Source organism: Lactuca virosa, chromosome 2, assembly GCF_052849685.1.
Source record: "Lactuca virosa cultivar CGN04683 chromosome 2, Lactuca_virosa_CGN04683_v6, whole genome shotgun sequence".
NCBI lineage: Eukaryota > Viridiplantae > Streptophyta > Magnoliopsida > Asterales > Asteraceae > Lactuca > Lactuca virosa.
Genome location: NC_136427.1, coordinates 215,720,119 through 215,792,207, shown reverse-complemented (window position 1 = coordinate 215,792,207; position 72,089 = coordinate 215,720,119). Strand labels below are relative to the sequence as shown.

Below are 72,089 nucleotides of genomic sequence, written 5' to 3'. Positions count from 1 at the left end.
TGAGGTGAGGTCTGTAATCTTCATCCAATAGTCTGCGGTGAGGATTGATCCAAGATTTTATCAAGGATTCGTCCATGATGGTATCAAAACCGCATTCTCTCCATATGAGCTCTGCCAGTTTAGCTGCTTTCCAATCTTTTTTCCTTTGGGTGGTGGCAGGAGAGTCATTTGAGCTTGGAGAGGACATGTGCTCAACCAGGTTTTTGAAGTGAGGGGGAGTCTCTGGTTTGTCAGGATTGATCTCCTCTTATGGTGGAGTGTTATGAGGTGGAGTATGATGAGATGGTTGCGGTGAGGGTTGTGGTGTAGGAACTTTTTCGGTGATGATGGGGGGACTCTAATGATGTGAGATGGAGTGATGTGAATGATGGACTTCTTCTTCACTTCCCCCTCTTGAGGAACGCAACCCAGGAGCTTCCTCAAGCCATTGACGAAGGCCATCAACTTTGGCAAAAACGTCTTGAAATTGAGCTTTAAGGGCATCGACCAACTGTTGATTATTAGGAATGGTGGAGTTGAAGAGCAGTCTATGAATTTCCTTGGTGAGCTGAAGAATCTCGGGACCATGGAAGTTGGAGGACAGGGATCGTTGTAGTCTATTGATTGTGGTTTGAAGAACTGAGATAGTGGACTCATACGCAGTGTGAGTCTCAGCTATCAGTTTTTGAGACTGTGTGGCTTGATCCGCAATGGCTGCTTGGAGATCTTTCTTGATTGCGGTCACCTCAGAGATGAGGCGTTCCGCAGCAGCCATGAAGTCCTTGTGATCTGCTTTGCGATTGTTGTCAAGGGATCGGATTCCCATTTCAACTTTGATAGAAATTCTCTCAGCAGCCAATCGCTCACGCGTTTCCAAGCGCTCTATCCGTTCGATTAGTGACTGCGGTCCGGGGGTGTCTTCTTGTTGCGGTTGAGTTGGCTTGACCGCAGCTAGAATTTGATCAACTTTTGCTTGTAAGCTCATAAATTCTTTTCTTGTGACAACATTCTTCTTCTTTTTCTTTTTCTCTTTGGGTTTAGAAGTTGAATGGTGAGAGCCACTGGATTCCTCTTCTTCATCGAACATCATAAGGTCATCATCAGAGGGAGAGGGTTTGTTTACCTCCTGAATGGTATCATCATCAAGACCGAAGGTGGGAGCAGAACTGACTTCTATTGCGGTTCCTTTGTCTTGTGATTCATGAACTGTTGTAGTTGGAATTGGATTTGGAGTTGGAGTTGGAGTTGGAGTTGGAGTTGGAGTTACTCTGGAGGGGCCTGCACCTTCACCTGTTGCTTGAGCTTTGAGGATTGTCTCAGCCATCTCGGTCATCCAGTCTTGAACCTTCAGAATGGTGGCTATGGTATTGGCATTATTGATTGCATCTGCCCAATACTTAGCCACTGACTGGATTTCTTGTTCCTTTTGTTGTTGTTTTTGATCTGTTGTTCCTTGTGTGCTTGGAATTCCCTCCTGAAAGCGGCATATTTCTTGATGTCTGACTCAGTCACCGGAGTATAGTTCAACCATGAGTCATTTGATTCATCCCCGTCAAAACCTTGAAATCGCACCGAAGTGTCCTTCGGGTCCACGGATCCTTGCACATTTGTGCTCACCGTCCCTAAACCACCTGCTGCGGATGTAAGCAGAGTAGGATTTCCTGAGCTTCATTGGTCTCCTTGACCCGTAGTCAAGTTTGGCCTCGGCTCAGTTCTGGCATGGGCGGAAGAAGTGCCCTGCGGTTGGGGAGGTGTTTGAAGTGTTTGGGTTACGTTCAAGAGGATGGAGCGCAACTCCTCAAGTGAAAAGAAATGCAGTCGGGAAGCCCTGGAGACCTTAGGGCGTGCACCAATGTCATCCTCTTGGGATTGAACTGGGGGGGAGTCTCCACGAAGTGATGAAACAAACTCACTTTCTGAGCTTGAGTGGTATTCGATGGTGGTGTTGAATGGGTCTGCGGCCACCTCAAGGACTACCGGAGCCTTTTGAGAGGCTGAGGTATCAGTCCGGTCATGCATATGGCCAGTGGTATTGGTTTTTCTTTTCTTAAGGATGGCAATTGGTTACGCATTCTCATCAGAATCACTATCAGGTGTGGGTGCGGTTGGTTTGGTTTTACGTTTCTTGGAGGGTGTGGTTGCTTTGGGAGCATCCTTCTTGGGAGTTCTTTGGTTCTTCTTGGAGGCCAAGTGCTTTCTTCTTTGAGAAAGATTGGATAGAGTAGTGGAAGAAGGGACTGCGGTACCTTCAGGGTTGATGATTGCGGATAGGTTTTGAAGAGGCGGGGTAGGAAGGTATGGGGCAATACCTTCCGTAGCCTCAATATGATCTGAGACATCAGCAGTCTCAAGACCAAGAGTGGAAAGAATGTGGGTAGGAAGTCTTCGAATTGGTCCAAAAATAGATTGATCAGAGGATGGATTGTACCTTTTGAGATCCTTGGGGACAAAGAAATTGATGTCACTTCCCATGTCGATCCCTGCATCCGCATGGAGGTCTGAAATGCAGAGGGACCAGAACCTTGCGAAACTTGGGCTCTCCTTGGGAATGTATTGAAGAAAGTCATCCCATAGGATCTGCCCGTAGTTCACGTCATGACCTGTGAAGATACTCCACACCAGCTCCAGAAGTTTGAGTCCCATATTGTTCGTGCCTCCGGTTCTGCCGGACAGACTGCGGATGACGAAGTGGCAAACAAATTGCCAGACCGCACGCAGTTGCTTTTCTTGAATTCACCAATCCCTTTAATCTTCTTCTGGTATCCCATTTGGTAAAGTGCAGAAGTAACGTCCGCCATGGATGGGGTGAAAATCTTGATGGAGGGATGAACAAGGAGGTTAATGGCAGAAAGAAACTTTTCTTTGGACAAAATGACCAAAGAATCATTAACTAGGTTAAGATGAACTTCTTGTGGCTTTTCGAGTGGGCGATAGGCTGAGAAGGCACATTTGAATAAGGTTGAGATTGGGACAACGTTTGTGAAAGCATCGAAGGGGCCAAACAGGGTGTGATTCTTCAGAAACTTGATCATCAGTTTGATCGGAGCATTGTAGGATGAATGATCTTCGAACACAGCTCTGAAGTTGCTTGAAGCAATCGTGGGAGAGTCTGAACCAGTAGGTTTCATTGATCCAGATGCCTTGGATTGTTTCTTGGAAACACCTGATTTCACCATTGTAGGAGCTTGAGAGAAAGAGTAGAAAAACATAGTGCTTGTAGGAATTTGAGAGGGAAGATTCAATGTTCAGAAAGCGTAAAGTGTTTTTGGGGAAGAAGAAGGGTTTATATAGGGGTGAATTTGAACAGTAACTGTTTTTTTACCCTAGCTAAAAGAAAGGATAAGGTAAAAGGTCGTTTGGGGGGAATCTTTTGAATTGGAAATTAAATCTCAGCCACATAAGACGAAACGGTTTTAAAAAGGTTTTTGAGATTTTACCAAAAGGGATTTGCATTTAATGAAAAGTCAGACGTACATCATTACGTCAGGTGATCGTGTGGTTAGGGGAAAAGAAGTTGTAACGGATGGGACGTGCTGGGTAAGAGGAAAAGACTGATTAAGGATGCGTTTATGGAAAAACGTTCTTTTTGTCATCATACCTAAAATAGGTCTGACACAAGGTTTATTCAAAAAGGAGAATGAGACGGTTTCTCAAGGAATGTTTTTTTATTTAATGTTATATTTAATGAAGGATCATTAAATAGCACACTATGATTCAAGGGTTGATGAAACAGTTGAGAAATTATCAATGTGATAGCGGATGGAAATTGCATTGCGGATGACCAGATGTCATTACGGATGAACAGATGTCATTGCGGATGACCATATGTCATTGCGGATGAATCCTTTGCTATTGCGGATGAGTAGATGTCATTGCAAATGGGTTGATACTGCAGTAGAAGAAACTGAGGAGAGCACTTGTACAAAAAGTTAGTAATAACAAACAATAAGGACCCATGAAATATAAGTATGATATATGGTTGCGGTGCATATACTGCGGTACCAAAACCATCTATCATAAGTAACTTTCAGTTAGAACCGCAACGGAGACCAAGGATGGTCTGTGGTATCTATTAATTCAAAAAGAATTGCGGGTCTGGATTCATCATTCCTAACATTTGCAGGAAGGTGTTAAGTTTTGTGGAGTCGAGTGCTTTTGTGAACACATCAGCAATCTCTTCATGAGAATGGACAAAGATGAGTTCAATGTTACCTTTCAAGATGTGTTCTTTGATGAAGTGATACCGTAGTTCAATATGCTTAGTCTTGGAGTGCTGAATTGGATTGTGAGAAATAGTAATAGCACTTTCAGAGTCACAATAGATCGGTATCCGCAGCATTCTATATCCGTAGTCCAATAGTTGAGTTTTCATCCAAAGGACTTGAGAACAACAGCTGGCTGCGGCCATATACTCAGCTTCTGCGGTAGACAGAGATACACAACTTTGTTTCCTTGATGACCAGCTGACGAGTCTTCCACCCAGAAATTGACAACCACCTGAAGTGCTTTTTCGATCTAGTTTGCATCCGGCGTGATCCGCATCTGTGAATTCTTGAAGGCTGAAATCATTGCCTGCGGGGTACCATAATCCAAGAGACTTGCTTCCTTTCAGGTATGGTAGTATCTGTTTGGCTGCGGTCATATGTGACACTTTTGGGTCAGCCTGATACCTTGCGCATACACCTGTTGCAAAGACAATGTCTGGCCTGCATGCGCTGAGGTACATCAAAGAGCCTATGCTACCTCTATAAGTCTTGTGATCCACAGATTCGCCTGAGGGATCAGCAGAGATCTTATATCCGAAGGCCATGGGGACCTTAGCCGAAGAACAGTTGTCCATAGAATATTTCTTTAACAGTTCAGTGGTGTATTTCTCTTGATGAATGAATATCCCTTGCGGAACTTGTTTCACTTGAAGTCCTAGAAAGAAGTTAATCTCTCTATTCAAGCTCATTTTGAATTTGTTGGTCATGAGCTTAGCAAATTCATCCACCATTCCTTGATCAGTCGATCCGAAGATGATATCATCCACATATATTTGTACTAGCATAAGGTGGTCACCATTTGCTTTTCTAAATAAAGTGGGATCAATCACTCCTCTTTTGTATCCGGACGAGACAAGAAATTCAGAGAGAGTCTCGTACCATGCTCTTGGGGCTTGCTTCAGACCGTAGACTTTTTTTTCAAGTTTGTAGCAGTGGTCTGGGAATTCAATACTTTCAAAGCCTGGAGGTTGCTGAAGATAAACCTCTTCTTTTAATTCCCCATTGAGAAATGCACTCTTAACGTCCATTTGGTGTACCTTGACGTTTTTGTGGGCTGCGTATGCTAAGAAGATTCGGATGGCTTCCATTCGTGCCACCGGAGCATACGTTTCATCATAGTCAACACCTTCAAGTTGACTGTAGCCCTGCAACTAGCCTTGCCTTGTTTCTGACTACCGCACCAGATTCATCAAACTTGTTTTTGAATACCCATCTAGTATCAAAAATGGTGTGACCATGTAGCTTCGAGATGAGCTTCCACACTTTGTTTCTTTTGAATTCTTCTAGCTCTTCTTGCATTGCGGATATCCAATCAGGTTCTAGCAATGCTTCTTTGATCGTTCGGGGCTCGACCGAGGACATAAATGCTGCGTAGTGACAATGATCAGATAAGTTCTTGGAAGATCGAGTCTGGATACCTGCGGATGGGTTGCCAATGATTTGACCTGGTGGGTGGTCCTTCGTCCATACGTGTAGACGGGGTTGTAGATGATCAGCAGCTGCGGTAGAGGGAATATCTTCAATATCAGAAGATTCTGCGGTTGGAGATGGCAGTTCCCCCTGGATTTGAGAACATCCTGCGGAATCATCTTGGTTTGTTGGAACGAGAATGGAATTTTCTTGAGTAGTTGGAAGAGGTTCCCCCTGGATTGCTGATGGGAGTTCCTTTGGAACCTGAGAAGGTTCCCCCTGGACTGCGGATGGAAGAGTGATAATCCTTGAATCGGTTCTTGTGTCAATGTTCTCTATGAGTTCATCATCCGAATCCGAAGATACGTTTGATGGAAATGATTCTCTGCGGATAGGAACTTGAACAACATCAAGTACTGGAACCTCGACGGTTGTTGCTTGATCCGGAGTAGAGCTTTCCCCCTCAACCAGAGAGGTGGAAGTATTGAGAGATGCTACTTCGGATAGTGATGGACCAGAAACATCAGCGTGTTGTTGTTGAGCTGCCGGTGACACAAAAACTTCGGATAGTTTCGCCGTTTCAACAGGGTTGAAAAGATCATCATAACTGACTTCAACTAGATTTAAAGGACTTGAAGAGGCAGGAATATTGCTTTCCATGATTGCGGTGGTTTCAGTGGATGGAGGGGCGTTGCGGATGTGAGAATCATCAAATTTCACATCGAAGCTTTCAATGATTAGCCTTGTACGTCTGATGAGGACCCTGTAAGCAACTTTGTTAGTGGAATAGCCGAGGAAGATGCCTTCATCAGACTTCGGTGCAAATTTGTTAAGATGATCGCGGTTGTTGATCACAAAACATTTACACCCAAAGATATGAAAGAATCGAACATTTGGCTTGCGGTTGTTAAGGCCCTCATACGGTGTTTTGTTGAGACGTTTGCACACAATGCTATGGTTTTGAACAAAGCATGCGGTTGCTACAACTTCAGCCCAGAAGTAGAGAGGAAGGTGTGCGAAGTTGAGCATGGATCTGGCTGCTTCTACTACAGTGCGGTTCCTTCTCTCTACTACTCCATTTTGTTGTGGTGTATAAGGAGCTGAGAAGTTGTGAGTGATGCCTTTGGAAACCAAGAAACTGTTGAGAAGATGAATAGTAAACTCGGTTCCATTATCACTGCGGATACGTCTTACTGGAAGCTTGATCTGAAGTTCTATTTCCTTGATGAAATTGATGAGAATCTATGGTGTTTCTGACTTGAGTCTAAGGAAGAAGACCCATGTGAAGCGTGTGAAGTCATCCACTATAACCAGTATGTACTTCTTCTGATGGAGACTGGCTACGGTTGATGGACCGCGGAGATTAATGTGTAAGAGCTCTAGAGGTTCAGAGATTGAAGAATCAATCACCACGGGGTGACTTGCTTTGGATTGTTTTCCACATTCACAAGCCGGACAGAGAGTATCGTTGCTGAATTTGAGAATAGGGAGACCTCTGAATAGTTCTCCGGTGACCAAATTGTTGATGTACCTGAAGTTGAGATGTGCTAGCTTGCGGTGCCATAGCCACTGACTTCGGATACGACTTTGGATAGGAAGCACAACTGCGGTCTACCAATGATCAGAGAGACATCGAAAGGATACATCGTACCTTCGGATCAGGATTTGATCAGACACGTGTTCCTATCACTTGTCATTACATAGCAAAATTGATCATCAAATTCAACTCGATGGCCTGCCTTACATAGTTGGCCAACACAGATGAGATTGTGTTTAAGGCTTTCTACATAAGCAACCTTTTGAATAGAGAAGTTCCCCGTAGTGAGAACACCATAACCTCGGATGACTCCATTCACATTGTTGCGGAATGTGACAATTCCACCATTGCATATTGGCCTAAAATCCTGAAGGTATTCTAACCTTCCGGTCATGTGCAAGGAGCAGGCACTGTCAATTAACCATTCATCTTCTTGTTCCTCCTTGCACAAAGCCTGAGAATTACACGGTTAGTTTAGGCATCCAAACTAGTTTGGAGCCTGGGGCAATTGGTGAATTTCTGAATGATGCATGAACCGAGGTTGCAGGGACGGGTCTCTTGTCAACTTTTAATCCTAGTCCTGGGTGATTGTGCAGATTTGGAGTGTTGTGAGTTTTTGAAAAAATACGAGGTTTCTGACTCCGACTAGATTTGACATAGGATGAATCCTTTTGACAACTACACTGACATTTACAAAAAGAGATTTTGTCTTTTGTTCTGACACTATGCTTGGTCAGCGGTCTATAGGATGAATTGGACTTGTTACCGGTCCGAGGTTGGTAATCCCTGACATGAGTGTTGTTGGGTTTTGAAAAAGTTTGTTTTTGAAAAGGTTTAGCACGTGTAGGTCTTTGAGTTCTTTTTGGTGGAGTTGGTAAAATACCCTTCCACTTTTTGAAATTTTGACGTGACTTTAAAAGTGTTGGAGTTGGTAAGATACCTTTCCATTTTGGGTCATCTGAGGAATAGACTTGAAAACCATTGTTTTGAAAAGACTTTGCACCTTTTTGGGTTTTGTCAGATGAATTAGGGATGACTGATGAAACTTGACATTCTTTTTTGTGTGTTTTCTTGATAGGAGAGTTTTTTGAAAAGTAGTGTGAGAAAACAAATTTTTCTAGACTCTTGGACTTTGGAAATCTGACATGCTTCTTGTTTTTCGAAAAAGTTTGTCTATTTGTGCCACGGGATCGAATTTCCTCTTTGAAAGCGTTTTTAGCTAAGGATTTTGGTGAACCGCAGTCTTTGTTGTTCAACTGCGGTTTCCTAGATACCTTTGAAAAGTTGTGAAAACAAGGGCTTGAGTCATCAGAACTTGAAGATTCAGGGATTTGAGAGCATTGACCCACTTCAAAGTTTTCTATGGGTAATTCGTGATGAATTGGCTGAAGAGTCACAGTTCCTTTTATTGATGACTGCGGTAGTGATGATTTGACAACTGTAGAGTAAGTCTGAGTTGGGACTTCAGTGGGACTTTTGTGGAACTTTTGACTACAGTGTGAGACACTGCGGTCTGAGAACAGAGATGGAAAGTCTTTCGAGACTTCGGGGCCCTCAATGACAATTTCTTCATCAAATACGAACGAGGTTTAAGAATTTGGGTAAATGGTGCCACAGAAAGGAATTTGATCACATGTGTGACCCGAAACCTCAGGCACAATTTCCTCAATGACACAATTATTGCTTAGACTATGCAGTCTACCGAAGTGAGTTTTGATGTCTTCAGGAAAGGTCTTGTCATTGACTGGGAAATGAAATTCTCGGTCTGGAGGGACATACAATCTGTCTTTGTTGAACCGGGGTGAGGAATCCATTGCGGTAGGATATCCATTTGACCAACCCCAATTGTATGTATTGTCCACGGTTCCATTGTTTACCAAATTTTCAATAGCTTCACTTTCATTGAACAATTTTTCGATTAAAAGATTTAAGCGTACAATTTCACTCTGAGCTAAATCTCTTTGGTTCAAAGCTATTTCTAATTGGGTTTCACTCAACATTCTTGCATCTTTTTCTAACTCTAAGTCCTTCTCTAACATAGCCATTTTGAGTCTTTTGTTATCCAATCGTCCTCTCACGTGGAACATCTCTTGGGATGCAATGTTCTTCTCATCTAAGGCTTTGGTATAGTCTGTAAGGACGGCAGCACAAGTGTCATTAAGATCATCTATGTAGGGTTGACAGTCATGCATGCTATAGTTTAGAGTTTGGATCATAAGTTTTACCTGTTCGACGATGCTTAGAGTTCCATCCTTTGCCATGTAGCAGTAGTTCTTGTCCATCTTTGTAGACCTATCATCATCTGCAGTTGCCAGCATGCAAATTTTCCCTTTTCCTTTGACACTGCTGATGGCTTCATCTTCATCTCCGCATGACCAAACTTGATGGTCTCTTTTGACATGGGCTATGTATGCCCTTGCCTTTTTCTTATCTTCCAGCTCTTGAGCCATTCTAAGGTAGAATGCTCTGTCTTTTACTACATTGGCCTTACAATCTCTTGCAAAGTGATTCTCTTTGTTGCATTTGTGACAAATTACAACATCAGTCTTGTCTTCTGAAGGAGTACAGGAGTCAGTGGTTTAAGTAGACTGCGGTGCTTCCTTTGGTTGATTATTTTGAGATTGCGGTGGTGGATGAGAACTTTTGTGATATCGAGGATGGTTATTCTGGGAACCGAAGTTACGGTTGAATGGAGGTTTGTTGAACTGTTGATTCTTGCGGAAGGAAGGAGGTGGTAGACGGTTGAACTGTTGGCTAACCAGAGCAATAGCCTTCTGAAATTCTTCTTCATCATCATACTCTGAATCAGCTTCGTATGACTGCAGTGGAGTGTCATACGAGGGAGAGTAAGATTGATTATGTGGAGCTTGTGCTATGAGAGCAAGAGGTCCTCCGAAGTTAGCACAGTCTTTGAGTACGGTGGATTCTTGTGCTTGCAGTTCTCCATAGAGCTTGTAGAGTGACAAAGAATGAATCTTTCTATCGCCTTGGACTATCATCTTAGCCGTAGTCCAATGTCTTCCCAAACCATTAAGAAACTGATGATTTGTTTCATGGTTACTGCGGATGGTGCCCGCATTGGATAACTTGGTGACTATCAGGTTGAACCTATTGAAGGAGTCTTCCAAGCTTTCTCCAGTATGAGCTTTGAAGTTGTTGAACTCATTCAGTGCGGTAGTAAGCTTCTTGTCTTGTGCTTGTTCTGAGCCTTCGTACAAATTCTTGAGAACTTCCCAGATCTCTTTTGCTGATTTGCAATTTATGATAATATCGAAGTTGTCAGGAGCAACTCCACAGGAGATTTCATAAAAAGCAACAACATCATTTTCCATTTTATCGAGATCATCCTTGGTAGGACGGTTCATGACTGGTTGACCTCCTCCTAGTCTGGTTGTAGCGCCGTAAGTTTGGACTGGTGTAAGGACTGGGACATGTGGTCCTTCTTCTACGGATCGCCATACAGCTCTACCAAGTCTCCTTAAGTATCTTTCCATTCTTTGTGACCAGTGATGATATTCATTTGCTACCAGTATTGGGGCTCGATTAGAACCACCAACACTGTTGGAAACATTCAGAGATAACGATTGTGCCATTTTTGAAGTTTTTTTTTAAGAAATGAGCTTCAGTGGTATAGAAGGCCCTTTGAAAATCAGAGTTCCGTTTTCAAAAAGCAACCACTATGGCTCTGATACCAATTGTTGAGAGAAAAACTTAGAGACACACTTAAACAAACGTTAGAACAAGTAGATTGCGGAATAGTTAATCTCGAAGGATCTAAAAGCTCAACAATAATATTAATAAGTTAGAGTTAGATAGTTAGAGAGTTAGTTGCGGAAAAGTAAAGAAATAGAAATGACAACAATTGTTATATCAAGTATACACATAAGTTGATTCATAACAAGGAATGCATTCAAACCAAGTTAATAAGGACAATCAAACTTAGTGATTAAGTCACAAAAGACTTGCTCCGAAGAGAGGTTATAATCAGTAGTATTCTAGTAAGATTTGAGAGTAAGAAGGGATGCGTAGTAAGATAGAGAGATAAAAAAGATAACTTTAGAGATGTGTATTCAGAATAGATAGATGCGTGTATTTGAATACAAGAGAATGAGCTCTATTTATAGAGACTCACGAAGTACACTAGATCACATCTCTAAGAGTAGCCATGCAAGTCATACTGGACAATAGAGAGTATTACAATAAAAGACAAGTAAAGTAATCTAGTAAAGTGACTGTGGTAGGTAGGGACTCCGGATGCGGTTGCTGATGAAGGAGCTCGACTGCGGGTGCTTGACGGCTGCGGTAGCTGAAGTTCGAGAGGGTCACTTTTTATGATTCAACACAACCCAAGCTATGTCCCTCTTCATACAGGGCCACCAATAATCGAGACGAAGATCCCTGTACATCTTCTTCGCCCCGGGATGGATAGAGAATCTGGATTTGTGCGCCTCTGCCATCAATACCTGGCGCACACCCCCATGATAAGGGACCCACACCCTACGGTGAAGAGTCAACATACCCCGTCTATCATAGTCGAAGGAGGAAACCTGACCCATAATTCGCTCACTCTTCCGATGTTCCTCCTTCATGGCCTCCTGCTGGGCCTCCCGAATCTGCTCCAACAGCGGAGTCACAACTGTCATCCTCAGACAGATGTCCCTGATCGTCGCTGCCTTGCGGCTAAGCGCATCAGCCACGGCATTGGCCTTCCCCGGGTGGTAGAGGATCTCGCAATCATAATCCTTCACCACATCAAGCCACTGACGCTGCCTCATATTCAGATTTAGCTGGTCCATGAGATACCTCAGGCTCTTGTGGTCCGTGAAATGGTACAACGAACCCCATAGAGGTAATGACGCCAAATCTTGAGGGCGAAAACAACAGCCCCCAGCTCCAAATCGTGCATCGGATAATTCGCCTCGTGAGCCTTCAGCTTCCTCGAAGCGTAAGCAATAACATGCCCCCTCTGCATCAATATCGCGCCCAAACCTGAAATGGACGCGTCGCAGTATACAAGAAAATCCTTCATGCCCTCCGGCAGGGCTAAGATTGGCACCTCGCACAATCTCTATCTTAATATCTCAAACGCAGCCTGCTGCTCAGGCCCCCAACGAAAGACCACGACTTTCCTTGTCAGCCTGGTCAGGGGCACGACTATCTTGGAGAAGTCCTGAATGAATCTCTGATAGTAGCCTGCCAATCCCACGAAGCTACGAATCTCAGATGGAGACCTCGGAACCTCCCACCTCCTCACGGCCTCAACCTTGGCCGGATCAACCGATATCCCGTCCTGGTTGACAAGGTGCCCAAGAAACTGTACCCCGCGCAACCAGAACTCACACATGGAGAACTTAGCATACAAGTTCTCCCTTCTCAAAGTACCCAAAACCTATCGCAAGTGCTCCTCATGCTGCTCTCACGTCTTGGAATAAACCAAGATGTCATCGATGAAAACTATCACGGACCGATCCAACATCGGTCTGCACACACGGTTCATGAGGTCCATGAACGCGGCAGGAGCATTGGTGAGCCCGAAAGGCATCACCATGAAGTCATAGTGGCCATAATGCAAATCAATCTTGGAGAACCAAGATGCTCCCTGTAGCTGGTCAAAGAGGTAATCAATCATCGGGAGTGGGTAACGGTTCTTCACCGTTACCTTATTCAGCTCCCTATAGTCTATACACATCCGATGCGACCCATCCTTCTTTTTCACGAACAGAATCGGGGCTCCCCAGGGTGAACTGCTCGGTCTAATGAATCCCTTGTCTAACAACTCCTGCAGCTGCGTAGACAACTCCTGCATCTCAGGAGGAGCCAACCGATATGGTGCCTTGGCTATCGGAGCCGCACCAGGGACTTGGTCGATCCTGAACTCTACCTGCCTCTCCGGAGGTATCCCAGGCAACTCCTTGGGGAATACATCCACAAACTCTCGTACCACGGGAACATCGCCCACCGTCGCCTTACCCGCCTCCCGAGTATCTATGACATAGGCGACAAATCCTGCGCAACCCTGCTGAAGGTAGCGCCTAGCTCTCGCTGCTGAGCATAAAGCTGGTTCTCGCTGTGGCCTCTCGTCCTGAATCACCGGCTCTCCCCCACTTGGGGTCATGATCCGCACCAACTGCTGCGCACAGTCAATCACTTCCCCATTGGGGCTTAGCCAATCCATACCAATAATAACCTTGTTCCCCCGCAAAGGGATGGGAACCAGATCTACCAGATAACGCTCCTCAAACAGCCGCAAAACACAATCTCGGTAGACCTCTGATGCTCGCACTGACCGGTCGTCCGCAATCTCGACCTCTAGAGGTCAATCCAACACGCCCGAAGACTCAAGAAACTTCTTGCTAAGCGCAAGAGAGACAAACGATCGGGTAGCACCCGAATCAAACAATACCTGAACTGGGATACCGTTCACATGGAACGATCCTATACAGAGCACATACATAACATATCAAAATCACAGCGACATAAAACAAAAGCATAAGAAAGAAATCGTACCCGTCACCACATCGGGTGCAGTGCGTGCCTCCTCGGCTGTCAACTGAAATGCTCGGCTCCGCACCACTAGAGCCTCTGTCTTGGCCTTCTGGCCATCCGCAACCCGCGTTGACGCTGGGGTCGGCGTCGCCGTTGTCGCTGCTGTCAATCTAGGGCAGTTGGCCTTCTTGTGTCCCCTCTGATTGCAATGGAATCAAATCAGGTCTGACATCTGCACTGTGGGGGAGGGGGCAGTACAATCTCTGCCAAAGTGCCCTGTCTTGCCGCACTAGTAGCAGCCGGACGATCCCGCTCTACAAGCTCCCTCATGCGGCCTGCCGCATTTCCTGCAGCGGCTCTGGCCTGGCTGGCCCTTCGACCTAACATCGGATCCCTTGGGTTTCTTCCCCGAAACCCCTGTAACCGGCGCAAACTCAGCCCTGAATCTGGTCACGAAATCTGACCACGCCATAGCCTCGACGGCTGGGGCTCCCAACGAGTCACCAACCGACTCCCACCAGTCTCTAGCTCTATCCCTCAGACATCCCGCGGCAAAGCAGACCTTCGACCCTTCCGGGCAGAAGCTCGTCAACTGCGCAGACTCAATGTCTGCGATCCATCTCCTGGCAGCAGTGGGGTCCTTCACCCTGTGAAAATCTGGCGCACCACTCCCTCGGAAGTCCTTGAAGGACAGTGTGCACATACCCGTCTGGCTAGACGCCAGATCACTCTTGAATGCCCAGAGGCGATCCTCCATCAGCTCAACAATCCCCTCCTTGATCGACCCGAATATGACCAGGGTCGACTGAAGGATGCCTCTCGTGATCTCAGACGCGATAAACTCGCGTAGCCCGTCATCAACCTGCTCGGATGCTGCACCCGAGCCTGATCCTGATCCTGACCCTGAACCTCCCGCTCCATTTCGTGTGATTGCCATACTGCAAATAAACACATAAACGTCAGGATCATACATGCTCTCGAGAGGTCTCACACACTCTCCAAGTTCCCTGGTTCCATCTCGGTTCTCCTTGACTCGAGTACAGATCCTCTGCTTCCAGTAGTACGGGCCCATACTACCTTCCACATCTATCTGTACTTTTCCTCAAGGATTGCTTCAACTTCACCAAGTCACTTTATCGATACCCTTTTCCACTAATCTCGTCGTGGGCTTTCCTAGGGCACTCTCCGACCTACTCTCCGCCATCAGCTGCACAAGGGGTCCCTGCTATCCTTCCCTATCTAGCTTGCGAATACTGTTACATATTCGCTCACTAGATAGTTAAAGCTAGCCAGAACCCTTATAGCACAAAGCAAGCAGCATCCGTGCATTGAGTAACCAATTCAGGAATAACCTATACAGGCCATCCTACTGCTGACTAAACAGTCCTAGCATACAGTTCATACAACATGCATATAAGACATCCTTCCTAGATCCTTAGCCCTAATCTAGCATGCAGTTCTCAGAATCATATATATCAGGCATACAAGGCATCCTCCTAGATCCTTAGCCCTAATCTAGCATGTAGTTTCTCAGAATCATATATCATATAGCTAATCATAACAAGTATGGGTATCTTGGGGAAAACTTACTTGAGCTCGGCCGGTCGCACGCATCACACACCTTGTTCTTTTCTCAAAACTCTTTGACTCAGATTTTTGAAAACCATTTTCCTTGTAAAAAAAATCTTTTAATCCCTTGGTTTGAGTCCAGATACCCCCGAGGGTGTGTCCGAATCCCTCAAACCAGGGCTCTGATACCAACTTGTAACATCCCAAAATTCGAGGCCAAAAATTTCATTTTTAATTAAGTGATTTATAAAATAGTTTATCAAATCATTGCCAAAATCATGTCAACACATAGAACCATAATATCAAGTCTCAAACCAAAACATCGGAAGTATCAAATATCAGAGTACAATCCCAGAAAACTCTAAGCGGAAATCATAGGTGTGTTTGTGACGCGGTGCTACACCGCCAACTCCTTCCCCTTAGACGAAGAGGTACCTGAAACCAAAACTAAAACTTTAAGCACAAAGCTTAGTGAGTTCCCCCATCATACCACATACCAAACAACCACATAGCAAACATACTGTCAGGCAATTATGGGGCGCCCGTCCTACCCATGTCAAGCCATTTTGGGGTGCTGACCTACCCATGTCAAGCCATTCTGGGGTGCTGACCTACCCACCGGTCTATCTCAACCGAACACGAGGACTATTTCACCCCTACTGCTAACACATAATACCATATCACAATCATGCTGTCAGACGTATCTGGGGTGTCCGACCTACCTATTGGTCCTAACGACTGAAGCGGGGACTAGTCCCCTCCTACTGATACTATCTCACATAACAAAGCAACTAGCATACTTCCATACCAAGCAATCTAGCATACTCACATATCTAACAATAACAAAATAGACAATTATCACAAAGATAATCATCCCAACTAACAATCACTAGTGGGCCGGCCTTGGTGCCTTAGACCCACTCCTACTAGAAGGCAACTCACCTCGATGTCGCGTAGTGTCTGAACTGTCCTCGGCGTGAAGGTCGACTCTTCTCGACCCCTCAATCCCCACACGACAACCCTCAAGTCATCAAACAGAACAAACAACCCTAACCAGGGTCAATACTATAACCAAGCAAGGTCAACATTGGTCAAAGTCAACACCCAGTTGACCTGACTCACCGAGTTGGTCTACCAACTCATCGAGTCCATACTCCACTAACCCGATCCAACTCCGACCCCACTCATCGAGTCTAGCAAGAACTCGATGGGTTCTCTTTCATTCAAAACATCGGGACCATCTTCATCCTACTCGTCGAGTTCCTCCTTGAACTCGGCGAGTTCATCTCCATCATAAGAACGTGTCCGGTCTACGACTTGCCGGGTTGTATGAACAACTCGTCGAGTTCATCTTCAAATATTGGGAGATTGCCTTGGACTCACCGAGCCTGTTTATACACTCGTCGAGTCCCACGATTCCCAGGTCCCTTTTAGCGTCTAAAAATCTACGGGACTTTCCCCTCCTAACAACTGGTCCATCCACAGAAAGGATTTGGTGGTCATAACACCGCGACTCGCCGAGTCCCAAGAACAACTCGTCGAGTCCATCCTTGAGCAATACTATACAGTCAATTTCAATGGGCCTTAACACCTCAAAACCATAGATCTGGCCCCCTAATGTCCATTTCATACGTAAAGTTCCAAACTTGGTATACATGCAAGGGGTCTTTGGCCCAAAAAGCCATAAAGATGGCCTCCATGGTGCATGGGGTGTTCATGGAAACAAAATGGGCACCTTTGTGCCATAAAACCACCCAATAGACCTGGATCTAAAGCATACACTGACTTCCAACACTAAATCCCGAATACCACCTCTCTAGGGCTTAGAAAGATGAAGGAAAAGGCCTAAAAATCAAGATCTATTGACAAAGGTTCAGCTTCATACCTCCAATAAGCTGAAAATGAGCTCCAAACTCTGGATCTTCTTGTTTCCCTTGGTCTCACAAGCTCCTTAAATCTTCTCAAGCTTCACAACCCACCAAAAAGCACCAAAATGGCCTTAGAACACACAAAAACGGCTAGGGTTTCGATATGATGTCTTCTGGGAGTATAAGGGACGATGGAGACTGAGATAAGGTGTTTAAATAGGGTGCAAACCCTCAGATTTAGGGTTTCACTCAAACAGCACCTACTCGCCGAGTCAGTCTCCGACTCGTCGAGTAGGTCACTAAAACTGTCTGCGGGTCTCGACTCTACTCGACTAGTTGGGCCTCCAACTCGTCGAGTCTCAGAGAAAAACACAAGAAATGATTGAATTAACTGCGTACCAGGAATCGGGTGTTACACTTTTTGATCCATTTCAAAAATTTATTTCTTCATTTTCTACGCGAAGTGTAAGCTTAGAATCATGGATGTCAACAAGGGCTCTTGCAGTGTTCAAGAATGGTCTTCCAAAAATTATGGGAAGTTCTTCGTCTTCTTTCATGTCTAGAACCACAAAGTCTGTAACACCAGTGTTCCAGGTGATTTTTCCTTCCTAGCCTTATATCTTAAAAATTGGCAAATTTGGTCCTTACGTTGGCATACGAGCCAGGTACGCTGGGCATAGGACATTGCATATGATCGCGGAGTCCTGCACGTATGTTGGGTGTACGTGCATGTACGCTGGGAGTACGTAAGCACGGGACAAACCCTTATTTTTAGGGTTTGGACCCTATTTAAAGGTCATTATGGCCTCAAACATGTCCTTACCTCCAACCTGCATTCCTCTAAACCCAGAGATCGAAAACCCTAGTCTTGAGAGTGAGATTTGAAGATTTTGAGTGAGTTTTGTGCATTCTTGTTTGTGAAGGAAGATCATCAAAGGAGTGGTTTTGCTCTTAAGTCTTTGGATCCAGCAACTACTCAACCTTGTGCATCTTCTGGAGGTATAAAGCTTCAACCTTGATGTACATTTCTTTAGATCTTGTTCAAGCTTAGCATTTTACACATTTTTGTCCCAAATATTGACCCTTGTGAGTATGGAATAATCCAGGACCTTTAAGTTGTCCTTTCAGACGTTTTAGGGTGAGTTAAGTCATAAAAATGCAAGCTTGGACCTTGTTTCTCTTCCATGCAAGAATTTTGGAGTCTTAGACGACTAAAAGAGTTAGGGTTTTTGAGTTGGACTCTTTGTAGACATGCAAAAGCATAAAGATTACAACTTTATGGCTTATTACGTTTTATTAGACTTGGATCTGAAGTTGGATGTTAGGTATTAAAGCATTAAGACCGAAATAGAAGGATTTGGACCCGGATGCGTACGTCGGGCATAAATTTAAGTACGTTGCGCGTACTGATCTTGGCCCCATAACCTTTTCTTCGTGAATGAAGTAGTACGTGGGGCGTAGGAGATAGTACGTCAGTCGCACTCTCAGAAAACCCGCTCGGGCCGTTCTTTTGGGCCTTGGACCATTAGGGTTGGGATTGTCAAGTTGGGATATGGAAAGGGCAAAATGACCTTTTATCCCTTATTAAGATAAAGGAATATTTGGACCGCTAATTAAGGGTTGACAACCCTGATTATTAATTAGGGTTATCTTTTCGGAATGTGATTAGTGTGAGGAGTCGTGTTAGCAGTAGCTCGAGTGTGCGGTTCAGTTATCTTTAAATAGAGCTGAGTCTCCTCAATGAATCCATGGGTCGAAGGCACCAATGCCGGTCCTTTATTCAGTTATGTAGAATGCTAGTTGTTGTTGTGACATATATGTTTGTGTGATTAGGTTGGAATATACCCCAGGGTGGGGCCCATTATGGCATGTTTGGGTTGAAATAAACCCCAGGGAGGGGCCTACTATCATATGATCGGGTTGAAATATACCCCAAGGCAAGGCCCCAGGGTTGGGCATATATTTGCTTATTGGATTGGAATATACCCCAAGGCTAGGCCCAATTGTATGTTGGTATGTGGTACTTTGGGGGAACTCACTAAGCTTTGTGCTTACAGTTTATGTTTATGGTTTCAGGTACTTCCAGTACAAAGGGAAAGAGCCCGACGTGACGGCACAACATCCTTCCCTCATGATTTCCGCACATTTTGGATATTATTACTCTGATGATTTTGATATTGTACATTGTGAAAGTTTTGGAACAATTTGGTGTTTGAAACTATTGATTTTAAAATGAAAACTTTTTATCACACTTTTGGAATGTTACAAAGTCAACCGGAAAAATAAATTTCCTCACTTTCACCAACAAATCTTCAACAATTCCGTGGGTGAGTGATTGAGTGAGCTGCCATGTGAAGTGTCATCCTTGTGTTTTGTAATTTTTGTAAGTTGATTTTCTCATAGAAAGAGTATGGCATGAGATTGATGCTTGCCCCGAATCGGCTAAAACATTTATTGAAGTGGAATTACCAAATTCACAAGGCAAAGTTAAACGGTCTGAATCTCCCATCTTGATTGGTAATCCATCAATGATTGCAGCAGAACACAACTCATTTAGCACGATGGTAGATGCTTTCTCCAATTCTTTCGGTTAGTCATCACATCTTTAGCAAATTTAGGAAGCTTAGCCATGGATTTGAGAAATGGAGTGTTGATGGAAAGAGGTAGACTTTGCTTTCTCCATTTCTTTTCGATTTGCCTCCTGTCTTCTGAAAGACAGATCCCAATGTTGGTGGGAAGAGGTAGAATTTGTTTTGGGAGGCGAAGCCCTGGAGAAGATGACTTGGGATGAGTTTGTCACTTGGCTTAGGGCCGAGTTTGCACCAGCTACTGAGGTGCAGCAGTTAGCGAGGGAGTTTCAGGACCTTCGCCAAATGACTGAGACTATGACAGAGATCACAACCAAGTTCCTAGAGAGAGCTTTGTTGGTTCGGCAGTATGCAACAAAAGAGGAGATGAAGAAGGTAAGGTATCATGACATGCTGAGGGATGACACCAGGGAGTTTGTGAGTTTATCAGGGTGCAATACATGAATGATATGATTGCTAGAGTCCGGGAGTGTGAGATTGATTTGGAGCACCTCGGGAAGAGGAACTCAGAGCAGATTCAGATTGTAGTGGGCCAGGCAAAGAGGCCCAAGACTCAGGACTCACGTTTGGGAGGCCAACAGGGTCGGGGCCGTTGTTCCAAGTGTGGAAGGACCCATGAGGGAGGATGTCGGGAGACAAACCAAGGATGTTTCAGTTGTGGTCAAATGGGTCATTTTAGTAGGGATTTCCCCCGTGATTCGGTTCCGATGTTTTTTCACTGTAACCAAGTTGGTCACAAGAAGGCTGACTGATCCCTAACAACGAGGAGTCGCGCATTGCAGTGTCAGTCAGGGGAGGCTAGGGTTTCATTGAATGCTATTGCGGGTATGTTATCTTTTTCTTTCTTCATGATTATTATCAATATTTATATTGCCTTGGAATCTTATTTTGGTATGGGTAAGAATTATCTTTAGTTTAGTTCTCTTTTATTGCATGGGTTATATCATCAAGAATTGTTATATGCCATTGTTTTGCATACCAAGAGTTATTAGTGGGTCGTATCTTGCTGAGCGAGATTCAATTTGTTCGTTCGTTGCTCCAGTTCTTTGATGGGGCCCAATTCAGGGGTATCCTTTGGAAGGTCTATGGACAGATTAGCTGGATTAGTTCTTTAATGAAGTCAGAGTTCATCCGTGTCAGCATTTGTTTAGGTAGGATCGGAAGTCTTCTATGGAAGGACCTTTGGGTCCAATCACTACTTTAACTAGGGAAGGAGCGGTAGCAAGAAGATTGTGGAGTAGTCGCATGAGTTCGTTTGGTCATTAGAAGTGTCAGGGGGAAGTTTCATAATCACAAGGGTTGAAGATGGTTAGAATGCAAAGATCCTTCTGAGGATGGGAAGATGGAGTGAAGATTTGCCAATTTGGTGTTGTATCATGGGAAGCGATTTGGGTTATCGGACTTGCTGAGATTTTGGGGAGTATTTATCTAGATTTCAAGAGTTGTGCGATCATCGAGATTGGATAGTAATGGAATGCTGACATTTGTAAGCTCAGGTTGTCGACAGTTGGAATCTCATGGTTGCGAGATGGATTGGAAATCCATCAAATCTTGTGTATTGGAAGGGTGAAGTCAAACCCAAGTAGGGGAGAATCGTTGGTCTAAGGGATTGCATAAGGAAGGATATTCGGGTTTCGTTGCACATTAGTAGTGGCGCATGGCAGGTATGTGGATGGACTCAGGCCAAGGGTGGTGTTAGGGCCTCTCTGTCTGTTCTAGTCTGATTAAGGCTTTAGAGTTTAAATCATGACCCAGAAACATGATTAGGGTATAGTCGTATGCGGGATCGACTCATGATGATTGTGGTCAGTATAGTGGATGGGTGATAAGACCATGGGTGGGGCCATGGCATCAATGGAAGTGTTGTAAGACTACGAGGTAGAAGTATCATTCACCAAGATAATAGACAGTTGTGGAAATGGTGTACGTCTGCGGTGGGATCCTAGTATTCGTCAGATTGACGTAGACCCTCTTCGGAGTGGTCGTCGGTATGGAGGAGGGTCAGCTCGTTCCTTAGGCAAGGCGGACAGTATGGTCGGAGAATATCTCCCTATTATGGGAAGAGGACCATTGGGGCCCGGGGTAAGGTTAGGCCTGGGTGGCTCTCGATTGGGTGGGACTCATGGGCGTGGGCCGTTCGTTGGTATAGATTGGGTGAGACATGTGGACGAGGCCCGTGTGGTAATGGCAATGCGGGTGAGACCCGGTAGGGACCGGTTGGGTCAATGTATTGGATCATGGTTAGAGGGGGATGTCTATGTGGTCAATGAGTGGCATAAGAGTGGTGCATAGGCTAGGGTAGCCGTATCAGCTGGACACTTAGGAACCTGGTGGCTGGACCAAGTGTGACACTGGCAGTCTCAGCGGTGTATTGGGGATTTTTATACCCCGATTTAGTGAAAGGTCTTCGTGAATCAGAAGATTTTGGGTGAAATGCAAGTACAAATCCCGGGATCTCAGGTTATGAGATATGTATAGAGTTGGCTTTTGGTCGAGACTCGCGTTGGGAGTCGTTAGTGTATATACGCAAGATCTTCACCTCAGCAAGTTATGGATTAGGGAATCTGTATGCCCAGGATATCAGTTGGAAGGTTCAGGGTCAAAAGGATGTTTTCAGTTCTGATGGTAGAAAAAGGCTCCTGTGATTGTGTTTCGTATTGGTTCCTTCGGTGTGGATGTCAGGAAAGTTATGGGACTTCGGAATTATAGCAGTAACGTATTGGTTCGATAGTTAAAGGAGCAGTGATTTATTAAGCTCTAGAAGGTTTGTTCGAAATATTGGTTCCCTGGAGGGTGGTAAGGAGTGATTTCGAGGACGAAATCTAATTTAAGTGGGGGAGAGTTGTAACACCACGTTCCGGATCGTTTCCTAATCTGGGGCTGTGACCCAAAAATCGGTTATCATAAGGCTTAGGGCCTTTGGTAAAGAGGGATTTAGACCCATTGGGTGTGAGTAAGGTAATTTAGATGATCCGAGAGTCCGATTTGTGATTTGGAGCCCAAGGGTATAACCGTAAAGTGGTAGTTCGGGATTTTATGAATATTGGATTTTAGTTAGGTAAGTTTTAAGGAAAGTATGATTTGATAGAAGTGTAGAGCTTCTTGTTACCTTTCCGTGGATATAAGGATTGTCGAAATTGAACTTAGAACGAAGAAGTTATGGCCTCTAGAAGTTGGTGGGTTAAAAGGCTAAGCCTTGTACGCATGGCGTACAAGGGAGTACGTTGGGCGTACTAGGCAGAAGGGATCGCATGACTTTATGTAGTATGCTGGCCGTATTGGGAGTACGTGCGGCGTACTCCATCCAGATGAAAACCTTAATTTTTAGGGATTGCACCCTATTTAAGCATCACTATATCATCTCTTGGACATTTTAGACTTGCCTCCATCTCCCATTACCCTGAAATCAAAACCCTAGAGTGATTTGGTGAGTTTTAAGCTTGAAATAATGTTTGTTGGTGGTTTGTGAAGAAGAAGACGAAGAGGAGCACTTGAGGGGATAGCTTGAGCTTGTAGATCCAAGATCTTCTAGTCATTTGCACGCATTTTGAGGTAAAAAGCTCTCACCTTGATGGTCTTTGGTGTTAGATCTAGTTTATGTTGTATTTTATGCACTTTTGGAGACTTTTGAGTTAAAGGTGAGCTTTTGATCTATTCCAGAAGTTATGGATGCTAGATCTTGGCTCCATTTGGTCTCCATGTTCATAAAAATGTTAACTTTATGGAAGATTTTGGTCCATGCAAGCATTAAGACCTTTATTAAGTTGTTTTTGAGCTCTTGAATCCCTTTAAGCCATGCATGAGTGTAAAGTTGCCAACTTTACATGATAAGTTCCCTTTTAGAATCAGATCTGAGAGTTTGGCTTGAGGTCTCAACCGATTAAGTGCTTATTGGAGTGAAAAGGGTGGTCTGGGTACGCTTAGCGTACAAGCTGAGTACGCCCCGCGTCCTCAACAGATGGATGTTTGGGCCTAGTATTCTCGGTCTGGGCCATTGTTTGGGTTTTCTTAGTTTGGGCATGTGGGCCATTAGACTTCTATTTTGGGCATCTGGTTTGTGATTTTGGGCTCCTTTAGATTTAGGCCCATGATAGGTTTTGGGCCTAATTTGGAAGATTGGGCCATATTGGGCTTTGGAATATCATTTAGGATTTGGGCCTTGGGTGGTTATGGGTTAAGTAGTTTAGACTATTGGTTATGGGTCAGAATCCTATTAGTAGTTGGATGTTATTGATTTTGATAGCGTGGGGATTCTTCCGGGCCAACAGTCAGAGATTTATTCGAGTGTTTTAGCAGTTTGAGGTGAGTCTCCTCACTATACTCGTGGGTCGAAGGTACCAATGTTGAGTCACTAGGATATGTTATGCTAGTTGTCTTTGTGACTCTTGCATGGTATGTTGGGCTAGGCCTATGGATCAGGAAGGGCTAGGCCCATTGTATTTTATATAGGTGCTAACTGTCTTTGTGACTTTTACATTTGTATGATCGGGCTAGTCCTATTGGTTTGGTAGGGCTAGGCCCATTATGGTGTGTTGGGCCCAATATGCGGGTTGGACCGAATGTGATGGCTAGGCCCAATGTTATGTATGGTATGTGGTATCTTGGGGAACTCACTGAGCTTTGTGCTTACGGATATATGCTTATGTTTTCAGGTACTTTCGGTTCGAAAGGGAAGGGCCCGGCTTGATCGCAGCGCATCCACCCATGCTTCCGCATTATATTGATTTTGGGATTGTACTTTGATAATTGTTTCCTTATGAAGTACTTTTGAATAATTAGAAAAAGGATAATGGATGTTTGACTAAAAGATAATTAGTGTTTGGTTGAATTATAAATGAAATTTTTACCTTACAATCTTTAGGTCGTTACATGGATATGGCAGAGGAGGCTGGTATGGTTTTAAAAACGAAGATTTTTCACTCTTCAGTGGCCACGTCGTGGCCTTGTGGGCGCCACGTTATGGGCACTAGGCAAGTGTGCATATGATTTTTATTTTTCTGCTTCAGGTTTCTCTTCTTCCAGATATGGATTGGGCTGTTCGGTGTCTGTATCATACATCATAGATGGCTCAGAACTATCATCTTCTTCAGTAAATATCGCCATAACATGAGGTTATGGTTTTGGATTGGGATTTATAGGAGGTAACCTCTCGTTAACAAGTGTTGTTAATTGCCTAAGTTGAGTCTTAATGCTATTAATGGAAGCTTGATGATTTGTCATGGTAACATCAGTAGCATCATGTCTTTTTTCAGAGGCTTCCATAAACCTATTAAGCACCGACTCAAATTCCATATTCTTCTCGGGTGGTGGTTTTTCTTTTTTGTAGAAGCCTCGACTGGTTTGCCTATATTTCTCTTCTTTTTTGCTTCTTGTAATCCTCGTAAGGTAACCACTCCTTCTTCGATTTTCTCTAACTCTCATCATATTTTTCTCCACTTGAATAATATACTTGGGCATTCTGATTCCAATTCTCATCTAAATCACAATCTTTGGTCAAGTGCGGTCCATCGCAATTTTCACACCCAACTCGTATGACATGTATAGACTGATCCAATTTCGTCATTCGCCGATCCATATTCTCAAGTTTAGCCATTATTGCTCCCAATTTCTTGTTTCCTCCATCACATCTACCTCTTGTAGCATCTTCTCGCAGGTTATGATATTCTCTTGAGTGTTTTGCGAACTCTTCAATTAACTCTTTAATTGTAGCCGGATTCTTCTTCATCATTGGCACTTGAGAATCAAGAAGTTGTCTTGTTGTAATGTTCACCCCATCATAGAAAATAGAGACTTATTGTTTCACGTTCAATTCATGTTGACGACAATTTCTTAGAAGTTCTTTGTACCTTTCCTAAGCTTCGTATAAGGACTCACCGATTATTTGTTGGAAGTTAGCAATTTTCTTCTTTAGCTTTGAGATCTTTAAAGGAGGACTAAATTCTTCAATAAACGCCTCCTTAAGATTGTCCCAAGTTCGCATAGCTCCAAGTGCGATTGAATTCAACCAAACTTTTGCATCTCTAGTAAGCATTACTAGAAGCATCCTTAGTAAAACCGCATCTCTATTAACATTTGGGACATTGAAGTAGTTAGTAATGTCCAAGAATTCATCGATGTGCTTGAAGGCATCTTCATGGTCCTTCCCAACGAACGGGATGTCTTTCAACATAACTAAAATATTCCCCTTAAGTTTGAAATTTGCGGCTGCTGGAATTTCGAGTGGTACAAGACCCGGTCCGTTGTCGTTACGCAACCTTTTCTTATATTCCTTCATCGTCATATATGCTATGTCCACCATCTCTTTGACCTTTCTTTTTATCTCGTCTCCTGAACTTTCTTCGGTAGATGTTTCTGGCTTGTATCCTACTTCCTTCTTGCTTGGGGTCTTTTCAAAAAGCTCGAATTTGTCGGATTGGAAAGTGCTACTTGATTCGTCGACCTTCTTGCCTTTCTTCTTGTGGAAAGCTGATTCTGGATTTTTGGGTGGTGGAAGAATTGGAGTCTTGGATCCTCGGGTCATAAATCATTGTAACAAAAATTTAAAAACAAACTAAAAATGAATAACGAGTCTGTTTTCACAGTGACCACGACGTGGCCAAAATTGCCCACGACGTAGCTGATGACCAGGCTCAAATATCTAATAAGTAAGAAAAATAACTTTTTATGGTTTTTACCCCACAAAAATGATTTTTAACTAAAGGACGTCGTTCCCCAGCAACGACACCCAAAATTTGACTTGTAAAACTATATCTATCAAATTTTAAATTTATAAACCTAACTACTTAACTACTTATGCACATATAGGCAGTGTACCTAGTCAAATTATAGAATAGCTTCGGTAATTCGGGTGGCAAACACAGGGAACATAATTTAATTTATAAAATAACTACTTTTAATTAAACTAAGAGAACAAACTTAAATTGAGGGTTTTTACTGATTTTGCAAGATCAGAAGACCATAAATCAAACTACTATTAACTAAATTACTATTAAAACTAACAAGACAAGAGAACAACCTTTTAATTCAATATTTAAAGAGTACTTTAGTTTAGTTCTGATTCCCCATTCTCCTATGGTTGATTTCTAGTTGATGGATTATAATAAGTGCCAATTCTTTACATTACTAGTTATTACAATCAAATACCTAGATGTACCAATTTATGAATTACCATTCAATGATCAAGCACAAGTTAAACACAAAATCGATATAACCACGAATTGGACTATGAATAATAAATCTAAGAGTTACTTTCCTATAATCAAGTCAAGCAACCAAGCACAAATTATGATTAATTATGCTCTCTAACACAGTTAAAGTTATTAACTGTCAATTACTTAACCCTAGGATATGATTAATCACTAGTTCTAATTATTTAATGATAATAAACAATTAGGTAACAGATTCATGAAATTAGAATGATCCTCTATCATATAGAACTTGATTAATAAGCAATAAAAAAAATAAAACTTCAACATGTTAGGGTTTTGATTATCAAACACAAGTAAAATCATTAAATATCCATAAATCGAATTCAACACATATGATCCGGGTTCATCTTCACTAAACAGAAGTATGGGGTGAGTAGCCCATAACTAAAATAGAAACAATAAATAAATCGAAGTTAACTAGAAAAGACATGGTTAAATCTAGCAAACCGAAAGATTTAATGATGATCTTTCTTCAATTATCTTCAAAGCTTGAGTGCAAAATGAATTCTTCACTTCTGGAGGTTTTCTAAGGGTTTCCAGTCGTAAACCTTAGCTTAATCCTCAAGCCAAATTCTAGAATTAGACCTAATTTCCGGATATATATATAGTTCCTAAAATCTGGTTGCCATGGCGTGGGGATAAGAGCCACGCTGTGGGCATCATTTAAATCCCGTACACGACAAGTTATCAGAAGCTTCTAGGTCAGGACAAGAGGCCACGTCGTGGCCTTTATATTGCCATGTTGTGGCATGCAAATCTGCACGAATTCTCTTCTTTTTCCATGCTGCTGCTATCTTTAACCTCCAAGTTTCCAACTTTTTTCATTTTTGGTTCTTTTCCCTCAAAAATGTCTTTTTTGGATGCAAAATGTAACTTAACTCAATAAGTACCAAATATCTTTGCATTTTACCAAGTTATAGCTTAAACGTATTAAAATAATGCCTAAAATATACATATAAATATGGCAATATCACTTAGCTTGACCTACGTGACCATAATATGCCACCTCACATGTCCTACATGTTGTAGTTGGCTTATATGTGGCTCTCAATCAAACCTATTTTGTTAACATGGTTACCCTAAATTAGGTCGCCTTCCTTCCTTGAAATCCTTTCTTGCGATAGATAAAACCTAAGGATGTCTTCCTCATCTGCTCGTAGTCGAAACTTCATCCCCTGTAGTTGTCTTTGAAATGATGATGAAAAAGAATGTCCTCCTTGTCATTTTCTTAACGATCTCAACATTGAATGCACATCTTAGGGTTACGATAACCCAAATTAGAGGTTTTGGAACTGCAAAAATTCACTAGTGAGGTTCATTCATTCTAACAACATCCTTGATTGTTTCTTTATTTCAAATTTTCATACATTTTGTCATTCGTAACCCAAAATCTAAAGAACATGTTATCAGTCAACTGTAGGGCCAAAGCGTAGTTTTTTCAAGTGGAAAGATGATGTCATGGAGGGGGGACATTACAAAGAACATGTTCGTAAGATGAGGTACGAGATTGTCAAGAAAGAAGACTATAGTGAGGTGATAAAAGCTGAGAACGTGTAGTTCGTTGCATAATTTTGAACAACACTTAATTAACCAATAACCTTTTCCTATCATTTTTTTTTCAATGCAAAGTTGGTACCATTAACAACAACATAGTTGCATAACATAGATTTTAATTGAGTTGGATCTTGGAACCTCATACCAGGTATGGGCTTTTGCTTTTTCCAAGGCGTTGAGTAATTAAAAATTAAATGGCCTTGAGTTATAGGTATAACTTCACCCCTATTATCATCATCTCTTTTGTTATAATTTGCCTCCTCCACTTCACCATATAATTGACTAAAAAACTCATCACCCTTTGTTCTGTTCATACTCATTATATCCTCATTAAATTTGTAACCCCACATCTCTAACGTTATCAATTTCTTTTTCATATTCCCCATTATTAATACATGAATCCCCACTATCTTCTTCTATCTTAGAACCATACCAATCCTCTATTCCTACACCAGCATAGTCTACATAGGGGGAAATTATACCATCAGTTCCATAAGCATAAAAATAATACTAACATAGTCTCCATCATTTGCATTAGGAGTAATCCTAGATAAAAGGGGTTTATCTGGCTCACATTAGAATAACTTATTTATACTATTTTGCATGAAACATTCGAGAAAGGTGATACAATCAAAGTCTGTCATTTTAGCAAAATCATGATTAGTGAATGTGAATTTGATACCATGATTATATGAGAAAGTATTTCAGAGAAAAACACCTTGGAAGTTAGCTCCATTTAACATTGTTGGATGCTTGGCTGCTTCTTGAGTTCGATTGGAGAAACAAGATTACACACTAGATTTTTTTGTTTCGTTCTTAGTCATTGAGAGGAGAACAAAGATGATAGTAACTTCTTTATTTTTAATTAATGTGAGGTGGATTACTTATGTGACTTTCAAAAACCTTTTTTTCTAATTTATTTAAATGTCACATCAGGAATGGAACTAGTTGTTCCCATTGTCCGATGCATAATGGTGTAATTGACATATAATTTCTTACTTTAAAGACAAATTTTGCAAAAAAAAAAAAAGGAACTTTAATCACTAAATCGGTTAAATGACCAAACTTTATTTTGATACAATAACATTCTTTCCTTATAAATTCTTAAGCATGTTCCATGCTTCCATGGTAATGGAGGTGAATTTATGTGACGTAACCCTAAGGATAATGAATCATATATAATTTTAGCTATTCAATTATTTTTTAGAGCAGTGGGTATGGGTTGCCTCCACGACGTTATTGTCTACGTGGAGGGCCCATAACGCCGTTATATCGCAAAGCACACCGCCCCCCGTGCTCGTTATGGGGCTTCTCGTGGTAACGACGACCTAGAGCAACGACGTCTTCTTATTCTTTCTTCCTCTGTTTCTTCTTTTTTTTCATCACCTTAACGGCGGTATAACATGGAACACCATCCCCTAATCTCGTGTAGAAAGAAGATGGTGATGTGGCTACATTATGGTGAGTATGGGTGTTGCTCATACCTAATGCTCTTAGTGGGTGACATTTAAAATTAAAGTTGATTATTTTAATTATTGTTACATCTTTTAAAAAATGAATCCTTAAATTCAAATTGATGTCTTTTTTGTCTTTCATGGAGATACACAAAGCCACAATACAAAGAGTAAAGATCGACCGACAACCCATACCTCCTTAAATTCAATGAATCCTTAAATTCAAATTGATGTCCTTTTTGTACAGTGTTTTGATCTGAGCATTATAAAATTTATTTTAATTTGTTTGATTCAAAATTGCATTTCCCTTTTTAAAAGTGCGATTGTTGGCGCATGAGAATTTGGTACATCTGTTATATTTTATGTTGACGGGTTAAACAAATTTATATAAAATTACTGTTATTCAATTTTGAGAAAAATAAGTGTCATTTTGTGTATCCAAATTATGAAGAAAACAGTTAACACTTCTTAAATATTTGTTTTTTTTGTTGTTGTTTTTTTTTTTTTTTTTTCAGAATATATTATAACCAAAATTCCATACGATCATTTCAAACGATTCATTCCAAAAAGAGAAAGACGCTGGAAAATGCCTATAACGAGGAACCACTGCATGTAAAACCCGAATACGACCAACACTATGAATCCAGGGTGCACCCATTTCGCACCACCTCCCATTGACGTGTCCAACGCCCAATGCCACGTCACACGAGGCTGATCACTCTATTTAACTGCTTTATCAATTATCACAAAACACACTTCTAAGAAAAAACAATTACGAAAATGAGGGACAATTCTTTTTCACTTCGACTTGTAATCTTTGCATACTTTCTAGTACCTTTCATTCCCCACTTCCCGCATGCAATTGCAGCAACAGGTTTAACTGGTGGTGGTCACGGCGGTACTGTGCCGGTGAGTGACGGACCTACGGTGAGGAAAGAAGAGAGGCGGCCGTTAGAGTCGTCGGAGTTTGGTGAAGTCTCAGGCGTTAAGATTAGTGATGGTGAAAATGGTTGCTACCACCTCCATTTTATTACCATGGACGCTAACTCTCTATTCCTTCCTGTTCATCTTTATTCACAAATGGTTTTCTATGTTAATTCAGGTATTATATATATGCGTTCGTAAACTCAATTTCCAGACCACTTTATATATCTCAAATCCACAATTGTGTATGACTTTTTGAAGATTGATATACAAGTGTTTATAGACACGACTTTAAAATTTGAACTCTCCGACTCAAAAAAAAAAATCATAAAACAATATTGTAAGACTTTAAGGTTTAGTGAATAGTTAAAATTATTAGTTTCGCTGTTTAAAAAAAGAAATTAACCGTTTAATCTTTTAAGAAAAAGAATTACAATTTATTTAAAATTTCAGCCAAAAGTTAGAATGGCCTTTATTTAAAATAGAAAATTGAATAATTATATATGAAATTATCTTTAGTATAAGGTAAATTAATTAAAAGCTACAAACTTATAAAGAAAAATAACAGCAATTTTAATTACTTTTTAAGTTATAAACTTATTTACCTAAAATAAAATTTTAAGCTCGTAATTTTTAAACAATTTTTTTTAAAAGCTAAAAGTTCTAAAAATATTCTTCCTAAACACGAAATTTTTTAAAAAAAAATGTACAAATGAGATAATATATATACTTTTTAAAACAAACGACCCAGTTTACTACATAGTTGATATAATTTTTTATTTTTTATTTAATAATTTTAAACAACACTTGGTCAAAGCATAACTCGTAGTACTGATAATACAGAAATACATAAAACCGAAACTAAAATCTTACTAAAATAAATTTCTATATTTGGTAACATATATCTTTTTGAATTAATAAAGAGTACTTTGTTGATATGATCAGGCAGTGGAACTCTGAACTGGATGAATGTCGAGGAAGATGACGATAAGCTCCGAACAGTAAAGTTGCAGAAGGGAGACATCTACAGACTGAGTCCCCAAACTGTTTTTTACTTGCAAAACGACATACACTACCAAGACCCCCAGAAACTTGAAATTTATGCCATTTTTTCAGCTTCAGATTACCAACTACAAGTATGAACATCAACTTATATATATATATATATATATATATATATATATATATATATATATATATATATATATATATATATATATATATATATATATATATATATATATACACTCTGAATCTCTTAAATTTATCTTTGTTTTATTAGTTTCGTAATCAGACATTAACTGATCATATTTACACATCATAATGCAGAACGGACAATTCGCCAAAGCTTACGCCAGTGTTCAAGATCTACTGCTAGGGTTTGATGACAAAGTCCTTCAGTCATCCCTAAGTGTAAACTCACTGACCACTCACTCACTCTGTTGTGTTTAAGAACAGCATTAAAACCATTAAACATCTTTAATTCAGGTGCCGGAGGAAGTGATAGAAGAGCTACGAGAAGGGAAGCAATCTTTGATTGTGCAAGGACAACCTGAAACGAATAGATCCATGTGGGAAGTTGGTTCTCGAGCTATCAGAGCCTTCATAGGAACCAAGAATGATGGATTATTCGAAGTTGAAAACGATAAGAAAGCATACAATATTCTTAAGGCGGATCATGATGTTGAAAATTGCTATGGATGGAGTACAACTGTGACCAGAAAACAATTGGATGTGTTGAAAGACACTGATTTCGGTGTTGTAATGGTGAATCTCACCAAGGTCAGTTGTTGGAAACTTGTTTCTTTAAGAATGTTGAAAGGTTTTTATAATCTAAATTATGTGTGTTATTGTTCCAAAAGGGAGTGATGATGGGACCTCATTGGAACCCAAATGGTGATGAGGTAGCTGTTGTGTTGCATGGACAAGGAATGATTACAGTGGTTTGTCCTACCATTGAGAATCAAAAAGTGTGCAAGAACTCAAAGTTTAGAGTTGCAGAAGGTGATGTGTTTGTGGTGCCAAGATATCATCCGATGGCTCAAATATCCTTCAATAACGACTCCTTTGTTTTCATTGTGTTCACGATTACATCAAAGAAAAATCATCCTCAATATCTAGCTGGAAAGTCGTCGATTCTCAGGAAGCTGGGTAAAAAAGTGTTGACGAAGTCTTTTAATGTCAGGAACACGACAATTGATCAACTTTTGTCTGCTCAAAGAGAATATGCCATCTATGAATGCACGTCGTGTGCTGAGGAAGAAGAAGCTGGTAGGGAAAGGGAGGGAGGAGGTGGAAGAGGTGGAGGAGGATGGAGGCATGATGAGAAAGAAAGAGAAGGAGAAGTAGCCAGACGGGAAGAGGAAGAGAGGCAAAGGAGGCAGAGAGAGGCGGAGGAGGCCGCTGGGAGGGGAAGAGTGGCTGAGGGGGAAGGTGGCAGCTACGGTCATGGAATTGAATGAAGGCGAATGTGAGGATGGGTAAAAAGTACGTAGGAAGAAATGTTTGTTTCTATGAACATCTAATGAACTTGTTTACTAATAAAAGAGGTCAAACTGTTTGGGCAACTAAATTGTGACCATAATATCGATGTCATTTGTCATTGGCTCAAATAAACATAGAAGGTTTTATGGTTTATAGTATAATAAACTATCTTTTATTATAACAAAACACTAGAATTGGAAAGCACCACGAAACACACCCACAGCTAAAGCCCTCTAGTGAGGATTAAGATCAGGATGAACGCATCAATGCCAAGACATTAAGACTTTAGGAAGTTAAGACCGATAGTATACAATTTAGAGGTGTCACAACCTGTAATAACATCGAATATCGGAGACCCACACAACAGTAACCACAGAGCACTTGAGGAGCATCATCAACGAACAAAGGAATATATTGGAATATGTGATTCCATCCAAAAAAAAAAAAAAGGCAACGGATTATAATTGAACCTTTGCATAACCAAGAGGCTAAGTATCCAACTATATCAACAACCCATAGTATGTACAACAAAATTTGAACTTGTTGCAAGACAAATTATTGAAACCGAATCCAAACAAATTTAACCTTACAACAATGAATTAGTTGCAGGAATTGTAGGAGTCAAACATCAAGCATATATCATAATCGAGAGACCAATTTATAGATTAATAAAGATTATAACTTTTATATATATATATATATATATATATATATATATATATATATATATATATATACCTTGTAAGAACCATTAAACACCGGTACAAGATAAAAGGTAATTAGCAGCGACAAAACTCATCGGTAAAGGGTAAAAAAGTCGTCGGTAAAGGTAATAGCAGCGACACACCGGTAACAAGTCGTCGCTACTGTTCTGTCGCTATTGATCAAAATGTCGCCGGTAAAGACAATTGTCGCCGGTAATACTTCTTGTCGCCGCTAATACTAATATTGCCGGTAATAGCGTCGCCGGTAATAACATATTTCATTTTTTTTTAATCAACGATTTTGGGTATAAAAAACGGATACATAACGACATTAAATACATAAAAAATTACATAACAATATCATATTAGATATCAAATACTGTTATAATTAATTTCATACCAAAATAAACAACCAAAGTTTTACAGTTCTAACAAGTAGCAAAGTGTGACGACAAGTATAACATACAAAACACAAATTAATTATCCGATGAACCATCATTTCCGTTCCCATTGTTTCCTCCTTGATTATTCCCTGATTGAAAAAACGCATAAAGTTCCTCCCTACATGTCGGGTCGTTGAGCATTGTCCGAAGATTTTCCAACTACATAATAAATAACAACATATATAAACTTATAAGTTAAATTATCAAATATAAACAAAAATTACCAAAGTACATTACTATTTCTTGCACTTAAATACAAGATATACCAAAAGTACATTGTTATTTCTTGCACTTGGGACAAACACCCAATTACCAAAGCTTTTAGCAAATAATCACCACAAACCAAAATTACCAAATCAACATGCATTTTATGATACCAAAGTACATTACTATCAGAGACAAAAAACCAAAGTACATTTCTATTTGTTGCACTTAAAATATAAACACTTGAAATTAAATAATTTTACTCTATTTGGGCTAAAGAACCTTAAATACAAGAAATACCAAAGTACACTGCTATTTCTTGCACTTAAAATATAAGAAATACCATAAGTGCATTGTTATATCTTGCACTTGGACAAAAGCTCAATTACCAAATCAACATGCATTTATTGATGCCAAAGTACATAACTATTTTTAAACTAAGACAAAAAAAACCAAAGTATATTGCTATTTATTGCACTTGGGACAAAAAACCAATTACCAAAGTTTTCAGAAAACAATCACCACAAACAAAAATTACCAAATCAACATGCATTTATTGAAATTAAATAATCTTTTTTTACCTGTGATGGTTGTGGGGGTGGTTACGATGGCTATGAAATCGGCGGGATAGCAGAAGGTTTCCGGCAGATGCCTCTAATATGGCCACGTCATTCTCCTAATACTTTCTCGAAAGCAGCTCTTTCTTGAGCGGGTGTTAACTCTCTTTCACCTTCTGGCCCTTGCGTTTGTTCTAAGAGCTCTTCCACTAACCGATTCTCTATTTCCCAAAAGTGATTAACAATTAATTATATGATAAAGTTATAATTAAATACTTACGTATTGTTGTTCCGCCTCGACACTAACAAATACACCATCCTTGTCGGTATGAGCCTTGCGAACGTTTCCACTCTCTTAAGGTTCTGTTTAACATTAAAAATTAGATTATATTTTAAATAAATAATTACATGTATCTTACGTTACCTTCTTATAGCAAGTACTTCTATACAAGCTCGATCGCCCACGATTAACGGTCGTTTGCATTTTACATACTTTTTTGTTCCTTTCTGAAGCAGCTTTGTGTTCGTCTGTTTGGAAATACTCAATTGTTTTCTTCCAATTATCAACATCCATATCATCTGGGAGTGGCTAATGCTCTCGGTATATCACTATATCCTCATACCCTCCGACTTCCAAAAAATATTCTTTTACATCAGCTTTACGCTCTCGATAACCTTTTAACAAAGCAACTTCAAAACTCTCTGACAACATAGCAACATCTGGATCCCGGTACATCCGATCCAAATCAAACTTTGTCTACAAAAAAAAAGTTAACCAAGTAAAAAATAGTCATAATTAACCATATAAAATATTTTTATGTAAATAATTTATTGTGACATCTCCATTTTCACGGCCAGAAAATACCGATTTTGTTTATGCTTTGTTTAAAAACCATATTAACATTTTAAATAAAAGTGTTGCGGAATTTGTTCCCAAAATAAAATATGATAAAGATTTATCAAAGGATTTTCGTAGAAATGTATTTCATTAAAAACCTCGGGATGTCATGTTCGATACAGATCAAAAGCATAAACAGTAAAATATAAGCATTACTACATTTATTCATATCTACAGGCCTGTATCTGTAATCTCTCATCCCAAACATCATATCTATGCTCATGCACCACTACCTGTAATACAAGAAACTGAGTGGGTCAGGCTTGGGAGCCTGGTGAGCACATAGGGTTTTCAACCCACAATAAATAAGTTTATTAATTTCATCAACCAACAATAACCCGATTACCCGTTCCTGTTATCCTCACTTTACGTCCCTAAACACCTATCATAAGGGACCTAGCCTAAGGATCATCATCGGGATGGACACTACTGCTAAGGGGGTTCCTCAGCAATAAATGTCCTAAAGGCAACCATGAGGGGGATGGAGTACACCGGTGAACACATCGTTCACAAACACCTACAGGTTGCGAGCCTGCTAGCGTTCCACTGGACTGTCTAGAAGACTCTATGGTTGTCATCCATACTTCGCTAGATGACAGAATAAAAAACAACAACATCGAGGCCTCTCATCATTTTATCACACATCGTCTATTACATCTACCCATGTTTTACCCCAACATTTTGTAGATATAAAATACATATACAGTTTAAATCATTTCAAACATGTATAAAAATCTTTCATCAGCATAGACAGCAAGTATTCAGACAATATGCACACATAGCACGTAATATATATTAAATACTTCATATCTATGTGTAAGATGAAAGTGACTATGCACTCACCGGTTAGGGTGGTGACTCGGTACTCGGACAGCGCTTCGTTATCTCAAAACAATTTTTCCCTTGACAAAACCTAGTATCAATACCACTAGGGTTTAGTATAACGTTAACCGTGACTAAATAATAGTCTAGCTATTATTACTATTATATAAGCGTTAAACAATACTTATATAACCCATAATAATAGCCCAATTACTTATTTTAAGGTCCTAATAATGTTACTATAATTAAATAAAAGTTGTATTAAAAATAGCGTAGGCGTAGCTCACTTACAGCGAGATTTATAGAAAACCGGGCTTCGCTTGGAGCAGCGTTTCCGAACCGAAAGACCCTTTTTCTCGGGACTCCGAGAGCCTCGGGGCTTCCTTCGGGTGCTAGGGGGTTTACCTAGACTTTACCGGGGGGGGGGGGGGGGTTAGGGGGATTAGAGAGAGAAACTAGTGAGAGAAAGAAAGAATGAGAAAGGTATGAAGAAAATGAGGGTGGGAGAGGTTCTATTTATAGGGTGAAATATGGCTGAACTTGGTGCCACATGTCACCATCTGGTGGCAAGACTTGGGGAGAAAGCAATGGCCAAGATTGTGCCACGTCACCCATTTTCGCACAGCATACTTCCGACTTCTAAAATCCATAACTTTCACATACGAGCTCCGTTTTTGACGTTCTTTATATCCACGCGTAGGTAAAAATAAGATCTACAACTTTCATTTTGACTCCGTCGGCTAACTCTTGACCGATCTTAAATTTAACAGTACGAGGAGATTATACTGTTAAATGTCCACGTAAAATTCATAACTTCTACATACGGACTCCGTTTTCGTCTGTCTTTTTACCGTTGAGTTCCTATTAATAAGATCTTCAATTCTCATTTAGGTCGTGTAGGCCAAAAACCGTTTGATCTAAAATTCGAGTTTCGGGTTGTGCACTGTTAAGTCAAATCTTAGAAAATTCATAACTTCCTTATACAAAGTCAGATTTGGGCGTTCTTTTTATGCACGCTCTCGGTTTAACGTATACTACAACTTTGGTTTAGATTACTAAGGCCAAAAAGTCCTCTATCATAAATTCACTATTTACGCTTTCCGATGTCGCACCGGTTCCGTCGTGAAACTTCGACGGGTCATAACTTCTTCGTTATAACTCGGATTTCGGCGTTCTTTATATCCCCGGAATCCTTGTTTCGACCACTACAACTTTATATAAAGATATCGGGTTTATCTCACACTTTAATTTTTGACGCTTATTTTTATTCTTTATTAATTATATCTTTATAATTAAGTATAAAACACATAATTCACATAATACTTAAATAATTCAACTTTATTACTTCAAAAAGAGTTACAATAGTTGACCTAGACTATTACATCATCTAACAATGCTTAGCCCTGAAACCCGGGCGTTACATTTACCCCTAAATGTTGTTTCACTGTATCCTTTATTGCAGGGGAAACTTTTTTCCAAGTCCATTTATCAAAAGGGACCATCCGCCACATTATTTTTCCAACTTCTCGTGCAAACATGTCTTTCGGCTCTTCTACGGAATCACATGTCATATCCCTAACATAATCCATGTAAATTGGTTTGCGCTTATTCTGTAAGAGCGGTCTTTCAAGCTTAATATTTTTGGCTTTGCCTCGGACTTTCCTACGTTGTTCAACTACAAATATAATTAAAAATTATTAGAAACGGTATTTAATTTATAATAACTGAATAAAAATAGTAAATAAAAATTCATAATAAGACTTACGGTCCTACTCATGATGACCAGTACCTCTACCACCTAGGAAAGGTGGGTCCTCAGCTCCATCACCCTCATCACCACGGCACATAACAGCAGCCATGGTGCACACAAACAAAAGCCATATCGACATCATTTCTTGAAAAATTATAAGAAACACAGATACAATTTCTATTACAAATACACATTACATAGGAATAAACATTTCTATTTAAACTAGGAATCCAAATAAAGTTCATATTACAAATACACATTACATAAGAACTATTCTAATCAGAATCTTCCTCATATCCTTCAATGTATTCTTTGGTATCATACTCAGAATCGGTCTCATCATAATCAGTCTCGCAATCTGAAACATCATTGACTCTACCAGTTGGCAGAGGAACTTCAGTTGCACTTTCTACATCAACAACGACTCTAGGAATGTTTTGAAAGTACATGCTGAAAATGACAAAAAGTGGAGCATCGGATGAAGAGATATTTTGAACTACGTCGACTTTGTAAACATTTTCGTGTGAGCCATTGTCAACATTTTGGACAGAGTCATTATGGACACGATCATCGTTCGATGGTAGATCTCAAATACTTCGATGATTAACATGCTTAACAACACACTGATGGTTATTGTTTTGGTTTGTTCGAGAAGGCTCTCTAATGTAGAACACTTTTTTGGCTTGTGAAGCATATATGAGTTGATCATCTTTGTATGCTTCACTTCGTGTGTCGATACTGGTGAAATTTTCACTATAAATAACTCTTGTTTGAGTATCAAACCACTTGCACCGAAATAGTACAGTTAAATAATCATGTGTATACCGTAACTCTATAATCTCTTCTAAATGCCCATAATATTTCTCGCCTTTATCACCCACCGCTAAAACCCCAGAGTTTTGTGTTGTGCGTTTTGTGTCATGACTAAGTACCATAAACCTAACATCGTTGACTATGCATGCGGTGTAAGTATAAGTATTCATTTGCGAAACCATTACAAGAGCCGACAACTCTTTGTGGAATTCTGGAGAGTTTTCTGTTTTCATTTGATGAACCTAGAAAATATAAAGCAGTATGTATTTATGTATTCTTCAGATCAATGAAACAAATTTGTTTCTTAATTTGTGTTACCTTTTCACGAAACCAATTAGAAAATTCTCTCTTTTCATCACTTTGGAGATGTTCAGATCTGAATTTGCTACGTTGATGACAAAAAGATATAGATGTAAAAAGATAAAAAAAAATAAGGATGAAAGTTAGAGATAAGAATAGTTATTTAACATACTATCTGACTTCTTCACAACTATTTAATACAAACCATTCCATGTTACGCATTTCCATTAAATTAAGAGTTTTGATTTGAGTTGTGCTGGCCGATCAACATTCAGACTCAAACATCCAAAACTTTGTTTTCTCAATGACAACATCTTCATTTCTTTCAGGGCGATTGAATTGAGTCTGTACATCTCGAAGGTACAACGAACAAAATGATAAAGCTTCTTCAATAACATAACCCTCAGCTATAGAACCTTCCGGCTTCGCCTTGTTTCTGACATAGTTTTTTAGTTTTTTCATATACCTTTCGAAGGGATACATCCATCTCATACATACCAGGCTTCCGGCAATCGCTTCATCAGGTAAATGCAAAAGTAAATGAACCATAATGTCAAAAAACGTTGGAGGATAAATCAATTCTAACTTGCACAAGATTGCAATAATATCTACTTTTTCTTTCCTCATATCCTCCACCTTCAATGTTCTGGAGCAAAGTTTCTTGAAAAACGTACAAAGGTCTACAATAGGTGTATAAGTGTCTTTGTCTAACAACCCTCTAACTCTGATCGATATCAAACGTTGCATAATAATGTGATGGTCATGCGCTTTCAACCCAATAATGTTAGTATTCGTATCGTTCACTTTCTTACTGATGTTAGAACCAAACCCATCTGGCAGTTTAACATCTTTTATAAATTGACAAAAGAGTTGTCGACTAGATTTCATGAAAGAGTATCTTGCATGGGATCTATGAAACTTGTCACCCTTTTTTTGCAACCATTCATTTCTCAAAATGTTTAGAATTCTCAAGTCTTCTCGTGCATTTGATGTGTCTTTACTTTTATCATTCATTAGAAGAGGACCTAACAAACTCTCGTCCACATTTTTCCTGACATGCATGAAATCTATGTTGTGTTTCAGTTGTAGAGAAGACCAATACTCGAGTTCGAAGAAAATGCTTTGTTTCGACTAGTTCAACTCGTCATCTTGCCGCTTTGGCTCCCCACCTCCATGCTCAGGATGTTTATCCGGTTTACGAGTTAGTAGACGACCTAGTTGCTCTTGTATGTCGTCATTACTAAAGTGTCTCGGAGGGGGTCTTGTCTCTTCCATCCCGTTAAAGTCCAACCTATTTCTTAACGGATCATTAGCATCTAGGAAACGACGATGACCAATATATACAACTTTATTTGTTGCACGGTATGAAGGAGTGTCTTCATTGCAAGTATCCCATTCTCTATACCCTTGCCCACTCCAACTTGATAGACTACTACGAGCTGGCCAGTCGTTTATTGTCCACAACAACATAACTCTCATCGTGAAGAATGTGTTTGTCGCCGCATCTTTAATACGTACGCCTGAGTTCCACAAACGTTTAAGCTCTTCCACCAACGGCCTAAGGAAAACATCCATATCCTTACCAGGTGCTTTCGGGCTGGGAATCAACAAAGTCAACATGAATGATGACTCTTTCATGCAAAGCCAGGGTGGCAGATTGTATGTGGTGAGTATGACCGACCATGTCCTATGTGGATTACACATGTTTCCAAATGGATTAAAAATGTCAGCTGAAAGACCTAGGCGTACGTTATGGGGTTTACTCGAGAAGTCGGGGTATTTTTTATCAAAATCTTGCCAATGTTCCTCATCAATAGGATGACACATCACACCATCTTCTAATCGTCCGGTACTATGCCAAATCATATTTTTGGCAGTGTGCCTCAAGCAATATAAATGTCGTAGTCTAGGGGTCATAGGAAAGTACCGTAACACCTTATGAGCTACTTTTTTACCCTTGGTGTTTTTATCGATCCATCGGCTCTCTTTACAAACGGGACAAACCTGAAATGACTTGTGTTCTTTCCAAAAGAGAAAACAATCGTTTTTGCACACATGTATCGACTCATACCCCAGACCAATAGACTTTTGTTTCTTTTTGGCTAGATAATATGAAAGGGGAACCTTGTTGCCTTTGAGAAATGTTGATTGAAACAACTCAAGGAGTTGATCAAATGAACTATCAGTCCATTTGTTGTTCACCTTGATATGCATTAAATTTGCTAGAAACTCAAGGGAAGAAAAGGTGCAACCAGGATACAATTTAGTTTCCACTTCTTTTAACAATTGTGCAAAATCATCATCCACACGGCTGCCCCTTGTATTTGAGGTTCCTTCATCGAGGTTGGTATCATTTTCTCTTGATTCCCACATCACATCGTCGATTAAATCGACCATTTCGTTACTTGGCAAGACGACTGGAGGAATTAAAGATTCACCATGATAGATCCAAGTTATGTGCGACTTACTGAAACCATTTATAAATATATGACGATCCACTGTTGTCAGGTACTTGAAGTAACGATTATCAAATTTTTGACACGTACATCTGATTTTACCATTACTATCAAGGTGTTACTTGGACTTCTCGAGAAAAGCTTTGATTCCTACTTGGAACTTGGGATAGTTTCGATGTGGATTGCTAGTCCATCTTTTATCAATATACATGATGTTACTGAAACATAACTTCGGGTTTAGAGTTTAGTCTATGGCATGAACATTCTGTTTTTTTACAATCCACATTATTTTTTTTTACAAAAATTAACATCCTACTTTATTTGTAACATTGTACTTTTATAGCATCTTACTATTGTACCTTTTTATATTTTTATTATTTATAACATTTTTTGTTTTTTTTCCAATTATAACATTATATTTTAAACAATTATATTATGTTGTTGTTTTATGTTGTAGTGGTTTACTTTATGTTTTCGAAGACATGCATTTTATTTCTTTGCGTTGCATAATAATTAATGATAACTTAATGTATTAAGTCACGTGATTATTTTTTATTCTTTTAGTAATTTATTACAATTACATTTTGTTTCTTTTTTACTGTCTAGATTAAAAATATATATATTAAATATATATAGCATAAAAGTAGAGTTATTACTTATACAATTTGGTATATTCGAAATCACATTTACCTCTTCAGATTCAATATAATACACACACCTTAAATGGTTGTTGTTAATTATTTCATTATTAAAAATCATTTTAAAAATCATTGAAGTTAGTTAAAATTCGTTTAATCAATTTAGCCCAATGAATATATTGTCCTTTCTTTTTATGTTTTTAAGATTTTCAAACAACTTTTCTGTAACACCTGTTCCAGGTATTATTTAATTTTCTAAGTTTTAGGGTTTTGTGCTGGGACTCGACGAGTTGGGGAGCTCCAACTCGTCGAGTAGAGAGCATTTTGAGGATGCGGGATCTAAGACCTACTCGACGAGTTGGAAGGCCCAACTCGACGAGTAGGTGCTGTAAGAGAAAAACCCTGATTTTAGGGTTTGCACCCTATATAATCTCCTTAAGAACCTTGAGGCTGACCTTCCATCAGCCTCCAAACCCTAAGAACGTCTGTGCTAAACCCTAATCCCCATTCTCTCTCATATTGTGAGATAGAGTGACTTGTGGAGCTTAAGAAAAAGAAGATAGTGAGAAGAATGAGAAGATCCAGCAAACCAAGCCCTCACTCTTGAGCTTGACCATCTTGTGGACTGTTGTAAGTCTTCAAGATTCGATTTTTATCTTAGAATATGGCTAGATCTTGAGTTTACTCTTCATTTCTTATCATTCTTGTTGATTGCATGTATGGGGTTCAGAAAGTTTGCGAATTTATGAATCTCCAGGGCAAAATGGTCCCAAGGTGGGCTAGATCTAGCTTTTGGTCAAGCAAGGATGCCATCCAAGGGTTTTTAGAGTATATTTCCCCTTTTTGGCCATTTTGACTTCAATACATGCATGTCCATAAAGCCTCCATCTTTGGAACTTTGGAGGACTAGAAACTCTTCTGGAAAGGAGGGATTCCATATCCCTAGAGTCTTGGACCACATGGATAAGCTTTTGAGCTTTCCAACCTATTCTAAGGGCCTTAGAGCATTCGGAAGTGTTCTAGAGGGTAAAGTTGGAAACTTTATCATTTTAGACACCTTAGGGTTTCAGATCTAAGCCCTGGAGTCCCTGCATTCGACGTATCATTAGAATAAGCAAACAGGGAGGGGGACTCGACGAGTTGCCCTGGCAACTCGACGAGTTGGATCGGGTTCCACCGTTTACTGGATATCGAGTGAGTTGGCTAGGGTTTTTCACAGTCTTCTGGACTCTGTAGGAACTCGACGAGTCGCTAGATGCACTCGACGAGTTGGGGTCAACATGGACTGTTGACCTTGACTGTTGACCTTGACTTTGACCAGAGTTGACTTTGAAGGTATTTATGGTATTTCGGGAGTGTGACAAGTTAATCTCATGATTCTTATAGGTACTTGAGTTGGAGCTGTGTGTTGGGACTTATTGGATCTTATCTTATCAGTTCATCATTCGCGAGAGGTGTGTCTCCTCACTATACCAATGGGTCTAAGGCACCAAGGCCAACCCATCTTATGATATGTGGTATCCTAGCTGAAGTTGTATTATGTGGCATGTTAGTTGGTATGAGCTAGGAAGTATGCTAGTGGTGTATGTGGTATGCTTGTATGGAAGACCATAGAAGAGTCCATGATACCTGGATATAAGACCATGTAGAGAGCTCATGGCTTTCCTACTAAAAGACCATGTGAGAGTCCATGACACTCGGATGTAAGACCATGTGGAGAGCCCATGGCTTTCCTATTAAAGACCATAGGAGAGCCCATGGCACTTAGGTGTAAGACCATGTGGGGAGCCCATGGCATCTTGGAGTAAGACCCTGGGGACGAGACGGCATCCCTATATGTATGTATGCATGGCTGTTGTGATATATGTAGCTTTTATAGCTACTATGATTATGTGTTTATGTGGATTGTGTGGGGTATACTATGGGGAACTCACTAAGCATTAGCTTAACGTTTATGGATTTGCTTCAGGTACATCTGAGCCTAAGGGCAAGGGCAAGGTTTGATGGCGCGGTGTGCACTCTCTCTCAGGAGTTTTATGGGACACTCTGATGATTTGAAATAATATTGTAATTGTTATGAATTTGAGAACAATTGTATTTGGGATGTTATGGTTTATGGAAAGTGTTTTGGCTAATTAAAAATGAAAATTTTCTTTTGAAAATTGGGTTGTTACAAGTTGGAATCAGAGCCTTGGTTTAAGGGATTCGGGTACACTCTCGGGTGTGTCAGGACTCAAACTAAGGAAATGATAAAATTGTTTTAAAAAAAAGTTAAAAACTTTTTAAGAATGGAAAAGAGGAGAGTGCAATGCGCGTGATCAGCCGAGCCAAGTAAGTAGTTCCCCAATATGTTAGCCTTGTTATACTGATATTTGAGTTATGATAATCGTATGGATCTTGCTATGTGTATGCTTTTAAAATTATATACGGTTAGGAGCTTATAGCTTTAGAATGATTGATTTGACCTTATTTCCTGTTCCTTGTCTGGTTGTGGTCATAGGGTAGAATCTCTTATTCGAAAGTCTACTTGATCCTTTTCTATGTATAATTTACATGCATAAGGGAAGCCTGTTATGATTGGTCTGATTGATGTGGGTATAGCAAGTCTTAGGATAGCCTAGGATTTGAGATATGCGGTAGTCTGTGGGATATGATTTGTTTTGGGACGAATTGGAGTTATCATGTAGATCCTTGGGAAAGGTACAGGTAGGTGTGGAAGGTAGTATTGGGCCCGTACTACTTGAAGCACAGGACCTGTACCCGAACCAATGTTAGATCTGGAAGCTCTAAAGAGGACCGGTGTGGGAGGATCCCCTCTATGGACATCCTGATCATTATATTTTGTGATATTGTAGTACAGTATGGTGGTGGCACGATTTGGAGCAGGGGGGTCAGGATTGGGATCAGGATCTGGATCGGGGTCGGGTGACACTACCGAGCCCATTGATGAGAGGTTGCACGAGCTCATTGCAGCCGAGGTGAGGAGGGGCATCCTTGACGTTACCCTAATGATTTTTTGGACGGTCAAGGAGGGTATGATGGAGATCATGGAGGAGAGGCTCAGGGCATTCAGAGCCCAGATTGTTGCGGGCCAGGTCGGGGCCCGAACTGATGGGTTTTGAGCATTCTAACACTCCTAAGGTGTTCATGCAACCCTAAATACCTTGGACCTATGTTTTCTCTATTATACATGAAAACATGAAGTTCCCAAGGTATTACCCTAACTAGCATATGATCATATGTATTTGCATAACAAAACTAGATAGAATACATACCTTTTTCTTGTAGTTGATTACTTGGACTAGCACCAATAGTGTGAATGCCTCAAGTGGAATCACAAATCACCACCAACAAATTGGAAGACTTGAGAGAGAGAGAGAGAGAGAGAGAGAGTTGCTTCACAAAATCGGCCAAACTTCTTACACATACCCTCGTGCCAATTTTATGGGCCAAGGACTCCTTTATATAGTATGCATGATTAGGGTAAACCCTAATACCGATGACTTTCCACATTACTTAGGATCCATGGGTTAAAAGCTCCATGGACTATCCATGGACTTCCATGTAGGCTTAACCCATCCTAAAAAACATTAGCCCATACTATATGAGTCCATATTTAACTAGTCTCTTTTGATCACTAAATTAATTCCAAATTAATTCTTGATCAATAGTAATTAAATAATATGATTTCATATTAATATATTAGAACTTATAATATATTAATAAATCATAAATATCCTTTTCTCATAAGTCTATCCATACAAATTGTCCCGACGAAGTGCAACCCAAATGGACCATGCCGGGTCGGGTCAAGTACATACCAGTTATAGTTTTGGACTTAGACACTAATCCAACAGTCTCCCACTTGGATAAGTCTAATAACTATTACTGCAAGTACGACTTCACAACCCGACCAGCAATCGTAGCTCTTAAAGCCGTTGTCGAACTCTGAACAAATCAATGACGCGTCCATTAGATAAGGGATCATATATTCCTCCATTCTAGAAGATATCATATGGACTGAGACATGGATTATAATCTTTCTCTCTGTCCATCTGTTGTTTCCCGATTTCCGATTTATGACGATTGACTAATTGAACAAATCAAATCAGTCCAGGCTTGGCCAAACACTTAGGGGTGTCATCACTAAATCATCGAGGGCCCACAGATGTGGATTTTATCCCTCCAAGGGTAAAAGCAATGGATAAACTTCAACCCAAATGTTCGCTTGTACTTACTCATCAAATTACACACAACGATATGTTTTATAACAACCAAGTTACTGGTTGTGTTTACATATGTCAATGTGTAACTGACACGCAACTACAACTCACACGTCTCCGTTTGAAAAATATAAGATATTATCGTCTCATGATCACTCGTGATAAAATCCATGAAGTGATTCAAATGAGCGTGGCTTTAATCCAATACTCGAATCTCATTCCAGGAGCACTCATGAATGTTGCAACAACTTTTGCTATGTCTAAACACTTTAGACATTTACAAGCCCAATTCATGACAGTCTTGATTCATACCTACTTCCAAAGTATGATTGACTGTGGAGAGTTTGAATAACCTAGTTATTCGGGAAGTCAAAACATTCAAAGTGAAACACAAGAACAATCGAATCCAATATGGTCTCATAACTTATGAATATAAATAAAACACCTTTTATTTAATCATCATATTGATTACACATTATTCACCGCATAATGTTTCAAATAATCAACTTAATACTTGAATGAAAAAATAGTCATGCCATGCCCCAAGCATGCACACTATGTTTGTCCAAACAATAGTTATGCCATACTCCAAGTATGCACACTATGTTTGTCTATGATCCTTACTTTGTGAAATAGACCAATTGAACATGATTCCAATGATACTCATTTCACAATCCCAAATCCTTACCGCAAATATAAGAATACAAGATTCTTTTGCCATTTACTGAAATTTGTTAGATTCTAAACTTATATGCATTGATTCTCTTGTAATGACTGTGCACAAAAGTCACAAAGACTTGGCAACAGACATTTACAAAGTATTCCAATGGAGAGCAATTCCATGGAAACGAAGTCTCAAATTCAAAGTACATTTCTTTAAACATACTTCTTGCAGTAAGTTTTTCTAATATTACACAGATTTAATGAACACCTTCCACCTATGGAAACATTTCCACATTCCCATTTTGACTATCACTTCTGAACAAGAGTTGCCTCCTTCCAGAATATGTCAATATGGTCCTTCCAAAATTAACACTATACTTCCAATTGTCCATGAGCAACCAATCCTCGACAATTTCTTAATCATTTTAGTCATATCCAGTTCTAGTACTTTTTCCCTCTTAATGCCCTAGGCATTTGGAAAAATTTTGAAGAGATGAATATTACAGCACATGCAATCGATCCTATATCTGAAGCATATGTGACACGATTCATGATGTCTCACATAAAGACATGATACTAGACCAGTCTTTTGCTATAATATTTCTATTTCTATTTGCCATGTTCTCATAATTCAAATTATGAAAAGGGATACCGTAATCATAATCGAATTTTAGAACGCAAATAATGTAATCATGACCAAATTTGATTAAAATCTCACAATCTAAGCTTTTAGATTTGAAATGAAGCTTTTAGATTTGAAATGAAGTATAATTTCCTCTCCCTTAATTATAGCAAAACAACTTTTCAAACCCCTGCAGCTTTGCAAATTGAAACTTTTGTTTTCTATAATTAACATTGCTAAATTGCAAAACTTAACATAATAATCATGCTCCCACTAACATGATAATTATCAGCATAACACTTATGCCCCCACTAGCTTTGACATGTATCCAGAAATTAGCTGAACTTCTAGAAATCAATACTTTATTGACTTTCTTACCAAAGTTCAGATTTCTGATACGAGATGCTTTGATAAGACTTTATCAAAATCATACACCTTTTCTTAGATAACTCACATGTGTGTCTAAACAATTATAGAACTATGAAAAGGGATGTTGTAATCATAGTCTCAATTGTGTAGACCTTTTCCATTTCTCGCAAGTCCATGTTAGTGTGTCGGTTAACCACACACGCTCCACTAACGACTTTGAGAATGCAAGTATCACAATTGTTATCTACTTAAAATCTACTTAGTGGAAGAGTTTCCTCACTATCATTTTCATGAATCGGAGAGAAACCTTATGACACTTAGATTTGGTGGTGTATGTGTTCCTATCCATGTGAATTTTTCATAACCATAATCACAAGACAAGGTTAGTGACAAATCCAAACTCATATGGACTGAACTTGTTCAATCTTAACTTCTTGCCTTTTGGCAGCACAAGGGCCTACCATTGCTTCCAAGTAGTTATGAAAACAACTGAGAGCTCATAGAAATCACATGCATAGTCAACTTTAACTGGAATGGGCACAGAAACAAAATATGTCAACACGATAGGTTACAAACCTCAAGTCGTGGGCTAGTGATTAACAACAGTTTTATTCTTGATTAGTTCTTGAAACTTTTCAAGATCTTTAAGACTCCCACTGACCTCTTGACATATAAGATTCTCTTGTCAAGAACCATTCCTTGACAAAACAAATGTTCAAGAGTTAGTGTGGATTCTTATGAAGATAAACATTTCACACAATTGTCCTTAGTTGGTCTTTGTTTTATCCAAAACATCACAACTTACCAATTTCAAATGTACAAGACTAAGAAAACATTTTACTCTACATTCGACAAGTGTTTTAAACCTTTCTTAAGGTTATGTCACTCGAGTTACAATCTTGGGGTATTACTCTAAGACTCGTTTTTGAAACGAAGTATGATTTATCTTTTGATTTTAACCATTTCAACAATCCACGATTCCTCTTCTTAGCCAAACAAATGCACTAATATGTCCTTAGATAATCAATTGTGATATGGTTTCATAATCACTAAGATAATCATAAAACAAGATACTCAAGTACTCTCCCATCTTTTAAGATTGGAGAAACTTTTATTTTTCTGCCAAATTTGATTCTTCTTATTCGCTTGGCCTTACATTGAACCTTTTCCAATGTTTCAGGATTACACTTAAACTTGTAAGTACAACCATATTTACTAAAATTTAGTAAATCATGACGAATAGTCTTATCGTTCTTTGTGGTGGACCTGATCAGCGCACAACCAAGTGTACCCGATCTCCTAGTCCTTCACTTGACTGACATATACATGTGAACAAGGAATTAGTCTTAATTTCCCAAAGATGAAAATTCTCATTCAACATACAATACAAGTTGCATGATTCCAAGTTTCTATCCAAATGAAACTTGGGTGATGAGAATCTTCCCTTATTTGGTAAATTTTGACACTACCACAAATAAATGAATCAAATCCATATTGCTAAAATTAGAAACATACCAATACCAATTTTTCAAAAAATGCCATTGCAAGGAGATATATAATAAAATAAAATAAAACAAAATTTTTATTTCTTTATAAAATGCGGAAAAAACTTTTACTTACAATGCAACTTCAAATGAAAACTATGCTATTACATATTTCCTAGCAATCTATCTATGGCCGATCCCTTTCCATTGGGAAGAGAAAGCTTTTCTGGATTTCCAATGTTACCATTTTCAATGTCCATGGAAGTTTGGGAAGTCGATCTTCCAATCAAGTTTGCTTTACCAGTGCTTCAAATCATTGTTGATTCAGCAGCATCAAGCAAATAGGTAAGATCATTAAGGGTCATGGCATAGTCTGTCATATAGTAGTCCCAAAGGAACTCACTATGTGACAGAGGAAGTGATTGAAGAACCTAGTCAACAACCAACTTCCTCAAGACTTTGACACCCAACTCTCCCGGCCTGTCTATATATGACTTCATCTCCAAGATGTGAGCACACACAGACTTCACTTGCCAATAGGGCTTGAGTGATCTTGAACTTGTGGGTTAGAGAGAATAATTGGAGGAGGTGGAGGAATAGAAGTATGATTTCCATGATCCAATCGCGGGACATCATCTTCATTAGGAAAACTTGTTCCAAGAGATTTGGGAAGACCATAGTTGTCTGAACCAGACATCTACAATGGGAGAAATTCAAGTTAGTTGATGTAAGTCCGTAATAGAACACCCAATATGAAATATTAAGGCTATGACCCAGCACAATATTTTATAACTTGGAAGAGGGATACCGTAATCCAAGCTACAAAATATTTGAAGGTAGGCGAATGACGATTCACCAATTTCCACCATGAAAACGAAATAGGTATTAGGTTTTAATTGGATTGAAACTCCTAGATCTTTTGAGATTCATTTAAATTTTCAATGGCATGTTTAAATCTCAATTGTGCCCTCTCAAGTTTGTGACTGGGATGCCGAGGATCACAAACAAGGTGTGAATAACCATGCAAATTAACTTGGTACCCTTAACTTTATCACCTAATCGATGTGCCGGTTAACCACACGCGCTCCACCAATCTATGATAACCATTAAGTTACCCTTTGCCACACTTACTAGTCCATGTTAGTGTGCCGGTTAACCACACACGCTCCACTTACGACTTGGTAAGGTACAAAGTGTAATTTCATGGGTTAGAACCAAATTTACATTTTCCTAAGTAACTAAGATTGGAAATTTATAAGTGTTTAGTTACTTAGCATTTATCATTATACTTTTAATGAGAATTATAGTCCTTGTCCTACCCGTTCGGCTAACAACCCTCCACCAGTCAAGGAAGCGGTGGGTGAGAGTGGACACCCATTAAATTGTCATTTTATAGGCAGTAACCTTATACCCCCCTTATAGACCGGCTTCGTGAATGAGGCCTACTAACGGTAAGACTGACTTATTCTTATACATATATATATATATATATATATATATATATATATATATATATATATATATATATATATATATATATATATATATTAAACCTATAATATTATAATAATATAAGGATTGAATTTTAACTTTTAAAATTCTAAGGGTTTAACTTGGAATTAAAGTATTCATGGGGAGAAACTTTACAAATTCCAAAACTTGTGGGCAAGTTTTGAACAATTCAAAAACTTTTGGAATCCATAACATATGAGTTTAATATAGGTTTTAAAGACTTTAATGAAGAGACTCTTCAAAAACCATAACTTGAGGACAAGTTATGGATGTCATAAAACAATTTATGGGAAAAGACTCTTCAAGTTTCTATAACCTATGGCTTTATTAACTCTTTTAAAGAAAAACTTTTGGTTTTCCATAACTTGAGGACAAGTTATGGAATCCATTAAAGGCCATTTAGATCATCTAATAAACAACCAAACATGTCAAGAAAAACAATGATCTAGATTAAACTCATATGAACAAGACAATTCAAATCAAATAATTTTCATGTAATTAGCCTAACCATCAAACAAATACAAAACATGAAACTTTTGACAATTATCTTTTGAATTGGATTAGAATGATCATTACCACATCAAAAATAGGTTTATAAGTTCAAAAACAACTTAGGGTAATGATTCTAGTCCAATTCCAGCCTTAAAAGTCGAAAATCTGCACTCAGGGCCTCCTACTCGCCGAGTGTATGAACCTACTCGACGAGTAGGATGATTTTAGTCTTGGACTCGGCGAGTCCCCCAGCAGACTCGACGATTCCACAGTCCAGAAGCCTAGAAATTCGATTTTTATAGCATGGCATCAAGTATAATCGAAAACCAAGCCTAGGCTCTGATACCATTGATGGGTTTTGAGCATTCTAACACTCCTAAGGTGTTCATGCAACCATAAATACCTTGGATCTATGTTTTCTCTATTATACATGCAAACTTGAAGTTTCCAAGGTATTACCCTAACTAGCATATGATCATATGTATTTGCATAACAAAACTAGATAGAATAAATACCTTTCTCTTGTAGTTGATTACTTGGAGCTTTTAGAGCCTAGCACCAATATTGTGAATGCCTCAAGTGGAATCAAAAATCACCACCAACAAATTGGAAGACTTGAGAGAGAGAGAGTTGCTTCACAAAATCGGCCAAGGTTCTTACACATACCCTCGTGCCAATTTTATGAGCCAAGGACTCCTTTATATAGCATGCATGATTAGGGTAAACCCTAATACCCATGACTTTCCACATTACTTAGGATCCAAGGGTTAAAAGCTCCATGGACTTCCATGTAGGCTTAACCCATCCTAAATAACATTATCCCATACTATATGAGTCCATATTTAACTAGTCTCTTTTGATCACTAAATTAATTCCAAATTAATTCTTGATCAATACTAATTAAATAATATTATTTCATATTAATATATTAGAACTTATAATATTTTAATAAATCATAAATATCCTTTTCTCATAAGTCTATCCATACAAATTGTCCTGGCGAAGTGCAACCCAAATGGACCATGCCGGGTCGGGTCAAGTACATACCAATTATAGTTTTGTACTTAGACACTAATCCAACATGAACTCCCTCATTCCGGGAGTTCAAGGCGTGTGGGGCGCCGAAGTTTTTCGGGGTCGTGGACCCCATTGTTAGCCGACGCTGGGTGGCGGACATAGAGAACGCCCAACGCACGAGTTCTTGCCCTGATGCGGCAAAGGTGGATTTTGCTTCATGTATGCTGAGAGATAGAGCCTGATACTTGTGGGGAGAGGTGACTAGCCAGGTGGGAGTAGCTGGTATGGCTGAGATGAAGTGGGTTGAGTTTGTTAGGCAGTTTGATTTGGGGTTTGCACCACCTATTGAGGTGCAACGGCTAGTGAGGGAGTTTCATGACCTCCAGCAGACCACCGAGACTGTGGCGTAGATCACCGCCAAGTTTCGGGAACAAGCAATGTTGATCCTAAAATATGCTATAGACGAGGATATAAGGCAGACAAGGTATCATTCCATGCTGAGGGATGATATCCGGAAGTTTGTGAGCTTTACAGGGTGCAAATGTTGGATTTTGAGCATTCTAACACTCCTAAGTGCACATGCAACCCTAAATACCTTGGATCTATGTTTTCTCTATTATACATGCAAATATGAATATTCCAAGGTATTACCCTATATAGCATACAATCCTTGATACTTGGGTAATATAACAAGTTAGAATACATACCTTTTAATGAAGCTTGAAGTCTTGAACTTTAAGAGCTTAGCCCCAATAGTGTGGAAGCCTCAAGTGGAATCACAAATCACCAAAACACCTTGGAAGACTTTAGAGAATATGGATACTTGGCTCACACTTATGAAATCGGTTATTGCCCTCTTTAGTGTATCCACACTAGCCACTAGCCTAATTTCATGAACCATAAGACCCTTTATATAGTGTGGAGGATTAGGGTTAAACCCTAATACCCATGACCTTTCATTTCCTAGGATCCATGGGTTAAAGCTCCATGGACTATCCATGAAGACTTAGCCCAACCTAAATGAACTTGGCCCACTACACATATATATCTAAGAGTCCATATTTAATTAGTTCTTTTTGATCACTTAATTAATTATAAATTAATTCTTGATCAATACTAATTAAATAATATGATTATATATTAATATATTAGAACTTATAATATATTAATATAAATCATAAATATACTATTCTCAAAAGACTATCCATATAAATTGTGTCGGTGAAGTGCAACCCAAATGGACCATGCCGGGTCGGGTCAAGTACATACCAAATATAGTTATGGACTTAGACATTAATCCAACAGTCTCCCACTTGGATAAGTCTAAAACTATTATTGAGTATGACTTCAAAAACCAACTGGCAATCGTAGCTCTTAAAGCCGCTGTCGAACTATGATCTTGTCAACGAACTCTGACCTTTGTCAATGACTTGTCCATTAGATAAGGGATCATATATTCCTCCATTCTAGATATCATATGGACTGAGACATGGATTATCAATCATTCTCTCTGTCCATTTGTTGTTTCCCGATTTCCGATTTATGATGACTGACTGATTGAACAAATCAAATCAGTCCTGGCTTGGCCAAGCACTCACATGTGTCATCATTAAATCATCGAGGGCCCACAGATATCACTTTTATCCCGAAGGTAAAAGGAATGGATAAACTTCGACTCATATGGCTTGTTCTACTACTTGTTGAATCATACACAAAGGCACGTTTTATAACATCGAGTTACCAATGCGGTTTCGTGCAATCAATGTACAACCAACTCATAGTAACAACTCATATCTCTAGGTTTTAAGAATATAAGATATTATCGTCTCATGATCACTCGTGATAAAATCCAAGAAGTGATTCAAATGAGCACGGGTTGAATCCAATACTCAGAACTTATGAGCACTCATGAGTGTTGTAGCCCTTTGTCCAACATCTTAGACCTCTACAAGCCAACCCATGACAGTCTTAATTCATATCTACTTCCAACATATGACCGACTGTGGATGGTTTGAATAACTTAGTCACCCAGAACAATGACCTAGTTTATTCTGGAAGTCAAAACATGCAAAATGAAACACAAGAATAATTGAATCGAATATGGTATCAAAACCTATGAACATAAATAAAACACCTTTTATTTATCACCATATGATTACACATTATTCATTACATATTATAGTCTATGATCACTCGTGATAAAATCCATGAAGTGATTCAAATGAGCACGGGTTGAATCCAATACTCAGAACTTATGAGCACTCATGAGTGTTGTAGCCCAACTTTGTCCACCAACTTGGACCTCTACAAGCCAACCCATGACAGTCTTGATTCATATCTACTTCCAACATATGACCGACTGTGGATGGTTTGAATAACTTATTCATTCCGGAAGAATAACCTAGTTATTATGGAAGTCAAAACATGCAAAGTGAAACACAAGAATAAATGAATCAAATATGGTATCAAACCCTATGAATATAAATAGACCACTTTTATTTATCACCATACTGATTACTCATTATTCATTGTTTCGGTTTTATCAACTTTATACCTGAATTAAAAACACTAGTTGTCCCATGCTCCAAGCATGTACACTATATTTTTCTAAACAATAGCTTTGCCATACACCAAGTATGCACTCTATGTTTGTCTATGATCCTTTTCTTTGTGAACTAGATCAATTGAACATAATTTCAATGATTATCTTTTGACACTCCCAAATCCTTGTCTTAAATGTTAGAATTCCAAATTCCTATCATTTATCGAAATTTGTTTAGATTTTAAACTTATATGTATTGTTCCTCTTGTAATGATTATGCACAAAGCCACAAAGACTTGGCAACAATCATTACAGAGTATTCCAATGGAGAGAAATTCCATGGAAACGATGTCTCAAATTCAAAGCGCATTGCTTTGAACATGCTTCTTGCATTAAGTTTCTTTAACCTTACACAGATTGCTTCCACCTATGAAGACAACTCTATATTCCCATTTTGACTACCACTTCTGAACAAGCGTTGCCTCTTTTCAGACTATGTCAATATGGTCCTTCCAATATTAACAGTATACTTCCCACTGTCCTTGAGCAACCAATCTTTGGTAAACCTTAGATTGTCCTCGACAATTGCTTAATCACTTTAGTCATATCCAATTCTAGACATTTTCCTCCTTAATGCCCCAAGGCATTTGGAAAATTCAGAAAGAATAAATATTATAGCACATGTAATCGATCTTGTACCTAAAGTAAATGGGACACGATTCATGATGTTTCACATAAAGACATGGTTCTAGACCAGTCTTTTGCCATAATAATTTTTTGTTTGCCATATTCTCAAAATTTGACTATGAAAAGGGATGCCCTAATCATAATCGAATTTTGAGAACGCAATATATAGAATTTTCTTAAGTTGAACCAATACAACATGAAATTCATATATATATTCTTGACTAAAGGTGATTAAAATCTCAATATAAGCTCTTTAGAATGATTATAAACTCAATCTAAGCTTTTTAGAATTGAAATGAAGTATAATTTCCTCTCCCTTAATTATAGCAAAACAACTTTTTCAACCCCTGCAACCTCACGAATTGAAACTTTTGTTTTCTATAATTAACATTGCTAACTTGCAATACTTATCATAATTATCATGCTCCCACTAACATGATGATTATTAGCATAACATTTATGCTCCCACTAGCTTTGACATGTATCCAGAAAACAGCTGGACCTCTAGAAGTCAATACTTTATTGACATTCTTACCAAAGTTCAGATTTCTGATACTAGATTGCTTTCATAAGACTTTATCAAAATCATACACCTTATCTTAGATAGATCACAGGTGTGTCTAAACAATTTTAGAACTATGAAAAGGGATGCCATAATCATAGTCTCAATTGTTTAGACCTTTTGCCATTTCTCATAAGTCCATGTTAGTGTGCCGGTTAACCACGCACGCTCCACTAACGACTTTGAGAACTGCAAATATCACAATTGCTATCTACTTAAAATCTACTTAGTGAAAGAATTTCCTCACCATCAATTTCATGAATCGGAGAGAAACCTTATGACACTTAGATTTTATGGTGTATGTGTTCTTATCCATGTGAATTTGTCAAACCATAATCACAAGACTAGGTTAGTGACAAATCCTAACTCATATGGATTGAACTTGTGCAATCTTAACTTCTTGCCACCTGGCAGCTCAAGGGCCTACCATTGCTTCCAAGTAGCTATGCAAACAATTGAGAACATGTAGAACTCAAATGTATAGCCAACTTAACTGGAATGGGCACAGAAATGTCAACACGATAGGTTATAAATCTCTAGTTGTGTGCTAGTGATGAAATACAGGTTTTATTCTTGATTACTTCTTGAAACCCTTTCAGGATCTTTTAGACTCCCACTGTCTCCTTGACCTTTAAGACTTTCTTGCCAAATATTCAAGAGATAGTGTGGATTCTAATCAAGACAAACACTTAACACAATTGGCCTAAGTTGGTCTCTGTTTTATCCAAAACATCAGAACTTACCAAATTCAAATGTACAAGAGTAGAAAACCTTTTACTCTTACATTTCACTAGTGTTAATAAACCTTCTTTAAGATGTGTCACTCAAGTTACATTTGTGGTGGGCTTGATCAGTGCACAAGAATGTGTACTCGATCCCTTAGTCCTCTACTTGACTCATACATCCATGTGAACAAGTAATTAGTCTTAATTTTCCAATGCTTGAAAGTTCTCATTCATCATACTATACAACTTGCATGATTCCAAGTTTCTATCCAACTGAAACTTGGGTGATGAAAATCTTTCGTTATTTGGAAAATTTAGACACTACCACAAATGAAAGAATCAAATTCATATTTCCACTCTTGCTATTAATGGAATCATATAAGCAACAATTTTTTTTCCTTTTCACAAATGCCATTGTAAGGATATTTTAAAATAAATAAAATCAAATTTTTTTTTCCTTTTATTTTAAAAACTTTGCGGAAAAAACTATCCTTACAGTGCAAAAGCACATGAAAAACTTTGTTGTTATCTATTCCTAAGCAATATATCATAACTCCTAAGCAAAAGCTCAAAATTCTGATCACAGAACCATGTGATCGAGATCCATCTTCGCGATCAGAATCAACATATACTTCCTTTAAGTTTCTTCACTTTTCTTTGATTCTTAAAACATCAACATGTGACCCAGTCACATCATGTAACAAGAATCTCAGAATATAAATTTAACAGAGTTAGATAGTGGACTTTACCTGAAGTAGAGTCAATCTTCTTGACTTGATCAACCTTATGATCTTTCAGGTAAATAGGCTGCTTCGCAATCAATGCCCCTTCCTTTGGCAAGAGAAACATAGGGACTCTTTGGGAATGGTACATGGGACTATCGCAGACTTAGCCTTTCTCTTTACCATTTGGTCAACCTAGTTGACTATGGTCAATCCCTTTCCTTGGGAAGAGAAGGCTTTTCTAGATATCCAATGTTACCATTGTCAATGTCCATGGTAGCTTGGGAAGTTGATCTACTAATCAAATTTTCTCTCCCAGTGCTCCAAATTATTGCTGATTCAGCAGCACCAAGCAAATAGATAAGATCATTAAGGGTCATGTCATAGTTTGTTTCATAGTAGTCCCAAAGGAAATCACTATGTGACTTAGAAAGTGATTGAACCACCAACTTTCTCAAGAGTTTGACACCCAACTCTCCCGGCTTGTCAATATGTGACTTCATCTCCAAGATGCGATCACACATAGACCTTGCTTGCCAATAGGGATTGAGTGACCTTGAACTTGTGGGTTAGGGAGAATAATTGGAGGAGGTGGAGGAAGTGAAGTTCCAAGAGATTTGGGAGGATCATAGATGTCTGAACCAGACATCTTTTTGGGAGATATTCAAGATAGTTGATCTAAAGTCCTTAATATAACACCCAATATGAAATATTAAGGCTAGGACCCAGCAAACTATTTTATAACTTGGAAGAGGGATGCCGTAATCCAAGCTATAAAATATTTGAAGGTAGGTGAATGACGATTCACCAATTTCCACCAAGATAAACGAAATGTATTATTAGGTTTTAATTGGTTTTGAAACTCCTAGATTCTTTTGAGATTCATTGAACTTTTCAAAGGCATGTTTCAATATCGAGTGTGCCCTTCAGGTTTTCTGACTGGGATGTCGAGGATCACAAAACAAGGTGTGAATAACCATGCAAATATACTTGGTACCCTTAATATTTACCCCTCAATCGATGTGTCGGTTAACCACACACGCTCCACCGATACTATGATAAACATTAAGTTACCCTTTGCCTACCTTGTTAAATCAAGCTAGTATGGCGGTTAACCACACACGCTCCACTAACTGACTTAAGCAAAGTGCAAAGTGTAATTTCATGGGTTAACACCAAATTCACATTTTCCTAAGTAACTAAGATTGGGTATTATTAAGAGTTTAGTTACTTAGTATTTATCATTAATACTTTTAATGAAGGGAGAATTATAGTCCTTGTCCTACCCGTTCGGATAACGACCCTCCACCGGTCAAGGAAGCGGTGGGTGAGAGTGGACACCCATTAAACTGCCATTTTATAGGCAGTAACCTTATACCCACCTTATAGACCGGCTTCGTGAATGAGGCCTACTAATGGTAAGACGACTTTACTCTTATACATATATATATAAATATTATTAACTTATATTATAAAGTATAAGGGTTGAATTTTGACTTTTAAAATTCTAAGGGCTTAACTTGGAATTAAAGTATTCATAAGTGAAAACTTTACAAATTCCAAAACTTGAGGGAAAGTTTTTGAAACTATTCAAAACTTTTCATTTCATAACTTATGAGTTTAATGGTTCATTAAAATGAAGACTCTTCATTTTGTATGTAACCTCTTATTCTTTAATAACACTTTTAAAGAAGTGACTCTTAAACATCCATAACTTGAGGACAAGTTATGGAGTAATAATACTATTTAATGAAAAAGACTCTTCATTTTTTTTTATGTAACCTATGGCACTTTTATGAGTTTTAAGATTCATAAATGTGACCTTTTATGTAACTTGAGGACAAGTTACAAAAACACATTTTATGAACTACCTCTAGGTTAATTAAGATTGAAAACAACTAAAACACAAATTTTTTTTTTCCATTAATCTAAACTAACTCATAAATCAAGGAAACATAAACACTTTTGGTAATCCATAACTTATGGAGTTAAATGCTTGTTTTATGATGAAACTTTTCATGTTCCACAACTTAAGAATAAGTTATGGAATTCTTTAAAACATTAACACCAAATTTTGTAACTCCATAAAAACTTTGAATCAATTTTTTTTAAAATCTTTTCATATCCATAACTTATGGAGGTTTCAAAAAACTCTTTAGATCAAACTTTTAAAACTAATAAAATAATCATATCATTTTATCTTTTACTAAATTTGACCTAATTCAACTCATATAGCAAATGATTCAAATTTTACAAATAATTAGTTTTTCACAAAAACAAGTAATTATCATAAAATTTGACAAACGTCATGTTTTTTTTCCTTTTTTTTCCAACTTGAAAATAAAACATTTGCATTAATATAACAGAAAACAACTCATGGCTCTGATAGCACTGTTGGATTTTGAGCATTCTAACACTCCTAAGTGCACATGCAACCCTAAATACCTTGGATCTATGTTTTCTCTATTATACATGCAAATATGAATATTCCAAGGTATTACCCTATCTAGCATACAATCCTTGATACTTGGGTAATATAACAAGTTAGAATACATACCTTTTAATGAAGCTTGAAGTCTTGAACTTTAAGAGCTTAGCCCCAATAGTGTGGAAGCCTCAAGTGGAATTACAAATCACCAAAACACCTTGGAAGACTTTAGAGAATATGGATACTTGGCTCACACTTATGAAATTGGTTATTGCCCTCTTTAGTGTATCCACACTAGCCAATAACCTAATTTCAAGAACCATAAGACCCTTTATATAGTGTGGAGGATTAGGGTTAAACCCTAATACCCATGACCTTTCATTTCCTAGGATCCATGGGTTAAAGCTCCATGGACTATCCATGAAGACTTAGCCCAACCTAAATGAACTTGGCCCACTACACATATATATCTAAGAGTCCATATTTAATTAGTTCCTTTTGATCACTTAATTAATTATAAATTAATTCTTGATCAATACTAATTAAATAATATGATTATATATTAATATATTAGAACTTATAATATATTAATATAAATCATAAATATACTATTCTCAAAAGACTATCCATATAAATTGTGCCGGTGAAGTGCAACCCAAATGGACCATGCCGGGTCGGGTCAAGTACATACCAAATATAGTTATGGACTTAGACATTAATCCAACAGCAAAATCCTGAATGAGATGGTGGAGAAGGCCTGGGAGCGGGAAATGGAGTTGGACTTCCGCACCAAGAGGAAGCCTGAGCAGGCACAGACAGCAGTAGGTTAGGCTAAAAAGCCTAAGACCTCGGATTCTTCCAGCAGAGGCCAGCAGGGTCATGGCCGGTGTGCCAAGTGCGGTAAGCCGCACAGTGGAGCTTGTCGGACGGCAGGCTCGGGATGCTACGCATGTGGCCAGTCAAGCCACGTGATCAAGGATTGCCCCAAGAAGGGCTTGATTTGTTTTCACTACAACCAGACCGGCCATAAGCGGGTCGATTGTTCGAGGTTGCAAGCAGGGGGAGGAGCAGTGGAGGCGCCTACGCCCACCACAATGAGGATCACTGATGGCCGCCCTGCTAAGGCGGATGCTCCTACGGCGAAGAGTCGTGCATTTCAATTGACCACCGAGGAGGCTCGGGAAATGCCAGACGTTGTGGCTGGTATGTATTTTTTCTCCCTGCTCTAGATTTATTGCATTGCTTGTGTGTATATTGTGCTTATGTATAGGGACCTTTTTGGTCAATGGTATGTTTGGTCACATTTTGTTTGATTCGGGAGCTACCCGATCATTTGTATATGTTGCTCTTAGCAAGAAGTTTCGGGGTGCGCCGGGGACTTTGGATTCCCCGCTTGAGGTTGAGATTGTGGATGACCGCACTGTGAGTGATGCGAGGGTGTATCGGGACTGTGTCCTGAATGTGCTAGGGAGAGGTTTCGTGTTGATCTAGTCCTGATACCGTTGTGAGGGCTAAAGGTGATTGTCAGGATGGATTAGTTGGGGGACAATGGGGCCATGATCGATTGCGAGCGCCAGTTGGTGAGGGTTCGAACCCCAAGTGGGGGAGAACTGGTAATTCATGGAGAGAGGGCCTCGCAGGGGCCAACCCTTTGTTCAGCTGCGAAGGCTAGGAGATTTTTGCAGCAGGGTTGCACGGGGTTTCTGGCATATATTTCGGATATGAGGGTTGACCCCAATGGATTTGGGCAGTGTGTCGGTTGTACAGGAGTTTCGGGATGTCTTTTCCGAGGAGTTACCTGGATTTCCTCCAGAGAGGCAAGTGGAGTTTCGCATTGATTTGGTGCCGGGTGCCGCTCCGATAGCCAAGGCACCATATCGGCTAGCTCCGCCCGAGATGCAGGAGCTATCTACGCGGCTTCAAGAGCTACTAGATCGAGGGTTCATCCATCTGAGCAGTTCCCCGTGGGGAGCTCCGATCCTGTTCGTGAAAAAGAAGGACGGGGTCCCACATGATGTGCATTGATTATCGTGAGCTGAACAAACTAACGGTGAAAAACCGTTATCCACTACCGAGGATCGATGATTTGGTTGATCAGTTGCAGGGTGCGTCTTGGTTTTCCAAGATGGATCTTCGGTCATGGTACGATCAGATGAGGATTCAGGATGAGGATATACTTAAGAGAGCTTTCAGGACTCGATATGGGCACTATGAGTTTGTGGTGATGCTATTTGGGCTAACCAATGCCCCAGCAGCGTTCATGGATCTCATGAACAGAGTGTGCAGACCGATGCTGGATCGGTCGATGATCGTTTTTATTAATGATATCCTGGTCTACTCTAAGACCAAGGAGCAGCATCTGAGGGAGGTATTGGAGACGCTGAGAACGGAAAGGCTTTATGCCAAGTTCTCTAAGTGTGACTTTTGGTTGCGATAGGTACATTTTTTGGGGCACATCATCAACCAAGAGGGTATTTCGATAGATCCATCCAAGGTTGAGGTAGTGATGTGGTAGGAAGTACTGAAGAACGCAGTGATGTGGTAGCTTCTTGGGTTTAGCGGGCTATTATCGAAGATTCATCCAGGATTTCTCCAAGATCGTCGTGCCTTTGACCCGCTTGACCAAGAAGAATGTGACTTTTCGATGGGGCACGGATCAACAGTTGGCTTTTGAGACCCTAAGACAGAGGTTATGTGAGGCTCTGATTCTAGTACCACCTTAGGGGTTGGATGACTTGGTAGTGTACTGTGATGCATCGATCTCAGGGTTAGGCACGGTACTGATGCAGAGGGGGGCATGTGATAGCCTACACCTCGAGGCAGTTGAAGCCTCATGAGGCGAACTACCCCACTCACGACCTGGAGAAAGGGGCGGTAGTGTTTGCCCTCAAGATTTGGAGGCACTACTTGTATGGAGTACGGTGCACTATTTATTCTGATCATAAGAGTTTGAAGTATTTGATGGATCAGCAGAACCTCAACATGCGGTTGAGGAGGTGGTTGGACATACTGAAAGACTATGATTGTGAGATCTTATACCATCCAGGGAAGACCAGCATGGTGGCCGATGCTTTGAGCCACAAGGCGGCAGGTTCCCCGATTGGGAACATTTGTTTGAGGATGACGGTGATCTCTCCATTGTTGGATATAATCAAGGAGGCTCAGGTCGAGGGTGTGAAGAAAGATAATTGGAAGATAGAGCGGATTCGGGGTCAATATCCTTTTTTTATTCGGGATAACCGAGGTCTTCTGACACTGGAGGGGTGAGGCAGAAGATATTGGAGGAGGCACACAAGTCCAAGTTCTCTATACATCTAGGGGCTACAAAAATGTATAGGGTTTTGAGACTGAGTTACTGGTGGCCCTGCATGAAGCGTGAGATCGCCTGGTTTGTGGAGCGGTGCTTGACCTGCAGGAAGGTCAAGGCCGAACATCAGCGACCGATCATCAAGGTTCAGCCGCTACCCATTCGCATATGGAAGTGGGAAGAGATCACTATGGACTTCATCACTAAGTTACTAAGGACAGGGAGGGGTGTGGATGCCATATGGGTGATTGTGGACAGGTTGACGAAAAGTGCCCACTTTATTTCGATCTCTGAGAGCATATCCGCGGAGAAATTGGTGGATATTTATGTGCAAGAGGTGGTGTCTAGAGACGGGGTGCCAGTGTCGGTAGTCTCTGACAAAGATGTTCGATTTACATCAAGATTTTGGAAGAATTTCCACGAGGAATTGGGCACTCAGTTGCATTTTAGCACGGCGTACCACCCCTAGATAGATGGCCAGAGTGAGAGGATGATCCAGACACTTAAGGATATGCTTCGAGCATGCGTGTTGGATTTTAGAGGGAGTTGGGATACATACCTCCCATTGGCAGAATTTTCATACAACAATAGTTACCATGCCAGTATCGACCGACCTCCGTTTGATATGTTGTATGGTCGGAGGTGTAGGACCCCTGTTTGTTGGGGCGAGGTAGGGCACTGGGTCATGGGGAGCACCGAGGTGGTGCTCAAGACGACCGAGTTGATTCAGCAGGAGCGTAACAGGCTACGAGTCGCGCAGAGCCATCAGAAAAGCTATGCTGACCAGCGGCGATCGGATCCTGAGTTCCAGGTGGGGGACTTTGTGTTACTAAAAGTGTCGCCATGGAAAGGAGTCATCAGGTTCCAGAAGAGGGGCAAGCTAGGGCCCCGATATATTGGACCGTTCAGGATTACGGCCTGGGTGGGCAAGGTGGCCTATCGCTTGGATCTGCCGGATGAGTTTAGCCAGATTCACAACACCTTCCATGTGTCATAGCTCCGGAAGTGTGTCACAGACGAGGCCGTAGTCGTTTCTTTGGACGACATTCAGGTGGACGAAAGCCTGAACTACATTGAGAGGCTTGTTGCGATTCTAGATAGGAAGACCAAGGTTCTTCGAAACAAGGAGGTGAAGTTAGTAAAGGTGCAATGGCAGCACTGAAGGGGCTCCGAATGGACATGGGAGCCGGAGGAAGAGATGCAGGATCTCTACCCGGACTTATTTGGGCCAGCATACTTCAAGGACGAAGTCTAGTTCAAGTGGGGGAGATTTGTAACACCTGTTCCAGGTATTATTTAATTTTTTAAGTTTCAGGGTTTTATGCTGGGTCTCGACGAGTTGGGGAGCTCCAACTCGTCGAGTAGAGAGCATTTTGACGACACGGGATCTAAGACATACTCGACGAGTTGGAAGGCCCAACTCGACGAGTAGGTGCTGTAAAGGAAAAGCCCTAATTTTATGGTTTGCACCCTATATAATCTCCTTAAGAACCTTGAGGCTGACCTTCCATCAGGCTCTAAACCCTAAGAACGTCTGTGTTAAACCCTAATCCCCATTCTATCTCGTATTGTGAGCTAGAGTGACTTGTGGAGCTTAAAAAGAAGAAGATAGTGAGAAGAAGGAGAATATCCAGCAAACCAATCCCTCACTCTTAAGCTTGACCATCTTGTGGACTGTTATAAGTCTTCAAGATTCGATTTTTATCTTAGAATATGGCTAGATCTTGAGTTTACTCTTCATTTCCTATCATTCTTGTTGATTGCATGCATGGGGTTCATAAAGTTTGCAACTTTATGAATCTCCAGGGAAAAATGGTCCCAAGATGGGCTAGATCTAGCTTTTGGTCAAGAAAGGATGCCATGCAAGGGTTTTTAGAGTATATTTCCCCTTTTTGGCCATTTTGACTTCAAGACATGCATTGGATATGCATGTCCATAAAGCCTCCATCTTTGGAACGTTTGGAGGACTAGAAACTCTTCTGGAAAGGAGGGATTCCACATCCCTAGAGTCTTGGACCACATGGCTAAGCTTTTGAGCTTTCCAACCTTTGATAAGGGCCTTAGAGCATTCGGAGTGGTTCTAGAGGGTAAAGCTGGAAACTTTATCCTTCTAGACATCTTACCTTTGATAAGGGCCTTAGACACCTTCTAGACACCTTAAAGCATTCGGATCTTATCTTGTCAGTTCAGCATTCGCGAGAGGTGAGTCTCCTCACCATACCAATGGATCTAAGGCACCAAGGTCGGCCCATCTTATGATATGTGGTATCCTAGCTGAAGTTGTATTATGTGGCATGTTAGTTGATATGAGCTTGGAAGTATGATAGTGGTGTATGTGGTATGCTTGTATGGAAGACCATGGGAGAACCTAGGGCACCTGGATGTAAGACCATGTGGGAAGCCCATGGCTTTCCTACTAAAAGACCATGGGAGAGCCCATGGCACTCAGACGTAAGACCATGTGGAGAGCCCATGGCTTTCCTATTGAAGACCATGGGAGAGCCCATGGCACTTAGGTGTAAGACCATGTGTGGAGCCCATGGCATCCTGGAGTAAGACCCTGGGGACGAGCCCATGGCATCCCTATATGTATGTATGCATGGCTATTGTGATATATGTAGCTTTTATAGCTAATTTGATTATTTTGTTTATGTGGATTGTGTGAGGTATGCTCTGGGGAACTCACTAAGCATTAGCTTACAGTTTTTGGATTTGTTTCAGGTACATCTGAGCCTAAGGGCAAGGGCAAGGTCTGATGGCGTGGCGTGCACTCTCGCTCAGGTGTTTTATGGGACACTCTGATGATTTGAAATAATATTGTTATTGTTATGAATTTGAGAACAATTATATTTGGGATTTTATGGTTTATGGAAAGTGTTTTGGCCAATTAAAAATGAAAATTTTCTTTTGAAAATTAGGTTGTTACAAGTTGGTATCAGAGCCTTGGTTTGAGGGATTCGGGCACACTCTCAGGTGTGTCAGGACTCAAACTAAGGAAAATGGTAAAATTGTTTTAAAAAAAAAGTTAAAAACTTTTTAAGAATGGAAAAGAGGAAAGTGCAATGCGTGTGATCGGCCGAGCCAAGTAAGTAGTTCCCCAATATGTTAGCCTTGTTATACTGATATTTGAGTTATAATAATCGTATGGATCTTGCTATGTGTATGCTTTTAAAACTATATACGGTTAGGAGCTTATAGCCTTAGAATGATTGATTTGGCCTTAATTCCTGTTCCTTGTCTGGTTGTGGTCCTAGGGTAGAATCTCTTATTCGAAAGTCTATTTGATCCTTTTATGTGTATAATTTGCATGCATAAAGGCAGCCTGTTATGATTGGTTTGATTGATGTGGGTATAGCAAGTCTTAGGATAGCCTAGGATTTGAGCTATGCGGTTGTTTGCGGGATATGATTTGTTTTGGGACGAATTGGAGTTATCAGGTAGAGCTTTGGGAAAGGTATAGGTAGGTGTGGAAGGTAGTATTGGGGCCGTACTACTGGAAGCATATGACATGTACCCGAACCAATGTTAGATCTGGAAGCTCTAAGGAGGACCGGTGTGGGAGGATCCCCTCTATGGACATCCTGATCATTATATGTGGAGAAGGCGGACGAGGTATCATTCCATGCTGAGGGATGATATCTAGGAGTTTGTGAGCTTTACAGGGTGCAAAACCCTGAATGATATGGTGGAGAAGGCCCGGGAGCGGGAAATGGAGTTGGACTTCCGCACCAAGCGGAAGCCTAAGCAGGAACAAATAGCAGTAGGTCAAGCTAAAAAGCCTAAGACCGCGGATTCTTCCAGCAGGGGCCAACAGGGTCGTGGCCGGTGTGCCAAGTGCGGTAAGCCGCATAGTGGAGCTTGTCAGACGGCAGGCTCGGGATGCTACGCATGTGGCCAGTCAGGCCACGTGATCAGGGATTGCCCCAAGAAGGGCTTGGTTTGTTTTCACTGCAACCAGACCAGCCGTAAGAGTGTCGATTGTCCGAGGTTGCAGGGAGGGGGAGGAGCAATGGCAGCGCCTGCGCCCGCCACAATGAGGATCACCGCTGGCCTCCCTGCTAAGGCGGATGCTCCTGCAGTGAAGAGCCGCACATTTCAGTTGACCATCGAGGCGGCTCGGGCAACGCCAAACGTTGTGGCTGGTACGTATTTTATCTCCCTGCTCTAGATTTATTGCATTTCTTATGTGTATATTGTGCTTATGTATAGGGACCTTTTTGGTTAATGGTATGTCTGCTCACGTTTTGTTCGATTCGGGAGCTACCCGATCATTTGTATCTCTTGCTCATAGCAAGAACTTTCGGGATGCACCGGGGACTTCGGATTCCCCGCTTGAGATTGTGATTGCAGACGACCGCACTGTGAGTGTTGCGAGGGTGTATCGGGACTGTGTCCTGAATGTGCTAGGGGAGAGGTTTCGCTTTGATCTATTCCCGATACCCTTGTGAGGGTTGAAGGTGATTATCGAGATGGACTGGTTGGGGGCCAATGGGGTCATGATCGATTGCGAGCGCAAGTTAATGAGGGTTCAAATCCCAAGTGGGGGAGAATTGGTTATTCATGGAGAGAGGGCCTCGCAGGGGCCAACCCTCTATTCAGCTGTGAGAAAACATATACCGATAAACACTAAAGTTAAATTTAAATATACCCTAATGATCCAACATATAATTTCTTCACCATATATCAAAAATCTCTCCAAACAATTTAATTTAATAATTTTCAAAACAACCAGTGAATATCATATATGTTATCTCACCAAGGGTTAACCATCTAAAACTCTCTTCCTTTGTAAATAGAGAATTCATTGTATAAGAAATAACCTTGCAAACACAATTAGGCACAAAAAACAATACAAAAATTAACACCAAATTGGACCCACCCCGACGTCAGGTCTCGTAAATGTGAGGTATTGCAAAGCCCCAACTAGACTATGAAAAAGGGTAAGATCAGCTACTATTGTACCACCCTAATCAAGCTTGTGAATGATCTCTATTAGTTTTCTACATGGGTTGCAATTCATCATCTTGGCGTATTGTAGGATTTTATTGACATATTTTCCTAACATAAGAAAACACCATGTGGGTCGCAGAGAGTAGAGATACCCAAAAATAGTTCAGAACCCTATAAGATTTGTCACAGAAAATTCCCGACCAAGTTAAGAGATAATATGCTTAAGTAGATGATTTAAGGAAGTTTTAAGAATGATGTCATTCACACACGATAAATATAAGATGTTCCATGAGGATAGTGATAAATGACGAGTGTAATAATGTGATAACTTCTCTACCTTATTTCATTAACATGTGAGGACATAAATATACAACAAGATGGGTCAATACATAAGAGCGCCAAATAAACGTAAGCAATACACAATGGGTTAGCCTAGATAAATATAATACATGAAGATATAATGTATACTGATATGTCCCCTCAGTTTGAGAGGGAGGAGATGGATGATCAAAATGGTGTGAAACTTTAAGAAAAGCAGAAAAGAAATATCATTGGTGAAGATGTATGCATATTGATATCGATAGGGGACATAGAGAACATGAACATTACCGATGGCAATTTTTTCCTCGACAAAGTGAATACCGAGCTCAATGTGTTTGGTACGTTGATTCTGGACCGGGTTTGGTGACATCTAAATGATACTGATGTTGTCGCGGTAGACAAGTGTGGTAGAATGTAGATGTGAGTGAAGTTTTCTAAGAAGGTTGTGGGTCAAAGCTGTCTCGACTACAATGTTATTAGACCCTGATATTTTGCTTCGACACTGGACTATGATACCATGTTTTATCGTTTCGAAGACTATGAGACAAGGTTATTTCCTATAGATATGCTATAGGCTAATGTAGGCCGATGTTTCATATATGACATCGACCCCAATCAACATTAGAGTAATCTGTAGATGCAGAAGATATATAAATACAAACAATGATCTAGAGTACCATAAAGATAGCATAAATTACGTTTGATAGCATGGAGGTGGTCCTCTTGAAGATAGTTCATATAAATATATATATGTTAAACTGTAAAGGAAATATCTAGTCGAGTAAATGTCATGTATTGTAATGCCCCTACAAGACTACGATACATCGATGGATCAAAAACTAGGCACCGTGATCACTAATCTTAAAGGTCGGATCAACAAGACTATGACATGGATTTTATTATTTTAGTCTGACATATGAGTACATTGGAGAATCTCAATAACATACTTCTTTTGAGAAAGAAACATATTGGTAGGTGACCAATATACAAAGATCCCAAGGAAGTAATTCGGCAATGTGAGATCGGTCATGGCAAACTCACGGTTGAGGGAGTATTTGAGTGCAACGACCCAAACTTTCCCATTCCGCTATCGAGGTTAGTTTTTCTTTATATATTGTTGTGAAGTTACATGGGTCATGGGGTCATTATCTTACACTTAAGGGGCCTAAATTGAAACTTATGAAGTATTTAAGCCACCTTAACCCTAGAATCTAGGGTTAAACCCTACTTGGAAACCTCTTGTCTACCTTGAAGTGTGTTCTTGGATTCCTTTAATTCTTTGAAGTGTTGGTGTGAAGTAAGTGAAGAAGAAATAAAGTTCTTGGTGTGTTGGTGGATTATTGGTGAGATTCTTGAAGCATTTCTCTTAGCAATCATATTCTTCAGATCATTTCTGGATTTTCCAGAAGGTAAGTGTCTTCTCCACTAGTTTATTTTGATGTCCTTCAAACCCCACACAAGAGGAAACTTTGGATGATGCAAAATCCTTGGTTTTAGTGTGTTGGTTGGACCCATTCATGTCCTAATCATTCTAGACACTTAGATATGGTCTTGTGGGATTAAGATCATCCCAATTTAGGTTTTGATCGTACCCAAACTGAGAAAAAGAGGACAATCAATCGATTTTGAATTTGGTAACTGCCAGTCCCCATGACGTGGACATCTAGTTTTAATGTCGTGACGACGGGGAGTTGATCGACTAGGTTCGAGACTAATTCTTAAACCACAATGTGGACATCTAAGTTACACGGTGTGGCAAAGAGAATTGACCCAACTAGGATCGTGATGGACGCTCGGAGCATGGCGTGGCACCTTCTTTGCCACGACGTGGATTCTGTCTGAATAGAACCATTTTAAACTAATGTTTTGTTTCTGATACGCTCTTTGTGTAATATTTTATGGGTGTTATATTACTTGATTGAAGGTGTTTTTCCTCTGTTCATAGCTCCACATAACTTGGTCTAGATGTGAGTCAATTTATTATGGTTGTTTAGGCATTAGAATGGAAAATCGCATGTGATTGTACATATGTTAGTCTATTTAGTTTTATGTGATGTTATGTGCTGATTATACGAAATGTATGCAATCTGAAAATGGGTGATATCTATAGAAACAAATAACTTAGGAAACTCTTGATATGCTAGAACTATTAAATTGGTTTTTTGGTGAAAAAAGAGAGTTTTAGGGTTATGCTAGTGGTGAGGTTATTCATGATGTTAAAAATGATGAATTGCATGTTATTTTTATGTTTTGTCATACTTGAATGAAACTAGTAAACGCATGATAGAAGTTGGTTGTTAAAAGTGTTGGATTAAGACGTATAAGCTCATAACTAAATTAGTATATACTTGTAATTGGAAGGAAAATCCTTTTTGGGTTGCCCTCATAACTAGAACTTGGTTAGAATGACATTTGTAGAGAGAGGATAAATTTATTAATTTCTTATATGATTAATAAATTGTAATAAATGAGTTGTTAACATATTATATGATTAATATATTAGTTAGAAACAGATGGTTGATTTGTTAATCTATTATGTGATTAATAAATTA

At 39.8% G+C, this 72,089-nt stretch overlaps 1 protein-coding gene and 1 non-coding gene across 2 annotated transcripts; both read left to right on the top strand.

Annotated features, from left to right (window-relative positions):
- Window positions 1-25,509: 25,509 nt before the first annotated feature.
- LOC145161776 (small nucleolar RNA R71) lies at window positions 25,510-25,616 on the top strand. The gene has a single exon (XR_013738650.1). It is a non-coding gene; the product is annotated as a small nucleolar RNA R71 (small nucleolar RNA).
- Window positions 25,617-30,688: 5,072 nt separating this feature from the next.
- On the top strand, window positions 30,689-33,388 carry LOC145156785 (vicilin-like seed storage protein At2g18540). Its single transcript, XM_079076034.1, has 5 exons — window positions 30,689-31,020; window positions 31,788-31,978; window positions 32,172-32,255; window positions 32,331-32,624; window positions 32,705-33,388. Exons 1-5 carry the CDS (start codon window positions 30,699-30,701, stop codon window positions 33,302-33,304), a joined length of 1,491 nt encoding a protein of 496 aa, XP_078932160.1. The 5' UTR covers window positions 30,689-30,698; the 3' UTR covers window positions 33,305-33,388.
- The last annotated feature ends 38,701 nt before the right edge of the window (window positions 33,389-72,089 follow it).

What these genes read in the sequence shown, in the direction of transcription:
- LOC145156785 (XM_079076034.1), top strand. Translation starts at nt 30,699, where the DNA reads ATGAGGGACAATTCTTTTTCACTTCGACTTGTAATCTTTGCATACTTT. An exon ending in GGTTTTCTATGTTAATTCAG is followed by an intron (nt 31,021 to 31,787) that starts GTATTATATATA and finishes TGATATGATCAG; the next exon opens with GCAGTGGAACTCTGAACTGG. An exon ending in CTTCAGATTACCAACTACAA is followed by an intron (nt 31,979 to 32,171) that starts GTATGAACATCA and finishes ATCATAATGCAG; the next exon opens with AACGGACAATTCGCCAAAGC.